We start from the raw sequence: 72,089 nt of genomic DNA on the forward strand, positions 1-72,089 counted from the left end.
TGCAACTAAAAGCGGGCACAGCCAAATAGATTTAAAAACATTAAAAACAAAACGGAACAAAGTGAAGCTGTGGTGTGTGTTTTTTCAATCTTCCTCAAGTTAGAGGAGATTCAAAGGATTGACTCAGAGAGTTTGAAATATTCCCCTGGAGTCTGGAGGATTTTGAAGCTCACGTTAGGTTGCAATGACAACTTCTCTCACTTTACTGTGGTAAAGAATCTGACTGCCAATTATAGGAGATGCAAGTTCAATCCCTGGGTCGGGAAGATTCCCTGGAGAAAGAAATGGCAACCCACTCCACTATTCTTGCCTGGGAAATCCCATGGACAGAGGAGGCTGGTGGGCTACGGTCCATGGGATTGCAAAGAGTCAATTCTAGGATACATTTTTCTTCTTTCACGCGTTTGATTTATTCCTTGAAACTGCTTACATCTATTTTCTTCACTAAAAGTTGGTCTCTAGATGACTTTACTTCCTTCTTTCCAATGAGTTTTACAAAATTCAACTCTTTTAACTAGTTAATTACTTGATGACTCGGCTACGTAAGTAAGTCTATTGTCTCTCTCTGTCATCTCTCTCCTCCTTCACACACATGTGCGTCGTGCACACACACACACACACACACTTATACTTTCTTTTCTGGAAAGTTGCTCTTTATTGGGATCATTGTTATTTGTACAATAGGGGTAGAAAATCCTTACACAAGGAAGAGTATCTTCCCTTTTGGAATTCCAGATGAAGGCAAACCTACTAGGTTAATTCCTACCTGGTATCACCAAGCAATAGTGCAGAGACTCAACTCTTTTAGATGTTATATGCCAGCTACTCTGCACATGCGTGGTGCGGAATCATCCAAAATTGAAGCCATCTGGAGTTAACTGGGACTAAAGTATAAAGCAAAGCCTCCATATAGAAGAATTTTGTGAAACAAGGAAAATATGACTGTTTAGTAATTGCAGAGCGAAGATGCTCTGTTCTCCAGGGTCACAGAAATGAGCAGGGAGCCACATCAGAAAGATTCAATGGTAAACTCCTATTAAACTCCTAGGAGTCGTCAAGAAAACCACCAAATACCTTGTGTTTATTCCAGTATTGTTTACTACAGTGAGTAAAACAATCTAAAAAGCTAGTAAAATGAATTAGCCTAAAAGTATGGTAAAATCACACATTGGAATATCACCATTAGAATGTGTGATGTTGACCTGTAAATAATGTTGTGAAATAATTATTTCACAATATACTGTCAGGTAAAAATTCAGACTAGAAATATCCTATGAAGTATGAATCTCTAATAGAGTTTTTTTTGACTAGTAAAATTGGTGAGTTATTTTGTCTTTAGCATTCCTTCTTTGCATATTCTTTTTTCTGCCTTACACATACATAACTTTGTAATCACACATAGGGAATGCGACCAGGTGATGAGGTTAGTTCTGAGCAAACTGTAGGGTTTCATTTCTCCTTGGGGTGAAGATTTGCGGTAACAGTTACTCTGTGCACATCATTCCAAGTCATTCACGGCACAGGTGAGGCAGGGCACAGGGAGGGTCCAAGAAGTGTCCTTTCAGAGATATTTCAGATCCACATGATGGCCAGACTTAGCGATGCATAAATATTTGTGCAGTGAACCTAAAACTCTGACAACTCAGGTGCAGATTTAGTCAAATTCTATTGAATTTTTTAAAGCCAAATTTCATACTTTAATAAAGTCACTATTTTAAATAAAAAAAATAGCAAACGATCTTCTGCAAGATAAAGAATTGAAGATAAAGATATTTTTGCTGAATGACACTTTAAGATATGCTCTCTGAGCCAAAGATAGCATTTTCTTAGCAGTGAGGTTTTCACTTCTAACCCCCCTACCTTCTCCTGTCCTAACCAAGAATCTCACTAAGCTGTTCATAGCTGGGGGACTCCACATGTTAACAGCTGAGGTTTCTGTGGGGCTCCCTCAGGCAGCGGCATCACTGTGGTCTCTCAGAGCACAGAAATACACCGCTGAGTCCTCGAGCTGTAAGTCTGAGATGGTGAGGCTGATAGAACTCGTTGCTTTCTGGAAGTTCAAAAAATACTGACCTTTTGTTGTATTCAGCTCATTGTAAGACTCCTGATGAATAAGGAAAATCATTTCCCCACTTGGTGGTTGCTTGTACCAGAATAAATAATAAGTATAGCTATTAGCTTCATATGCACAGTTCAAGGTTACATCCTCCTTCTCCAGCACAGAAATTTCTGACCTATTTTGAGTTACTTTCTGGGCCATGATGGATCCTAGAGAGAAGAAAAAAAAAAAAAAAAAAAAAATATATATATATATATATATATATACATATATAAGAGAGAGAGAAAGACAGAAAGGAAGAGGCTGATTCTCCTGGTGGAACTCAGAGGGCTTCAAGGAACAAACAGAGGATTAAGAGCTCTCATTCCTCTGCCAGTTAAGCAACTCTCCTAAACCCCAACAAACAATAATAACCTGCCCTACCTCTACACATGGGAGCTGAGCAGAGCTGAGTATTTGTGGTCATCCTTACCAGCCTTACCAAGGCAGACAGACGCTATGACAGCTCTGAGCAGGCCAGAGAGCCCCAAGCTGGACGCTCTTCCTCTGAGTGAGATGCTCTGTGTTCCCTCTCAAATCCGGGTGGAGGTGCCTGACCTGTGCCTGCCGGGCACACGCACAGTGACTGAGCTGTGAGGTGCTTCTGCACCAGAGCAGGAAGCGTGACTGGCTGACGTCAGCTTGCCTGAGTCATGCCGTGGCTCGTTGATGTGCTTGGTGACTGTAACCTGCCCATTTAGACTTGAAAGTCGCTTGGTCATATCTGACTCTTTGTGACTCCATGGACTGTAGCCCACCAGGCTCCTCTGTCCATGGGATTCTTCAGGCAAGAATATTGGAGTGGGTTGCCATGCTGTAATTAAATTAACAACAATTACATCAGGGCTGCAGGCATATTCAGTCAATGCATCTAGGATAGACATATGTTTTGTGACAAAAACAATTTATTATGATTATAGTGAGCTCTCAGGACAAATAGTCATCCATTTTTGAATAGCTCTTTTTTGGGGGGAGGGATATGCAGCCCAAATCTGCTGTGAAATAAGCTGGCAAGTTTTTCTTTCATACAGGAAGATAAAACTGTTTACTCTCAATCATCATCACTTTTCTTCCTACACTCCATGGCATGGGTTTCTGGGGAAATTTGCACTGGATAAAGTTCCTTGTCTGTTTGATGCAATCATAGCAAGTTTCCTGGTGGACAAAATTTGTCCAGCTTTATGTGTCTAACAGTAGTCAATAATGCGTGCTAAAATAATCTTGCTTTTAAATATCCACCCTATAGTCAAAATGAGTACGAGCTCACCAGACCATGTATTATTTCCTCCTATCAGAAATGTAGCCCTAGAGGCTGCGCGCCGCCGCTGCTGGAGCCCGCGCGCCGCCGCTGCTGGAGCCCGCGCGCCGCCGCTGCTGGAGCCCGCGCGCCGCCGCTGCTGGAGCCCGCGCGCCGCCGCTGCTGGAGCCCGCGCGCCGCCGCTGCTGGAGCCCGCGCGCCGCCGCTGCTGGAGCCCGCGCGCCGCCGCTGCTGGAGCCCGCGCGCCGCCGCTGCTGGAGCCCGCGCGCCGCCGCTGCTGGAGCCCGCGCGCCGCCGCTGCTGGAGCCCGCGCGCCGCCGCTGCTGGAGCCCGCGCGCCGCCGCTGCTGGAGCCCGCGCGCCGCCGCTGCTGGAGCCCGCGCGCCGCCGCTGCTGGAGCCCGTGCTCGGCGAGAAGCCACCGCGCTGAGAAGCCACCGCGCTGAGAGGCCCCCGCGCTGCAGTGAAGAGTGACCTCCACTCGCTGCAGCTGGAGAGAGCCCGAGTTCAGTAACAAAGACCCAGCTGCACCAAAACTAAATAAACAGATGAATAATACAAGAAACACAGCCACTCGAAAGTCACAAATGCTTTTTCATCCCAAGGCTGCAGCAGCTCCAGTTCAAAGGCTTTCACTGGAAACAGCGCCTCAACAGCGTTATGTCTCAGTCACGTGCAGACTGGTATGTGATTTGCTTGGTACCTCTGTGTTGGTTTATGATTATGATTCAGGTGATGTGGCTTTTAATCATCTATTTCTTTTCTCTAAATGAATTATTAATTCTGTGGCATCTAATATCCATCTTACATTATAAAAAAAATAGATTTTTTTAAAAAGTCAGTCTAGAGGAGAGAGGAATCTTTCTGGCTGAACAGGAGTGCTTCTGGGGATTGCAGCTTGGGTCTTCTCTAAGACTAACATCCACCCTTTTATCCCTGTAGAGCAATTTCCAACCTCCTGGGTTTCTAGGATTAGACCTGAGCTTGACTGGTTTTCCTGAAAAACTCTAAATGTAAACTAAATTCTGATCAAAGAGAGAATATACCTCTTCCTGACTTCAGCCTCCTGCTCCCCTTGGGTTTGTGCTCAGCTCCCCCCGCAGCCCTGTGTCACTGTGTCACTCAGAGCACAGTAGTACACAGCCGAGTCTGATGCTTGCACGGCCCGTTTCTGCAGGTGGAAGGAGCTGTCACTCTTAACAAGAGTGGCCTGAAAACCTTCATGCTCTGGCCTCTGGTTTGTCATTGAGCCCTTTAGGAGGAATTGAGGAGCTTTGTTGAGATGCTGGACATACCAAAAAAGATAAAAATCTGGATATGCGGTCTGGTAAGTGCAGTTCAGGGTCATGAGAGCCCCCTCTGAGAGAGTCACTGGGCCTTCTGTCTGGCTCACTGAGTCACCATTGGTCCCTCCTACAAGAAAATCACTTTGTTATGATAGAAATGTACAGGAGGAGTTTTCAGCCAGAGAAGAAAAATAAAACTTACCTGTTAATAAAATGAAAAATCACTTTAGGATAAAATGCTACTTACCAAGTATTAAGAGGATGACAAGACTTGAGTGAGTGGCAGAAAACATTCTGGCAACAGTCCTCGTTCCCTAGAAACACCAAATCTAACAAAGTTAGTCCCTGGCTGGATGTTACAGAAGCTCCTCACTCAGAAGCTGGGAACCCCGTTCTGCGCAGCAGCAGTCATCTGTCTTGGGGCTACAGAGTAGGCAAGTCAAATCATCTGAATACAAAAAGGAATCGCATCTGAAGGATGCCCCGCCCTCTGGTGGTGATCTTAAAGATTACACCACAGTCATATCTGACCTCTGTTCAGTTCAGTGGCTCAGTCGTGTCCAGCTCTTTGCGACCCTATGGACAGCAGCAGGCCAGGCTTCCTTGTCCAACACCAGCCCCCAGAGCTTGCTCAAAGCCATGTCCATTGAGTCGGTGATGCCATCCAACCATCTCATCTTCTGTCGTCCCCTTCACCTCCTGCCTTTAATCATTCCCAGCATCACGGTCTTTTCCAGTGAGTCAGCTCTTCGCATCAGGTGTCCAAAGTACTGGAGCTTCAGCTTCAGCATCAGTCCTTCCAGTGAATATCTAGAACTGATTTCTTTTAGGACTGTCTGGTTTGATCTCCTTGCAGTCCAAGGGGCTCTCAAGAGCCAAGGGGCTCTCTTTTGAACACCACAGTTCAAAAGCATCAATGCTTCCGTGCTCAGCTTTCTTTTTGGTCCAATTCTTACATCTATACATGACTACAGGAAAAATCATAGCTTTGACTATATGGACCTTTGTCAGCAAAGTAATGTCTCTGCTTTTTAATGTGCTGTCTAGGTTGGTCATAGCTTTTCTTCCAAGGAGTAAGTGTCTTTTAATTTCATGTCTGCAGTCACCATTTGCAGTGATTTTGAGCCCTAGAAAATAAAGTCTGTCACCGTTGCCATTGTTTCCCCATCTATTTGCCATGGGGTGATGGGACTGGATGCCATGATCTTAGTTTCTGAATGCTTAGTTTAGAGCCAGCTTTTTCAGTGTGCTCATCCTGACCTGCTCCTGGCCTAGTCCTCCTGATGATGGCTGTGGGGTGCACACGGGAGGATGGGACAGGACTCTAAGAGGAGAGCCCTAAACAGAAACATGCTTTGGGAAACGTTCCATGATTACATCCATGATTTTCTGTGTGGTATGGTATCTCTAGCTTTGCAAATAATGCCAGTTAACAATTTTTAGGAGGAGTAGTCAGAGGGTTTTTTCTTTACATATGTCTCCATGATTCCCATGGGTCAGGAAAGGACCCCTCTGTATGGAAAGCACTCCCTCCTTGCCGGGGTCCAGCCCTGGTGGATCCAGGGTAATTCGAAGGTGAGACGGAGTAGGCGTCCTAGGAAAAAACTAATTTAATTACAGATATAGAGAGAGATTAGAAATGGATAGTGTAGTAGGAAAATTAGTGGAGAAAAGGAGGCTGAATAACTTGGTTTACGTGGAATACCAATTGCCACCTACATAGGCCACAGGCGTCTTTCCATTCTCCCGAAGGAGAGGAGGCACTGAGGCCTCCCCGGTCCGATCTTAGAAGCCCAGGCAAAGTTAGAAGGCTTGGTGAGTACCCTCGTACCAGACGGGGATTCAGCCAGAAAAATGGGGAGCAAGAAAGAAATGACACGGGGGAATCAGTCTTTCCAGAAACTGACCCGATTTCTTTATTTTTCGGGTTTGTTTATATACCTTTTGCTATACATAGGGATGAATACAGAGTCACGCGGGGGTCAGCAGACCTGACCCTTGTCACAATCAGGTGCTTCATATAAAATTATACAAAGGTCTTATGGGTTTTACATCATCTTCTAGCCATTGAGGCCTGATGACATTTTATGGCCCTTTCTTATAATGGTCAGTTAACCAGAAAACTTATTTTTCCAGGGGTGATTTTTTCTAAAATCAGGTGCCACCCTCCAAATAAAGTTGCATTCCTATAGGGTGAGGCTGTAGCGGGTTAAAATCAAGAAAGGAATTTACTTAGCCTAAGATTTAACATGATTAACCTTAAAGGTTAATACTTATTTCTCCTATATGCTAGTTATATTCATTATAAGGGCAAGGAATATAGAAATTTAGCAGCAAATATTGGCTGAACAAATGAAAACCCTTCACCAATGTTCCCTTTAAGATCTATTTAGTCTTAAGGTAGTGATAAAGTTACATTTTTACATAGCAAGGACACAGTGATTTATAACAAAGTACAGTGATCTATAACAAAAGAGAAAATTCATTAACTCAAAAAGTCTAGTATTGCTAACATCAAAAACTACTATATTTCCTTTTCTATAATCCAAATACATTGATTAATATATTCCCAGGTGCCTAAGGATATGGAGGCCTGGCGGCAATCATTGACTCAACAATGAGAAAAGCCCTATGCTAATACTCCAAACTTTCTGTGCTATTTATGGTTGAGAGGTTGTCACACAAGCTAGCCTGTCAGCAGAGAGGTTTGACCTGAGACACCCTTGTCACACCCAGGGCAGGGAATTAGCAGTAATTATTGGCATGACAAATGAAAAAACCCTTCACCAATATAATTTCTAATCAACCACTATACTATACTAATAATTTTCTAACTTCTCAAAAGAGTCTGTATTTAGAAAGTTAAAAGCATCTTGTGCCTCTCATGGTTGGGAGGCTGTAAACAATCACATGTGGCCGGACGAACCTGATCAGGCAGGCTAGAGGACCTTCAGAGGAGTTAGTAAGTGGAAACACTCTTGTCATGCCCAGGAATTTTTATTAACTGGAGCTGCAAGTTAACTCCTTCTCTGAGAGAAATGGTGATGGGGAGAGCCCCCTGTAAAGTCAGAGGTGTAGGTGAGAGCATAAAACAGACTCTGGTTTTGGGGGTTGATGCTCGGGAACAGGGGGTTTCCTGAGGCTTGATCACGCCTTTGCGTATGCCAAGCCTCCTTCCTCATGACCTGTGCCATGGGCGGAGTTCCTCACTCTGGCCCCCGGCACCTCCTCTCCCCAGACCTTCACCTGATTTGCTCTATTCATCCCCAAGACACAGCCCACATGCTGCTGGAATGTTGGAATGCTACATAATGTTGGAAACAATATCTCAGTCAGGTCTCAAATAACGTGCGGCTGAGTGACCAGTAACTGCCTCTGCGCCCTGTGCTCTGCTCAGCTGCTCAGTCGTGTCTGACGCTGTGGCCCTCTGTCCATGGGATTTCCAGGCAAGAATACTAGAATGACTTGCCATTCTCTCCTCCAGGGGATCTTCCCAAGACGGGGATTGAGCCAGAGTCTCCTGCATCTCCCGCATTGCAGGTGGACTCTTTGCATATCTGAGCCACCAGATCCCTTAAGGCAGATCTCATCTAATGTGTGGTTGAATGAGCAGGTTATTTTATTACCCCTATCCACCATAAAATGTCATATTTGTAAAATTAAAAAATAAATTGCTGTTACTTCTTTTTACTGATAAAGGTAGAGGTGATCTTCCAACTAGAAAACTGGACAAAATATGTGAAACAAGTTGTGGATCCTGGACATCAGGTGGCACAGAGATGAGGAAAACAGGTGAGATGAGCCAGGACATCGCCCAGCTGTCTTCACGGAGGCAGCTTCTAGGCACCAGTGCATAAGGGATTTACCAAAAATGGCCCAACTGTCTCACTGTGAGATGGAATAATATTTTGGGGATCCTGAGGAACCTAGAAATTTGTGGACCAGTGTCCCAGAAATGAGGGATGTGGGTGAAAGAGAGAGAGGGAGACAGATGAGGGCAAAGAGGTGGGGGGAGGCGTCACTGTGAATCTTGGACTGAGTACTGATCTGTAAGTAAAGAGAGAAGACTCAGTGAGTTTGGTAAACCTCCCTGAAGGGGCCTCCTTTGGGGCTCTGGACCTTACTTGGATGACAAGCCACGTTACACCTTTAGCCTCATGAGAGACAGGTGGCCTTACTTAGGTAACCTGGTTCTTGAAGCATCTTTTTACCTCTTGTCACATTCTTGCTTTAATTCAACTAAGCATTTTTTTAGAATGTCAAGTTTAGATGCTTAATAATTTAGCCAGGCACTCTTCATTCCTGATGCATGTGTGGGGTATTTATCTGTCTTCTCTTTGTTTGTTTGTTTTATTAGGGATTCAGGAATCTCAATGGAAAGAACTGTTTGCTCAGTGTCTGTCAGCCTCTTTGTCTAGTTTCTTGTGCAATTATTTGTGCTAGTGAAGTGAACCCAGCAGAAGATTTAATGGGGTCATTTCATAGCTTGTTCTTTTCTCTAGGATAGGGTTTACTTTATGCAAAGTCTGACTATATTATGGTAAGACTTGTTGCCATTGTTCTTTGCTGACATACACCATTCTGAGGCCTGGGGACGTGTGGCTGCAGACAGCTGGGGGGTTGCCTGACACGGGCTCTCAGGGCTGTCCTGTCAATCCAGTAACAATGGCTGTGACTCAGTCAGATGAACTCAAGAACAGTCAAATGTGCCTTTTTCACCTACAGAGATTTTCTCACCTGTTAAAATGAATTTTGTTAGTTCTTACCAAAACTGGGGTCATTTTTAATGCACATCGGTTTGCTGAGCTGTTCTTTTTGTTTGTTTCTTGTTTGCACCAGGTCTTATTTTAGGCGTGTGGGATCTAGTTCCCTGACCAGGGATCGAACCTGGGCCTCCTGAAATGTGAGTGCAGAGTCCTACTCACTGAACCAACCCTCCACCTAAAATTAGCATCTTGAGTTGAGGTCATCATGCTGGCAGGACTCTCTGGCTCCGCAGATCACCTAGATTCTCTTAAACTCTTGTGCATTTTCAGGAATCCCTAGCTTCCAGCATTCATTCTGGAAATTGACAGGGTTGTCTGCAATGTGGAAACAAAAATCAGACACTATTCCTATCTCAAATTGCTTTCAGTTGGTTGAGGAGCAGGTAAGCAAAAAGAAAAAAAAAATCCTATGCCCTGTCTGTACTCCCACTAGCCTGGACCCCAGTATGTGAAATCAGGGATCAGACCAAAAGCAGAGAACTGACGAGTTACCACTAGGGAAATAAAACCTGCTACATTACTTGTATTTCCCCACCATTAAGATTTATTTTTGTTCTTTCAACCCCCTCTCCATTTCTAGGTCTGTTTATTAAGCTGTTGAACCCCCAGTGCTCAGGTGGCCAGCACCCAGCATGCAGGACTCCAGGATGTCAGGGAGGAAGGCAGTGCTTACCTTCAGGTGGGTGTCCAGATTCTCCCTAAGTGATGATGGTGAGTTTATCTGCCAAGACCATAAAACTACTGTAACTATTAAACTCTGCATTTAAGTAGTTGTGCCAACACATTGGGCTTCTCAGGTGCTAAATGATAAAGAATCTGCCTACCAATTGAGGAGATGAGGGTTCAATCCCTGGGTCAGAAAGATCCCCTGGAGAAGGGAATAGCAACCCACTCCAGTATCTTGCCTGGAAAATTCCATGGACAGAGGAGTCTGTTGGGCTGCAGTCCACGGGGTCACAAAGAGTCAGACACCACTTAGCAACTCACACACACCTATAAATTATGAAATGACAATGATTAGTATCCTGGCCACAGCTCACAGACTGCCCCGCAGTAAAATATACATCCTTCCCGCCTGCTGCACCCACCACTGTCCTTCCCGAAAGGCTGCTCCCGGAAGGTGCAGACAGGAGTTCAGCCTGCAGAGATGCAGAGGCACTCTGTGCACTGGGCATGATTGTATCAGAGACGCAGAGCAGTGACCCAAGCAGCTCCGCATTCCTGCTCCTGAGCAGAGGAGTGGGGAGATGCTCCCGCTTTGGGAGGGGTGACACTTTCTCTAGTTTCTTGAGCAGGTGAAAGAGCTCACTCTGCTGCCGAGATAACTTATTGTAAGAGTACATAAACACTTGTTCCATGTGTCTGAAATATGACTGATTGAAGAATTAATTTTCCGTGTTTTTGTTGCTGTTCAGTCCCTAGGTCATGTCTGACTCTTTACAACCCCAGGAACTGCAGCATGCCAGGAGCTTTGTTCTCTCTTTCCTTGACTTTTCTATCCCTTCTTGTTGCTCCAGAAATGCTGCTGCCTAAGTCAGTTCCAAGAGGACACCTTCCTGACAAGATATTCCTTCTGAAGGGCCCTGTGGATCAGAGCCGCTCACTCTGTAAATATTGCAGGTGTTGTGTGTCCTTCCCTGTCCTTTACTATCAACCAGAGTTTGCTAAACTCACGTCCATTGAGTCAGTGATGCCATCCAACCATCTTATCCTCTGTCACCTCCTTATCCTCTTGCCCTCCATCTTTCCCAGCATCAGGGTCTTCTCCAGTGAATCTGTTCTTCACATCAAGTGGCCAAAATATTGGAACTTCACCTTCAACATAAGTCCTTCCAATGAATATTCAGGGTTGATATCCTTTAGGATTGACTAATTTGCTCTCCTTGCAGTCCAAGGGACTCTCAAGAGTCTTCTCCAACACCACAGCTAGAAAGCATCAATTCTTTGGCACTCAGCCTTCTTTATGGTTCAACTTTCACATCCATACATGATTACTGGGAACCATAGCTCTGACTATATGGACCTTTGTGGGTAAAGTAATGTCTCTGCTTTTTAATATGCTGTCTACTTTGGTCATAACTTTTCTTCCAAAGAGCAAGCATCTTTTAATTTCATGGCTACAGTCACCATTTGCAGTGATTTTGAAGCCCAAGATAATTAAATCTGTCACTGTTTCCTCATTTTCCCCATCTATATGCCATAAAGTGATGAGACCAGATGATGTAATCTTAGTTTTTTAATGTTGAGTTTTAATCCAGCTTTTCACTCTCCTCTTTCACCTGCATCAAGAGGTTCTTTAGTTTCTTTTCACTGTCTGCCATCAGAGTGGAATCATCTACATACCATTGAGGTTGTTATTTCTCCCGGCAATCTTGATTCCAGCTTATGAGTCATCCAGCCCTGCATTTCACATGATGTACTCCACATATAAGTTAAATAAGCAGGGTGACAATATATAGCCTTGACATACTCCTTTCCCAATTTTGAACCAGTCCATTGTTCCATGTCCAGCACTAATTGTTGCTTCTTGTCCTGCATACAGGTTTCTTGGGTATCCCCATCTCTTTAAGAAGTTTCCACAGTTTATTGTGATCCACACAGTCAAAGACTTTAATGTAGTCAATGAAGTGGAAGTACATTTTTTAAATCCTTATACTTTTTCTGTGATCCAGCAGAAATTGGATCTGCCCTGGTTCCTCAGCCTTTCCTAAACCCAGCTTCTACAACAGAAATTCTTGGTTCATGTACTGCTGAAGCCTAGCTTGAATGATTTTGAGCATAATCTTGCTAACATGTGAAATGATTGCAACTGTATGGTAATTTGAACATTGTTTGGGATTCATTTCGATGAGATGAGGTTACTAAGAAAGAGACTATCCTGTACCTAGTTTGAATACAAACAACACACACAACGCCTGCGATATTTACAGAGTGGGCTGCTCTCATCCACAGGGCCCTTGACAGAAGGAATATCTTCTCAGAAACTCTCCTCCTGGAACTTACTTAGGCAGCAGCATTTCTGGAGCAACCAGAAGCAATGGAAAAGTCAAGGAAAGAGAGAATAAATCTCCAGTCCCTGAAGATGGAGTGTCTGCAGGTGAAACTCAGCAGAATACACAATCATGGCCTGAATTTTAAAAACCAGAGACTAGCTTCCAGGTCACACAGTCCTCCATCAACAATGTGCCCTGGAATTTTCCTTAACACACTGTGAAATATTTCAGCATATATAATCTAAATTGTCATTGAAGAGTTAATGTCATTTTAAGGGATTTATGCCATCTGTGGAAATGTGGATGGGCTGAAACCAGGCATTTCGGGAGAAAAGCGCTTAGGTTCCTCTTCACACTGTCCTGCCCCATATTTCTCCGTAGGGCAGTCCAAGAATTCCAATGTCCTTGGTTCTGAGTATCAGAGCTGGAAGTGCTTTGACAGTACTCTGGAGAGAGAAACAACACCCCTTGCAGGGCTGCCCACAGCCAGAGCCCCATCTGCACTCTGGGTGTGTGCTCAGCTCCCCCTGCAGCCCTGTGTCACTGTGTCACTCAGAGCACAGTAGTACACAGCCGAGTCTGATGCTTGCACTGCCCGTTTCTGCAGGTGGAAGGACCTGTCACTCTGAACAAGAGTGGCCTGAAAACCTTCATGCTCTACCTTCTTGTCTGCTGTTAAGCCCTTCAGGAGGAGTTGAGGAGCTTTGTTGAGATGCTGGACGTACCAGTAAAGATAGGGAGAAAAATCAGCAGTCTGGTAAGTGCAGTTCAGGGTCATGAGAGCCCCCTCTGAGACAGTCACTGGGCCTTCTGTCTGGTTCACTGAGTCACCATTGGTCCCTCCTACAAGAAAATCATTTTGTTATCATAGAAATGTACAGAAGAGGAGTTTTCAGTCAGAGAAGAAAAATAAAACTTACCCATAATTATAAGAAAGTGAAAAATCATTAACATGTAGGATAAAATGTTACTTACCTAATACTAAGATGATCAGAAGAACTGAGTGAGTGACAGGATGCATGTTCGCAAAAGAAAACAATCCTTGTTCCCTGGAATACACCAGTCTAACAAATCTAGTCTCCATCTGGATGTTACAGAGGCTCCTCGCTCAGAAACTGAGAGCCCCTTTCTATACTGCAGCAATATTCTGTCTTGTGGCTACAAAGCAGGCAAGTGACACCAGCTCCTGAATACAGTGAGGAACCGCATCTGAAGGAAGCCCTGCCCTCTGGTGGTGATCGTGAAAATTGCACTAAAGTCTAGTCTGACCTGTTCCTCCTGATAAAAGCTTGTGGGATTACATACAGGAGAATGGGACAGGACCCTGAGAAGAGAATCCTAAATATAAGCGTGCTTGGGGAATATTCTATTATTACTTCCATAATTTTTTGCATGGTACAGGTATCTCTAGCTTCGCAAGAAACCCCAGTTACAGTTTCTAGATGGAATAGTCAGAGGTTCCTTCTTGCACGTGTCTCAATTCCAATGGGTAGAGAAGGATCCCTCTGTATGGAAAATGCTCCCTCCTCTCCCTAAGTCATTTCTCTGAAGTAGTTATATTCATGTTGACTCTGTCAACATGCCGTGGAGAAAATTTTATCTGAGGCAGGTGTCAAATAATGTGTAATTAAATGCTAAGGTTATTATCCTGATTTATCATGGAATGACAGATTTGTAAAACACAATAAAAGTAAAATATGTGACTTCTTTTTCACTGATAATGGTAGAGTTGATCTCCCAATTGGAAAACTATTTTTGGACCTTGAACATCAGGGAGCACAGAGATAAGGAAAACAGATGAGATGAGCACTAACATTGCCCAGCTTCCTTCATGGAGGCAGCTTCCAGGCACCAGTGCATGAGGGATTTACCAAAAATAGTGCAGCTGTCTCATTGTGGAATTGAGACCCAATAGGAGAACAGAGATCCTGAAATACCTAAAAATTGTGGACCTCTGTACAGGAGAAGAGGAATGTTGACAAAAGAGAGAGACAGAGAGATGCAAAGCAGGGATTGGGGGGCGGGGCAGAGTGGAGGGGAGTTGGGCCATTCTTGGATGACAGCAACCTTACACCTTTAGCCTCATGAGGGACAGGTGGCCTTACTTAGGTACCTTGGGTCTTGAAACACAATCACTATTGTTTTACTTCTTGTCACATAGTTATTTTAACTCAACTAAGTATTGTTTAGAATGGCAAGTTTAGATGCTTACTATGTTAGCCAGGCACTCTTCATTCCAGAGGCATGTCTACATGATGTTCGTCTGTCTTCTGTTTATTGGCTTTATTAAGGACTCAGGAGTCTCTATGGAAAGAACTGTTTGCTCAGTGTCTGTCAGCCCATTTGTCTGGTTTCCTGTGCAATTATTTGTGCTAGTGAAGTGAACCCAGAAGATTTAATGCGGTCATTTCATAGCTTGTTTTCTCTAGAATGGGTTTACCTCATGCAAAGTAAGACTGCGTTATGGTGAGACGTCAAAACATTGCTCTTTGCTGACATACACTGTGCTAAGGCATGGGGACACTGCGGCTGCAGACAGCTGTGAGGCTGCCTTACACAGGCTCTCTGGGCAGTGCTGTCAACCCAGGAACAATGGCTGTGACTCTTAGTTTAATTAAGTCCGATTTATTTTTGTTTTTATTTCCAGTACTCTAGGAGAAAAGGATCATGCTGTGATATATGTCAAAGAGTGTACTGCCTGTTTTCCTTGAAGAGTTTGATGGATTCTGGCTTTCATTCAAGTCGTTAATCCATTTTGAATTTATTTTGTGTATGGTGTTGAGAAGGGTTCTAGTGTCATCCTTTTACCTGTAGCTTTCCAATTATCTTCCAATTAAAAATAAATGTTTCTAAATGGGAATGACCATGTCAGTTGAACACAAGAGCAATCTTCTTCAAATGATACCTATTAATGGACATAGAATTTCTCAACAGTCAAATGAGCTGTTTTTCTAAAATTAGGGTATTTTTTTTTTAATGTGCGGCTGCTTGCTGAGCTGTTCTGTTTTGCTTTTGGTTTTGGCTGCACTGGGTCTTAATTTCGGCTTGTGAGATCTAGTTCCCTGACCAAGGATCAAACTCAAGCCCCTGGCATTGGGAGTGCAGAGTCCTAGCCCCTGGACCAAAGATCCCCCTAAAATTAGGGTCTTGAGTCAAGTTATCATGCTGGCAGCACTCTGGCTCAGCGGATCCCCGAGGTTCTCTTAAGCTTTTGTGTATGTTCAGGAATCCCTGGGCTCCAGCATTCATTCTGGAAACTTACAGAGTTTTCTACAACGTGGAAACCAAAACCAGACATGATTCCTATCTCAGACTGCTTTCAGTTGACTGAGAAGCTAGTTTAAAAAAAAAATCCTCTGCCCTGTCTGTAGTCCCACCAGCCTGGACCCAGAGATGTGGAATGAGGAGTCAGACCGGAAGTAGAGAGCTGACACAGTTACCATCCGGGGAATAAAGCCTGCTTGGATACTTTCCTTTTGCTGTTCAGATTTTGTTTTGTTTTTTCATCTCCTTCTCCCTTCCTAGGCCCTGTTTATCAAGATGCTGAAGCCCCAGTGCTCACATGTCCAACACCCAGTGTGCAAGACTCTAGGTTGCTGGGAGGAAATCTGTGTTTACCTTCAGGTGGGTGTTCAGACATCCCCCCTGTTAAATAAGTATGGGGGCTACATCCTCCAGGAATATTAAAACCATTATAACTATTAAATTCTGCATTTTTATAGTTGTGCCTATAAATTTTAAAATGACAATGATTCAGTGTTTATGCCACATCTCCTAGACTGCCCAGAAATAAAACATATATGTCTTTTCTCCTTCTGTGTCCCCCAGTGTCCTTACAGAAAGTCTGGTCCCGAAGTTGCAGACAGGAGTTCAGCCTGCAGAGATGCGCAGGGTAAACTCTGTGCAATGGGCCCAATTGTAGCAGACATGCAGAGCACTGACCCAAAAAGCTCCACATTCCTGCTCATGAGCAGAGGAGTGGGGAGAGGTTCCTGCCTTGGGAGGGGCTGATACTTTCTCCTAGTTTCTTGGAGCACATGAAAAACTCATTGCACTCCAATGGCAGCCTGCCTTCAAACTGGGTACAGGATGAGAATATCCTCTTTGCCAGTGATCACATCATCTCAGGAAAATTAACTCATCAATCAATCAAGTTTCAGATATATTGAAAAAGTGTTTATATACTCTTCAAAGAATAACAGGAAAGAAATTCTCCTTAACTTACACAGAGATTTTGTATGTCACAAGTTAGCCAATAGCAGTATATTTTCTTTTAGGTGAGAATGCCGTCTCTTCATTCTCTTTTCTCCTGGCATGTGGAGCTTTGCTGAATGTTCATTAACTGTGTGCAAGGCTGAAAGCAAATCAGTTTGAAGGCTGCAGTGAAGAGTGATCATGTCTTAGAGCATTTTTCCATTGATCTGTCAACAAATAGGGGGAAATACACCTTCTGTTATATAGTCAGGGGAATTAAAGTGGCCCTGCCTGGCCCTGAGAAGGGCACTTTTATGTTGAGCATAAGCCACCTGCTCTTCTCTGTCAGGACCGGGGACTTGTCTGCAGGGGCTGCTGAGATGCGAACATTGACCACAAGGCTACCAAATCCTGTAGGCGACATTCCTAGCAGCGCCAGCGTGGCCCTGGCTTTTCACTGAACTTTGCTTCCTTTCTTGAAAAATAAGGAGAAACTTTGTGTTATAGAAAAGAGTGACATGAATGAAAATCTGATGTAGGTACTGGGACAAACTCTGCCTTTTACATTAATAATGGTCATCAGTGAGTGATCCCTGCTGTATCAAGATGCCATAATATGTACCTGTGCTTAAAATTTTATTTATATAAACACACAAGCAGATGGGTTTATATATATTTTAATTTTATAATGATTTTAAACAGAGATATATAAACGATTTTGATTCTTAAGTCCATAAAGTAGGTTCTATTATTGCCATTTTACATATTAAGAAACTGATGCACAGAGAGGCTAAAGAGTGCCTGAAAAGTCATGCTGTGATGCAGATGGCAGAGTTTGAATCCAGCTAAGTTCAATCCATTCTTTTATTAAGGATGATATCAAATGTATACAAAAGTGTTCGGGATGAAAGAACAAAGTCTGGGCCTGTCCTCCCCTCCTGCCTGCATGCCTGTCCCTTTTCCTCCGCCCTCTCCCTCCAGGGAGGCAGAACAGTGCTCCTGATGTGTTACAGGCAGGTGGCTTCCCTCGTCACTCTACTCTCTTCCTGTGCCCGTGGCTTCTTATTACACTGGGAAGCGATGTGAGCAGCGCCTTGATAACTTCTACAACATCTAATAGTCTTTTCTTAAGTACGGGAGGGTGTTAGGAACTCAAAAAGGGTAGAGAGCTAAGTGGTCCTGTGAGGTGAGTAAAATTTTGGAAAGGACTTCCCTGGTGGCTCAGATGGAAAAAATATCTGTCTGCAATACAGGAGACCTAGGTTCAGTCCCTGGGTTGGGAAGATCCCTTGGAAAAAATATGGCAACCCACTCGAGTCATCCTGCCTGGGGAATGCCATGGACAGAGGAGCCTGGCAGCCTACAGTCCATAGGGTCACAAAAGAGTTGCACATGACTGCGCCACTCACACTAACTCAACAGCAGCTTCATGACTAACCTTTACACTTTACAGATGAGGAAGCAGAAAGTCAGAGTGAACGACCTGCTTAAGGTCACACAGTCTGTGCTGTGAGGTCCTTTCTGCCTCCTATCCTGTACTGGAGACCATACAGCCCCCTGGGACATGAGCTCCACCAAAGCAGACATCACATCTGTCTTGCCAACTAATGTTTCCCCAATGCTGACCAGAAAACTAAGAATTAATGAATAAACTATACTGAAATTTCTCACACTGGGATCCATGCTGTGATGATAAAAATCACAGGGAAAAAAACAGGTATATTTCCATGAGATGTTAATTCAGATTTGTTTGCTTTGTGGATGAGCTTCCATATTATGACAAATAATTTAAAATCTTATTTTTTGGCTTTTCATGTTGTAAATGGTAAATCTGCATAGATTTTAAACAGAAAATGAGTCTATATGAAAGGCATTATGCAATCAAACATGACTTTTGACCTCTACCCCAGAGGATGTTGTGCTCTTACAGATTTTTATAGACAAGCTAGAAATCCAGTTTCCAATGTGATGTCTGATTTTTTAAATAATAACCATAACTACTAGCTTCATATGCACAGTCCAAGGTTGCAGCCTTCTTCTCCACCACAGAAATTGCAGACTGGACTTGAGTTACCTTCTGGGTCATGCTGGATCCTGCAGGAAAGAGCCTTTACTTACACCCATGATGGTATAGGGGATGAAGTGCCTTAGGACCTAATGCCGCAATTCCACCGCCCCTTATCTCTGCCTTTCAAGATGCATCAGGTAACACTGATCTGTCCCGCCCCACAACCTTGGCACTGAGAGAGGGCATGAGTCCTGTGTGTGGCCACCCTCACCAAAACAGACAGAGACTCTGCCCGCCCTCAGCACACTGGCAACCAGCACATGGGCAGCTCCTCCCTACAGTGACGCGTCCTCTGCTCCATTTCAGATCCAGAGCTGAATGCTGCACCCTGTGCTCAAGAGGTCCAGGCAGAGCTCCTGGGCTGTGGGATGTTTCTGCCCCACGCAGGAAGCTGAGTCAGCAGCTGGAGGGCAGTGTGTCTGTGTCGGGTCACACGCTTCCTTTCTAGGAGGGAAATGCTAGACTTCTGCACATCAGTTTGTCGAATTAGGACACTCTCAGACCAGAAATAAACAGTGGTAAAACGGGATCATGTTCAGTTCATTCTCCTTTGGATCAGAGAATCAAAAGTAACAATGGGGTTTCCACTCTAACAGAAAGGCAGAATTTTTCGCTTCAATCCTTGTTTCTGCCTCCTATGGAATCTGGTAAAAGTTACCTGTGAAATATTCTGTTGTCTATCAACAATTTTATATCTTGCCTCTGCATCACAAAATCTGTCAAGTGTGTGCCATGTTAAATAGCAGCAGGGGGAGAAATACATGTACATGTGATCACAATTTACATGTGTGTATGTGTGTAAACAAAAGTAAATTCAGAAAATTTTAGTCAATGCCTAAATATAAGAACCTCTGTTAAAACTCAATACATGTATTTGTGAATCACCCCCAACTCTTCCAAACCACACCCATTAATTGTGGTGCAAATTAAAACCCTAAAAATACACAAATCCGGAGCCAAAGCATTATCAAAGGCAATAGAAATCCTGTTAGAAATGCCAGCACAGTTCAATCTCCATTGACGTTTGTTCCCTGCATCATAGTTTTAAAACTCTTTGACATCTTAAATATTAGGAGTTGTGTCTCGCTGCTCTCACACAGGTCCATGAGAACATGTAAGACCAAGGTCATCAAAATTTTAATTGTTCTTCATTAGGGCTTTCCCTGGTGGCTCAGCTGGTAAAGAATCGGCCTGCAATGTGGAAGACCTGCGTTTGATCCCTGGGTTGAGAAGGTCCCCTGGCGAAGGGCATGACTACCCACTCCAGTATTCTGACCTCGAGAATTCTTGATAAATCAATTTGCTTAATGCTAGAGAGGAAGATGGACCAGCACTCTTTTTACCCTCCCTCTCAGCTTTATCAGGTAGCTTTCACTTGAAAACCCTAGAAATTCTTGAAGCCACTAAAGCAAACACTAGATTTTAGGCTTTTTTATTGAGAGAAAATTGCCTTTGAAAGTTTCTGTTTTGGCACAAATAAATTAACGTGCTTAGAATAATCAATGAGAGGAGGAGGAATCAAAGATGGCGGAGGAATAGGACGGGAAGACCACTTTCTCCCTCACAAATTCCTCAAAAGAACATTTCAACGCTGAGCAAACTCCACAAAACAACTTCTGTAGGCTGGCAGAGGACATCAGGCAACCAGAAAAGCAGACCATTGTCTTCAAAAACAGGTAGGAAAAAATATAAAAGACGAAAAAGGAGACAAAGGAGGTGGGGAGGGAGCTCCATCCCGGGAAGGGAAGCCCGTCCCAGGAAGGGAATTTTAAGAAGAGAGGTTTCCAAACACTAGGAAACACTCTCCCTGCCGAGTCTGTGGCAAGCCTTGGAAACACAGAGGGCAACATAACAGGAAGGAAAAATAAATAAATAATTAAAACCAATAGATTACAAGCCCACCAGTAACTCCCCCAGCGGAAAAGCAACACAGACGCCTGCATCCACCACAAGCAAGTGGGGGCAGGGCAGGGAAGTGTGGGAGGCGCGGGCTGCAGTGCTTTGTAAGAATCGGGCAGGAATGCCCCACGCACAACCAGAACGATCTAACTTGGGCTAGCAAACCAGACTGTGGGATAGCTACCACGCGAAAAGCTCGAACATAAGACACCACCAGGACCAAGCACAGAACAAAGGATGGAACAGAAAAAGCCGGCTGCAGACCATTCCCCGCCGGGGACAGGCAGCCAGAGCCTTAAGGACTGGAAAGGGGCAATTGCAGACCTGGAGAGACTTTACTTACCTAACTGCAAGCAGGCTTCTTTGCTAAGACTTCTCGGGGTGCTGGACAGTCACCATCTGCCTCACAAGGGGGGCCAGCGGTCCGCCCAGAAAACTGAGCAGCAGAGGCAGGAAAGGCAACAAGTCGCAGCGATCGCGCTCGCCAAACTCCTGAGCTACTCGGACCTGGGAAGGGCACAAAACGCAGTCCCGACCTAATCTGTGCCTCTGAGGGCTCCCTGAGTGCCGAACCTGAGCGGCTTAGACCGGGGAAGTGCACCAGGCCTAGGGCCGGCCTCAGACAGTTCCCAGCTGAGCATCATAGAGCCAGAGCGGTTTGTGCACCGCTAGAAGGGACAGGTCAAGCGGGGCTGAGACACTGTGTGCACACGACAGTGCTATTTGTTTGCAGCATCCCCCCTCCCCACAGCGCGACTGAACTAGTGAACCTAAAAAACCAGCAAACAGAAGAAGTTAAACAGAGGGAACCGCCTTGGAAGTGACCCCACACTGCCCACAACATCAGAGAAGGGCCAGATATATTTTTACTATTTTTACATTTCTCCAAAGAAGACATACGGATGGCTAACAAACACATGAAAAGATGCTCAACATCACTCATTATTAGAGAAATGCAAATCAAAACCACAATGAGGTACCACTTCACACCAGTCAGAATGTCTGCGATCCAAAAATCTGCAAGCAATAAATGCTGGAGAGGGTGTGGAGAAAAGGGAACCCTCCTACACTGTTGGTGGGAATGCAAACTAGTACAGCCACTATGGAGAACAGTGTGGAGATTCCTTAAAAAATTGCAAATAGAACTACCTTATGACCCAGCAATCCCACTGCTGGGCATACACACCGAGGAAACCAGAATTGAAAGAGACACATGTACCCCAATGTTCATCGCAGCACTGTTTATAATAGCCAGGACATGGAAACAACCTAGATGTCCATCAGCAGATGAATGGATAAGAAAGCTGTGGTACATATACACAATGGAGTATTACTCAGCCATAAAAAAGAATTCATTTGAATCAGTTCTGATGAGATGGATGAAACTGGAGCCAATTATACAGAGTGAAGTAAGCCAGAAAGAAAAACACCATTACAGTATACTAACACATATATATGGAATTTAGGAAGATGGCAATGACGACCCTGTATGCAAGACAGGGAAAGAGACACAGATGTGTATAACGGACTTTTGGACTCAGAGGGAGAGGGAGAGGGTGGGATGATTTGGGAGAATGACATTCTAACATGTATACTATCATGTAAGAACTGAATCGCCAGTCTATGTCTGACGCAGGATGCAGCATGCTTGGGGCTGGTGCATGGGGATGACCCAGAGAGATATTATGGGGAGGGAGGTGGGAGGGGGGTTCATGTTTGGGAACGCATGTAAGAATTAAAGATATTAAAATTTAAAAAATAAAAAAACTAAAAAAAAATAAAAAAATACAGTAAACTCTTTGAAAAAATAAAATAAAATAAAATCATTCCTTTTTTTTCTTTTTCTTTCTAACTTTTTAAAATTGTTAAGTCTTTTATTTCTCCTCTAATTTTTATTTCTATAACCTACTATTACTATTTAAAAAAAAGACTTTTTTTTTTTTTTAAGGCAAACACCATATATAGTCTTTGGGTGGTTGTTGGTATGTCTGATTTTTTTTTTTTTAATAATTCTTGTGGTTTTTTTTGTTTGTTTGTTTCTTTTTTTTTTTACTCTGTTTTTTCTTTCTTCCTTTTTCCTTCTGCTTCTTTTTTTTAAATATTATATTTTTGAAAATCCAATCTCTACTCTAGATTTTTATTCTTTGCTTTTTGGTTCTTGTTGTCAATTTTGTACGTTTAAAAACCCAAACTCCACTACCCAGTTTTACCTGAGAGTGAGATTTCTGGCTTGACCACTCTCTCCTCCTTTGGACTCTCCTTTTTCTCCATCAGGTGGCCTCTGTCCCTTTCCTCCCCCATCTCTTCTCTATCCAACTCTGTGAATCTCTGTGTGTTGCAGAAGGTGGAGAACACCTAAGGAACTGGTTACTGGGAGGATTTGTCTCTCTCCTTCTCATTCCTCTCTCTTATCCTCCCGGTCACCTCTGTCTACTTCCTCCCTCTCCTCTTCCCTGTATAACTCCATAAATACATCTGAGCAGTCCAGACTATAGAGCGCACATAAGGAAGTGACCACTGGCTAGCTTGCTCTCTCCTCTTTTGATCTCACCGCATCTCATTCCAGTCACCTCTAACTACCCCCTCCCTCTTCTCTTCTCCTTGTAACTCAGTGAACCTCTCTGAGTGTCCCTCAATGTGGAGAAACTTTTCATCTTTAACCTAGATGTTCTATCATCTGTGCTGTATAGCTGGAGAAGTCTAGAGGGTACTGTAAAAATAAAACTGAAAACCAGAAGCAGGAGGCATAAGTCCAAAGCCTGAAAACATTAGAGAACTCTTGAATTCAGGGAACATTAAGCAATAGGAGCTCATCAAATGCCTCCATACCTACACTGAAACCAAGCTCCACCCAAGGGCCAACAAGTTCCAGAATAAGATATACCACGCAAATTCTCCAGCAACACAGGAACATTCCCTTGAGCTTCAAAATACAGGCAGCTCAAAGTTATTCCAAAACCTTTGATGTCTCATAACCCATTACTGGTCACTCCACTGCATTCCAGAGAGAAGAAACCCAGCTCCACCCACCAGAACTCCAACACAAGCCTTCCTAACCAGGAAACCTTGACAAGCTACTGATAGAACCCCACTCACAGTGAGGAAGCTCCATAATAAAGAGAACTCCACAAATTACCAGAATATAAAAAGGCCACTCCAAACACAGCAATATAACCAAGATGAAGAGACAGAGGAATACTCAGCAGGTAAAGGAACAGGAGAGTTGCCCACCAAACCAAACAAAAGAGAAAGAGGTAGGGAATCTACCTGAGAAAGAATTCTGAATATTGATAGTGAAAATAATCCAAAATCTTGAAATCAAAATGGAATCACAGATTAATAGCCTAGAGACAAGGATTGAGAAGATGCAAGAAAGGTTTAACAAGGACCTAGAAGAAATAAAAAAGAGTCAATATATAATGAATAACGTGATAAATGAGATCAGAAGCACTCTGGAGGCAACAAATAGTAGAATAACGGAGGCAGAAGATAGGATTAGTGAAATAGAAGATAGAATGGTAGAAATAAATTAATCAGAGAGGAAACAAGAAAAACAAATTAAAAGAAATGAGGTCATTCTCAGAGACCTCCAGGACAATATGAAATGCTCCAACATTCGAATTATAGGAGTCCCAGATGAAGAAGACAAAAAGAAAGACCATGAGAAAATCCTTGAGGAGATAATAGTTGAAAACTTCCCTAAAATGGGGAAGGAAATAATCACCCAAGTCTAAGAAACACAGAGAGTTCCAAATAGGATAAACCCAAGGCGAAACATCCCAAGACATATATTAATCAAATTAACAAAGATCAAACACAAAGAACAAATATTAAAAGCAGCAAGGGAAAAACAACAAATAACACAAAAGGGCATTCCCATAAAGATAACAGCTGATCTTTCAATAGAAACTCTTCAGGCCAGGAGGGAATGGCAAGATATACTTAAAGTGATGAAAGACAATAACCTACAGCCCAGATTACTGTACCCAGCAAGGATCTCATTCAAATACGAAGGAGAAATCAAAAGCTTTACAGACAAGCAAAAGCTGAGAGAATTCAGCACCACCAAACCAGCTCTCCAACAAATTCTAAAGGATATTCTTTAGACAGGAAACAGAAAAAGGGTGTATAAACCCGAACCCAAAACAATAAAGTAAATGGTAACGGGATCATACTTATCAATAATTACCTTAAATGTAAATGGGTTGAATGCCCCAACCAAAAGACAAAGACTGGCCAAATGGATACAAAAACAAGACCCCTCTATATGCTGCTTACAAGAGACCCACCTCAAAACAAGGGACACATACAGACTGAAAGTGAAGGGCTGGAAAAAGATATACCACGCGAATAGAGACCAAAAGAAAGCGGGAGTGGCAATACTCATATCCGATAAAATAGACTTTAAAACAAAGGCTGTGAAAAGAGACAAAGAGGGCCACTACATTTTGATCAAAGGATCAATCCAAGAAGAAGATATAACAATTATAAATATATATGCACCCAATATAGGAGCACCACAATATGTAAGACAAATGCTAACAAGTATGAAAGGGGAAATCAACAATAACACAAAAATAGTGGGAGACTTTAATACCCCACTCACACCTATGGACAGATCAACTAAACAGAAAATTAACAAAGAAACGCAAACTTTAAATGATACATTAGATCAGTTAGACCTAATTGATATCTATAGGACATTTCACCCCAAAACAATGAATTTCACATTTTTTTCAAGTGCTCATGGAACCTTCTCCAGGATAGATCACATCCTGGGCCATAAATCTAAACTTGATAAATTCGAAAAAATAGAAATCATTCCAAGCATCTTTTCTGACCACAATGCAGTAAGATTAGATCTCAATTACAGGAGAAAAACTATTAAAAATTCCAACATATGGAGACTGAACAACACGCTGCTGAATAACCAACAAATCACAGAAGAAATCAAAAAAGAAATCAAAATATGCATAGAAACTAATGAAAATGAAAACTCAACAACCCAAAACCTGTAGGACACTATAAAAGCAATGCTAAGAGGAAAGTTTATAGCAATACAGGCATGCCTCAAGAAACAAGAAAAAAGTCAAATAAATAACCTAACTCTACAACTAAAGCAACTAGAAAAGGAAGAATTGGAGAACCCCAGAGTTAGGAGAAGGAAAGAAATCTTAAAAATTAGGGCAGAAATAAATGCAAAAGAAACAAAAGAGACCATAGCAAAAATCAACAAAGCCAAAAGCTGGTTCTTTGAAAGGATAAACAAAATTGACAAACCATTAGCCAGACTCATCAAGAAGCAAAGAGAGAAAAATCAAATCAATAAAATTAGAAATGAAAATGGAGAGATCACAACAGACAACACAGAAATACAAAGGATCATAAGAGACTACTATCAGCAGTTATATGCCAATAAAATGGACAACGTGGAAGAAATGGACAAATTCTTAGAAAAGTACAATTTTCCAAAACTGAACTGGGAAGAAATAGAAAATCTTAACAGACCCATCACAAGCATGGAAATTGAAACTGTAATCAGAAATCGTCCAGCAAACAAAAGCCCAGGTCCAGATGGCTTCACAGCTGAATTCTACCAAAAATTTCGAGAAGAGCTAACACCTATCCTACTCAAACTCTTCCAGAAAATTGCAGAGGAAGGTAAACTTCCAAACTCGTTCTATGAGGCCACCATCACCCTAATACCAAAACCTGACAAAGATGTCACAAAAAAAGAAAACTACAGGCCGATATCACTGATGAACATAGATGCAAAAATCCTCAACAAAATTCTAGCAATCAAAATCCAACAACACATTAAAAAGATCATACACCATGACCAAGTGGGCTTTATCCCAGGGATGCAAGGATTCTTCATGTCTGCAAATCAATCAATGTAATTCTCCACATTAACAAATTGAAAAATAAAAGCCATATGATTATCTCAATAGATGCAGAGAAGGCCTTTGACAAATTTCAGCATCCATTTATGATAAAAACTCTCCAGAAAGCAGGAATAGAAGGAACATACCTCAACATAATAAAAGCTATCTATGACAAACCCACAGCTAACATTATCCTCAATGGTGAAAAATTGAAAGCATTTCCCCTAAAGTCAGGAACAAGACAAGCGTGCCCACTTTCACCACTACTATTCAACATAGTTCTGGAAGTTTTGGCCACAGCAGTCAGAGCAGAAAAAGAAATAAAAGGAATCCAAATTGGAAAAGAAGAAGTAAAACTTTCACTGTTTGCAGATGACATGATCCTCTACAAGGAAAACCCTAAAGACTCCACCAGAAAATTACTAGAGCTAATCAATGAATATAGTAAAGTTGCAGGATGTAAAATCAACACACAGAAATCCCTTGCATTCCTATACACTAATAATGAGAAAGTAGAAAAAGAAATTAAGGAAACAATTCCATTCACCATTGCAACAAAAAGAATAAAATGCTTAGGAATATATCTACCTAAAGAAACTAAAGACCTATATATAGAAAACTATAAAACACTGATGAAAGAAATCAAAGAGGACACTAATAGATGGATAAATATACCATGTTCATGGATCGGAAGAATCGATATAGTGAAAATGAGTACACTACCCAAAGCAATCTACAAATTCAATGCAATCCCTATCAAGCTACCAGCCATATTCTTCACAGAACTAGAACAAATAATTTCAAGATTTGTATGGAAATACAAAAAACCTCAAATAGCCAAAGCAATCTTGAGAAAGAAGAATGGAACTGGAGGAATCAACTTGCCTGACTTCAGGCTCTACTACAAAGCCAAGTCATCAAGACAGTATGGTACTGGCACAAAGACAGACATATAGATCAATGGAACAAAATAGAAAGCCCAGAGATAAATCCACACACATATGGACACCTTATCTTTGACAAAGGAGGCAAGAATATACAATGGAGTAAAGACAATCTCTTTAACAAGTGGTGCTGGGAAAACTGGTCAACCACTTATAAAAGAATGAAACTAGATCACTTTCTAACACCATTCACAAAAATAAACTCAAAATGGATTAAAGATCTAAATGTAAGACCAGAAACTATAAAACTCCTAGAGGAGAACTTAGGCAAAACACTCTCAGACATAAATCACAGCAGGATCTTCTATGATCCACCTCCCAGAATTCTGGAAATAAAAGCAAAAATAAACAAATGGGATCTAATTAAAATTAAAAGCTTCTGCACAACAAAGGAAACTATAAGCAAGGTGAAAAGACAGCCTTCTGAATGGGAGAAAATAATAGCAAATGAAGCAACTGACAAACAACTAATCTCAAAAATATGCAAGCAACTTATGCAGCTCAATTCCAGAAAAATAAACGACCCAATCAAAACATGGGCCAAAGAACTAAATAGACATTTCTCCATCGAAGACGTACGGATGGCTAACAAACACATGAAAAGATGCTCAACATCACTCATTATTAGAGAGATGCAAATCAAAACCACAATGAGGTACCACTTCACACCAGTCAGAATGTCTGCGATCCAAAAATCTGCAAGCAATAAATGCTGGAGAGGGTGTGGAGAAAAGGGAACCTTCCTACACTGTTGGTGGGAATGCAAACTAGTACAGCCACTATGGAGAACAGTGTGGAGATTCCTTAAAAAATTGCAAATAGAACTACCTTATGACCCAGCAATCCCACTGCTGGGCATACACACCAAGGAAATCAGAATGGAAAGAGACACATGTACCCCAATGTTCATCGCAGCACTGTTTATGATAGCCAGGACATGGAAACAACCTAGATGTCCATCAGAAGATGAATAGATAAGAAAGCTGTGGTACATATACACAATGGAGTATTACTCAGCCATAAAAAAGAATTCATTTGAATCAGTTCTGATGAGATGGATGAAACTGGAGCCGATTATACAGAGTGAAGTAAGCCAGAAAGAAAAACATCAATACAGTATACTAACACATATATATGGAATTTAGAAAGATGGCAATGACGACCCTGCATGCAGGACAGCAAAGGAGACACAGATGTGTATAATGGACTTTTGGCTCAGAGGGAGAGGGAGAGGGTGGGATGATTTGGGAGAATAGCATTGTAACAGGTATACTATCATGTAAGAATCGAATCGCCAGTCTATGTCCGACACAGGATACAGCATGCTTGGGGCTAGTGCACGGTGATGACCCAGAGAGATGTTATGGGGAGGGAGGTGGGAGGGGGGTTCAAGTTTGGGAACGCATGTACACCTGTGGTGGATTCATGTCAATGTATGGCAAAACCAATACAGTATAGTAAAGTAAAATAAAGTAAAAATAAAAATTAAAAAAAAACATAAATTTTATGGTACATAAACTGTATCTCAGTAAAGGTTTTTTAACAAAAGAAAAAAAAATTAATGAAACTTCCTCATCATGCTCGTATTTGTTGCTGTTTAGTCAGTAAGTTGTGCCCGAGTCTTTGCAACCTCATGAACTGTAACCCACCAGCTTCCTCTGTCCACGGGATTTCAAGACCAGAATACTGGGGTGGGTTGCTGTATTCTTCTCCAGGGGATCTGCTCGACCCAGGAGTTGAACTCATCCTGGAGAAGATCTTCTGCATTGGCAGGTGGATTCTGTACCACTGAGCCCCCGGGGAAGACCAGACCCATATTTACTAATTGTCTAAAAAGAATTTGCTTTAATAAGATATACACTGTAGCAGAACAGAAAATGCTGTGTCTTACAGTCCCAATGAGGAGACATATTTGCCACATGAAGGGTTTTTTTTAATTTGAAAAATATAGTCCTCATTGTCATGGCAAACACCTTTAGTATATATCCTCTTTAATATGGCTACTGAGGCTCAGCTATAAGCCCTGGAACAGGCAGGTTATTCAATCACAGAGAATCTGTGCAACTTTATGTTCAAAGACATAAATGATGATGACTGCAATTTTTTGGCTTCAGTGTTCAGGAATATATACAGACTCCTGTGATTGCCCATTGAGTAAAGGACAGTTTTCATTACTGCATTAACTTATTTTTCATCAAATGAAAATTTCAAAAATTATAAAATTCTAAGAAGGCAGTGGTACTTAACAAAAAAGAAACAGATTTCATGGTGGTTCTATCAATTAGCTTTTAAGAATAAAAGTCATGCATCAGAATGATTGACATCCTACCCAAGCTCTGTCCTGACTGGTTATGTAACCTTGATTAAGTTACTAAACATCTCTACACCTAAATTTTAAGATTTTTAAATTGGAAGTTTCCTAGTATCCACCTGAAGAGGTGGAGAGGGATTTAAAATGTTTAGCCCATTGCACATAAACCTGCCAATGTCACATAGTGGGGACAAACAGAGCCCAGTGAGTGAATAAAATGATTTGTGAAAGAAACATTATTTTAAGACACATGTGGTGTCTTAAAGCAATACAATCCTAAAGCAGGGGACTCGGTCATGTCTGCTATATTCTCAATGCTTATTCATATGACTTACACACATGAGTATGTGCTCAAAAGCTTTCCAGAAAGAATGCAGGTATAGCTTGGAATGATTATATCTCATGTAAGCATGAAAGCATAATTTTAAAGAGCATTTTCTCTTGTACTTACTTATTTTACATCCTAAGGAAATGTTGGTACCAAATAAAGCAAAATGAAACGAAACAAATATGAAAACACAAAAAGTCGAACCTCTAACTGAACGTACATTCTCTTAGAGCAATAGAGCTCCTGCACATGAGTGCTCATACCAGCATTATTTATAAGAGCTAAAAAGTGGAAATAACCAAAATGTTTCCAAAACAATCACTCTTCAAGTGAAGAATGGATAAGGAGAATAGGTGGTATCGCAGAGCAGCCTATTAAGTGACCATAAGGCGTAGTGGAGAGCTGATATGGAGACACGCCATGGAGAGACTCCACGAGGCGAAAGAAGACAGGTACCAACAGTCATATGTGAGCTGATTCTATCTCTAGGAAACGCCCAGAACCGTCACATCCACAGAGACAGAGAACAGAGGAGTGGATGCCCGTGTCTGGGGGAAACGGGGAACAGGAGTGACTGCTAATGGGTACCAAGTTTCTTCCCGGGGTGGTGTTCTGGAATCAGATAGTACTGATGACGGCACAACTCTGTGAACATGCAAACCACTCACTTGTACGGTTAAAAGCGTGAAGGTGATGATATGTGAATCATCTTTAAAAAGCTGTTATTTAAAAAGTGATAGAGCTGAAAATACTCATATTAATAACAGATCAAGTGCTGGGACAGAAAGAGTCCTGGGGGGTTCTAATCTGCCAATATCAGGGCAAATAAAGCTGGTTATAGTGCTTTGATCTTAAAGAGGAGGGTAAAATTTATGAAGAGGGTTTACCATGAAGCAAATTCAGCTTGTATTTCAGGATCCCTTAGTGTCCTGGGCCCAAGAAACTAGATTCTGTAATTTCATTTTCTTTTTCTTAAGAAGAGCCTCTGAAATCAGAGAAGACTCAGGCTCTGCAAAACCTTCATCTGTACCTGTCAGTCCCACAGAATCATACAAGAGGATAAAGGACGGGTGAGGTTCAGAGACCTCCAGAATGCCAGGACGAATTTCTCTCGGTGAGTTTCATTCATTGCAAGTTACAGTGAGAGCCACACATTTCTCTGTTTTCTGCTCCTCTGCTGTGGGAACATTCTGAATATGTCAAGAATTTAGAATCCCGGTCAACAAAAGTCCATGTGCCCTCTTTACACTAATGGACTGAGTGTTTGCTTGGTCGCTGAATTTGACACATTTCAAAAGGATCAGAGGTCTCAATACAGCGATAAAGATAATATGTCAGGTTCTGTGGTCATGCTTATGTCCAGAACTTCTCACAGCACAGATCCGCAAGACCAGAATCGGGATTGTTCTGTAAAGAGCTGCCATGATGACAAGATGCGGGTGGAGCTGTGTCACCAACATATAAGCAAGACACCTCATGCACAAAAGGGTCACTGACTAGACTGCTCTGGCCCATGGGGCCCTTGACAGAAGGAATATCTTCTCAGGAAACCATCTTCATGGGACTCGCAGCAGCAGCATTTCTTGAGCAACCATAAGAGGTGGAAAAGTCAAGGGAAGAGAGTGTAAAGGCCCCAGTCACTAAAGATGCAATGTCTGCAGGTGAAACTCAGCAAGACACACAATTCTGGTCTGAATTATAACACTCAGACAGTAGCTTCAAGGCCATACATTCATCCATGAACAAGGTGCCTGGAGTTTCCATCAACAGGTTGTGACATATTTCAGCATAAATCAACTGATCTGTCACTGAACAGAGTTAATGTCACTTCCAGGAATTCTATGTCATCTGGAGAACTGTGACTGGGCTAAAAACAGGCATTTCTGGAGAAGGCCGTTTAGATTCCTCTTTTCACTGTTCCTCCAAGATTCCTCTCTGTAGACCAATCCAAGAATTGTGGGCTCCTTGGCACTGAGCTTCAGAGCTGGAAGTACTTTGATGATGCCTCTGGCATAAAACAGGGTCTCTCAGGTGGATCAGCAGTAAAGAATCTGCCTGACAAACAGGAGACATGGGTACCATTCCTGGGTCGGGATAATTTCCAGGAGAAAGAAACGGCAACCCACTCCAGTCTTCTTGCCTGGGAAATCCCATGGACAGAAGAGCCCACTACACTCACAGGGTCGCAAAACTGTTGGACATGAGTTAGCACATAAACAACAGCACAGCTAGCATAAAACACCTAAGACAGAAAGAGCCACCCCCTTTGCAGGGCTGCCCACAGCCAGAGCCCCATCTGCACTCTGGGTTTGTGCTCGGCTCCCCCGCAGCCCTGTGTCACTGTGTCACTCAGAGCACAGTAGTACACAGCCGAGTCTGATGCTTGCACTCCTAGTTTCTGCAGGTGGAAGGACCTGTCACTCTGAACAAGAGTGGCCTGAAAACCTTCACTCTTTGGCTTTGGGTCTCTCGCCGAGCCCTTCAGGAGGAGTTGAAGAGCTTTGTTGAGATGCTGGACGTACCAGTAAAGATAGGGAGCCAAATCAGCCGTCTGGTAAGTGCAGTTCAGGGTCATGAGAGCCCCCTCTGAGACAGTCACTGGGCCTTCTGTCTGGTTCACTGAGTCACCATTGGTCCCTCCTGGAAGAGAATCACTTCGTTATGTTAGAAATGAACAGGAGGACAGATTTCATCCAGAGAAGAAAAATAAAACTTACCTATAATCATAGGAATATTAAAAATCATTAACGTGTAGGATAAAATGTTACTTACTGAATATTAAGATGATCAGAAGAACTGAGTGAGTGGCAGAATGCATGTTCGCAAAAGAAAACGATCCTTGTTCCCTGGAATACAACAGTCTAACAAATCTAGTCTCCATCTGGATGTTACAGAAGCTCCTGCTCAGAAACTGAGAGCCCCTTTCTGTACTGAGGCAATATTCTGTCTTGTGGCTACAAAGTAGGCAAGTGAAACCAGCTCCTGAATACAGTGAGGAACCGCATCTGAAGGCAGCCCCGCCCTCTGGTGGTGATCGTGAAAATTGCACCACAGTCAGGTCTGACCTATTTCTCCTGATAATAGCTTGTGGGGTACATATAGGAGAATGGGACAGGACCCGAAGAAGAGAGTCCTAAACATAAGCGTGCTTAGGGAAATATTCTATTATTACTTCCATAATTTTTTGCAGGAAAAACAAGAAAAAAACCATAGCCTTGACTAGACCGACCTTAGGCGGCTAAGTAACGTCTCTGCTTTTGAATATGCTTTGTAGGTTGGTCATAACTCTTCTTCCAAGGAGTAAACATCTTTTAATTTCATGGCTGCAATCACCATCTGCAGTGATTTTGGAGCCCCAGAAAATAAAGTCTGACACTGTTTCCCCATCTATTTCCCATGAAGTGATGACCAACAAGAAAAGTTATGACCAACCTAGATAGCATATTCAAAAGCAGAGACATTACTTTGCCGACTAAGGTCCGTCTAGGCAAGGCTATGGTTTTTCCTGTGATCATGTATGGATGTGAGAGTTGGACTGTAAAGAACGCTGAGCGCCGAAGAATTGATGCTTTTGAAGTGTGGTGTTGGAGAAGATTTTTGAGAGTCCCTTCGACTGCAAGGAGATCCAAGCAGTCCATTCTGAAGGAGATCAGCCCTGGGATTTCTTTGGAGGGAATGATGCTAAAGCTGAAACTCCAGTACTTCGGCCACCTCATGTGAAGAGTTGACTCATTGGAAAAGACTCTGATGCTGGGAGGGATTGGGGGCAGGAGGAGAAGGGGACAACAGAGGATGAGATGGCTGGATGGCATCACTGACTCGATGGACATGAGTCTGAGTGAACTCTGGGAGTTGGTGATGGACAGGGAGGCCTGGCGTGCTGCAATTCATGGGGTTGCAAAGAGTCGGACACGACTGAGCGACTGAACTGAACTGAACTGAATTTTTTGCATGGTACCAGTATCTCTAGCTTCGCAAGAAACCCCAGTTACACTTTCTAGACAGAATAGTCAGAGGTTCCTTCCTTGTGTCTCTGATTCCCATGGGTCAGAGAAGGATCCTTCTTTATGGAAAGTGCTTCCTCCTCAACCCAAGTCATTTCTCTGAAGTACTTATATTCGTGTTGCCTCTGTCAACATGCCGTGGAGAAAATTTTATCTAAGGCAGGTGTCAAATAATGTGTAGTTAATTGATAAGGTTATTATCCTGATTTATCATGAATGACAGATTTGCAAAACACAATAAAAGTAAAATAGGTGACTTCCTTTTCACTGATAACGGTAGAGTTGATCTTCCAATTGGAAGACTATTTTTGGACCTTGAACATCAGGGAGCACAGAGATAAGGAAAACAGATGAGATGAGCACTAACATTGCCCAGCTTTGATGGAGGCAGCTTCCAGGCACCAGGGCATGAAGGATTTACCAAAAACAGTGCAGCTGTCTCGTGGGATTGAGACCAAATTGGAAAACGGAGATCCTGAAATACCTAAAAATTAGGGACCTCTGTACAGGAGAGGAGGAATATTGACAAAGAGAGAGAGAGAGAGAAAAGCGCAAGGCAGGGCTTGTGGGGGGAGAGTGGGGGCGGGGGAAGTTGGACCATCCTTGGATGACCGCAACCTTACACCTTTAGCCTCACGAGGAACAGGTGACCTTAATTAGGTACCTTGGTTCTTGAAACACAAACATTATTGTTTTCCTTCTTGTCACATAGTTGTTTTAACTCAACTAAGTATTGTTTAGAATGGCAAGTTTAGATGCTTAATATGTTAGCCAGGCACTCTTCATTCCAGAGGCATGTGTACGTGGTGTTCATCTGTCTTCGGTTTGTTTGTTTTATTAGGGATTCAGGAATCTCTATGGAAAGAACTGTTTGCTTAGTGTCTGTCAGCCCATTTGTCTGGTTTCCTGTGCAATTATTTGTGCTAGTGAAGTGAACCCAGCAGAAGATTTAGTGGGGTCATTTCATAGCTTGTTCTTTTCTCTAGGATAGGGTTAATTTTATGCAAAATCTGACTATATTATGGTAAGAATTGTTGCCATTGTTCCTTGCTGACATAAACCATTCTGAGGCCTGGGAACGTGTGGTTGCAGACAGCTGGGAGGCTGCCTGACACGGGCTCTCAGGGCCGGGCTGTCCATCCAGTAACAATGACTGTGACTCAGTCAGATGAACTTACGAACAGTCTTCTTCAAATGGGCCTTTTTCACCTACAGAGATTTTCTCACCTGTTAAAATGAATTTTGTTAGTTCTTACCAAAACTGGGGTCATTTTTAATGCACATCTGTTTGCTGAGCTGTTCTTTTTCTTTGTTTTTTGTCTGTGCCAGGTCTTATTTTAGGCGTGTGGGATCTAGTTCCCTGACCAGGAATCGAACCTGGGCCTCCTGAAATGTGAGTGCAGAGTCCTACTCACTGAACCAACCCTCCACCTAAAATTAGCATCTTGAGTTGAAGTTATCAAGCTGGCAGGACTGTCTGGCTCAGCAGATCACCTAGATTCTCTTAAACTCTTGTGCATTTTCACGAATCCCTAGCTTCCAGCATTCATTTTGGAAATTTACAGGGTTGTCTACAATGTGGAAACAAAAATAAGACACATTTCTTACCTCAAATTGCTTTCAGTTGATTGAGGAGTAGGTAAGCAAAAAAAGAAAAAAAAAATCCTATGCCCTGTCTGTACTCCCACTAGCCTGGACCCCAGTACATGAAATGAGGGATCAGACCGAAAGCAGAGAACTGACGAGTTACCACCAGGGAAATAAAACCTGCTAGAATACTTGTGTATCCCCACCAAGATTTATTTTTGTTCTTTCATCCCACTCTCTATTTCTAGGTCTGTTTACTAAGATGTTGAACCCCCAGTGCACTGGTGGCCGGCACCCAGTGTACAGGACTCTAGGATGTCAGGGAGGAAGGCAGTGCTTACCTTCAGGTGGGTGTCCAGATTCTCCCTAAGTGATGATGGTGAGTACATCTGCCAAGACCATAAAACTACTATAACTATGAAACTCTGCATTTAAGTAGTTGTGCCAACAAACTGGGCTTCCCAGGTGCTAAGTGATAAAGAATCTGCCTACCAATTGAGGAGATGAGGGTTCAATCCCTGGGTCAGAAAGATCCCCTGGAAGAGGGAATAGCAACCTACTCCAGTATCTTGCCTGGAAAATTCCATGGACAGAGAGGCCTGTTGGGCTACAGTCCACGGGGTCATAAACAGTCAGACACTACTTAACAACTCACGCACGCCTATAAATTATGAAATGACCATGATTAGTATCCTGGCTGCATCTCACAGACTGCCCAGCAGTAAAATATACATCCCTTCCCACCTGCTGTGCCCAACACTGGTGCACCTCCTGGGAGGTGCAGACAGGAGTTCAGCCTGCAGAGATGCAGAGGGACTCTCTGTGCAATGGGCATGATTGTATCAGAGACGCAGAGCAGTGACCCAAGCGGCTCCGCCTTCCTGCTCGTGAGCAGAGGAGTGGGGAGATGCTCCCACTTCGGGAGGGGGTAGTTTCTTGAGCAGGTGCCAAGATAACTGATTGTAAGAGTACATAAACACTTCTTCCACGTGTCTGAAATATGACTGACTGATGAATTAATTTTCCATGTTTTTGTTGCTGTTCAGTCCCTAGGTCATGTCTGACTCTTTACAACCCCAGGAACTGCAGCACACCAGGAGCTTTGTTCTCTCTTTCCTTGACTTTTCTATCCCTTCTGGTTGCTCCAGAAATGCTGCTGCCTAAGTCAGTTCCAAGAAGAGAGCTTTCTGACAAGATATTCCTTCTGAAGGGCCCTGTGGATCAGAGCAGCTCACTCTGTAAATATTGCAGGTGTTGTGTGTCCTTCCCTGTCCTTTACCATCTCCCAGAGTTTGCTAAACCCACATCCATCGCATCAGTGATGCCATTTTGTCACCTCCTTATCCTCTTGCCCTCAATCTTTCCCAGCATCAGGGTCTTCTCCAGTGAATCGGTTCTTCACACCAGGTGGCCAAAATATTGGAACTTCAGCTTCAACATAAGTCCTTCCAATGAATATTCAGGGTTGATATCCTTTAGGATTGACTGGTTTGATCTCCTTGCAGTCCAAGGGACTCTCAAGAGTCTTCTCCAACACCACAGCTGGAAAGCATCAATTCTTTGGCACTTAGCCTTCTTTATGGTTCAACATTCAGATCCATACACAATTACTGGGAAAACCATAGCTCTGACTATATGGACCTTTGTGGGTAAAGTAATGTCTCTGCTTTTTAATATGCTGTTTAGTTTGGTCATAGCTTTTCTTCCAAGGAGCAAGCATCTTTTAATTTCATGGCTGAAGTCACCATTTGCAGTGATTTTGAAGCCCAAGATAATTAAATCTGTCACTATTTCCTCATTTTCCCCATCTATTTGCCACAAAGTGATGAGACCAGATGATGTAATCTTAATTTTTTAATGTTTAGTTTTGATCCAGCTTTTTCAATCTCCTCTTTCACCTGCATCAAGAGGTTCTTTAGTTTTTTTTCACTTTCTGAAATCAGAGTGGAATCATCTGCATACCATTGAGATTCTTGATATTTCTCCTGGCAATCTTGATTCCAGCTTATGAGTCATCAAGCCCTGCATTTCACATGATGTACTCCACGTATAAGTTAAATAATCAGGGTGACAATATATAGTCTTGACGTATTCCTTTCCCAATTTTGAACCATTCCATTGTTCCATGTCCAGTACTAACTGTTACTTCTTGTCCTGCATACAGGCTTCTTCGGTATCCCATCTCTTTAAGAATTTTCCACAGTTTATTGTGATCCACAGTCAAAGGCTTTAATGTAGTCAATGAAGCAGAAGTAGATTTTTTAATCCCCTTGCTCTTCTGTGATCCAGCAGATATTGGGTCTGCTCTAGTTCCTCTGCCTTTTCTAACCCAGCTTCTACAACAGAAATTCTTGGTTCATGTACTGCTGAAGCCTATCTTGAAGGATTTTGAGCATCATCTTGCTAGCATGTGAAATGAGTGAAACTGTATGGTAATTGGAACATTCTTTGGCATTCACTTCCCTGAGATGAGGTTATTAGCAAAGAGAATATCCTGTACCTAGTTTGAATACAAACAATACACACAACACCTGCGATATTTACAGAGTGGGCTGCTGTCATCCACAGGGCCCTTGACAGCAGGAATATCATCTCAGAAACTCTCCTCCTGAAACTTACTTCGGCAGCAGCATTTCTAGAGCAACCAGAAGGGATGGAAAAGTCAAGGAAAGAGAGAATAAAGCTCCAGTCCCTGAAGATGGAGTGTCTGCAGGTGAAACTCAGCAGGATACACAATCTTGGCCTGAATTTTAAAAACCAGAGACTAGCTTCCAGGTCACATAGTCATCCATCAACAATGTGCCCTGGAATTTTCCTTAACACACTGTGAAATATTTCAGCATATGTAATCTGAATTGTCATTGAAGAGTTAATTTCACTTTAAGGGATTCTATCTGAGGGGATGTCGATGGGCTGAAAACAGGCATTTCTGGAGAAAAGCTCTTAGGTTCCTTTCTGCACTGTCCCGCTCCAGATTCCTCTCTGTAGGGCAACCCAAGAATTCATAGGTCCTTGGCTCTGAGGAGCAGACCTGGAAGTGCTTTGACAATACCTCTAGCAGAGCACACTGGAGAGAGAAACAACACCCCCTCGCAGGGCTGCCCACAGCCAGAGCCCCATCTGCACTCTGGGTTTGTGCTCGGCTCCCCCGCAGCCCTGTGTCACTGTGTCACTCACAGCACAGTAGTACACAGCCGAGTCTGATGCTTGCACTGCCCGTTTCTGCAGGTGGAAGGAGCTGTCACTCTTAACAAGAGTGGCCTGAAAACCTTCATGCTCTACCTTCTTGTCTGCTGTTAAGCCCTTCAGGAGGAGTTGAGGAGCTTTGTTGAGATGCTGGACGTACCAGAAAAGATAGACAGTCGAATATGTGGCCTGGTAAGTGCAGTTCAGGGTCATGCGAGCCCCCTCTGAGACAGTCACTGGGCCTTCTGTCTGGTTCACTGAGTCACCATTGGTCCCTCCTACAAGAAAATCACTTTGTTACAGTAGAAATGTACAGGATGAGAGTTTTCAATCCGAAAAGAAAAATACAACTTACCTATAATTATAAAAAAGTGAAAAATCATTAACATTTGGAATAAAATATTACTTACTGAATATTAAGATGATCAGAAGAACTGAGTGAGTGACAGGATGCATGTTCGCAAAAGAAAACGATCCTTGTTCCCTGCAATACACCAGTCTAACAAATCTAGTCTCCATCTGGATGTTACAGAAGCTCCTCACTCAGAAACTGAGAGCCCTTTCTGTACTGCAGCAATATTCTGTCTTGCAGCTATAAAGCAGGCAAGTGAAACCAGCTCCTGAATGCAGTGAGGAACCGCATCTGAAGGAAGCTCTGCCCTCTGGTGGTGATCATGAAAATTGCACCGCAGTCGAGTCTGACCTGTTCCTCCTGATAATAGTTTGTGGGATTACATACAGGAGAATGGGATAGGACCCTAAGAAGAGAGTCCTAAACATAACCGTGCTTGGGGAATATTCTATTATTACTTCCATAATTTTTGCATGGTACAGGTATCTCTAGCTTCACAAGAAACCCCAGTCACAATTTCTAGATGGAATAGTCAGAGGCTCCTTCCTTGTGTCTCTGATTCCCATGGGTCAGAGAAGGATCCCTCTGTATTAAAAGTGTTTCCTCCTCAACCCAAGTCATTTCTCTGAAGTAGTGATATTCATGTTGACTCTGTCAACATGCCATGGAGAAAATTTTATCTAAGGCAGGTGTCAAATAATGTGTAGTTAAGTGATAAGTTTATTATCCTGATTTATCATGGAATGACAGATTTGTAAAACACAATAAAAATATAATATGTGACTTCTTTTTCACTGATAATGGCAGAGTTGATCTTCCATTGGAAAACTATTTTTGCACCTTGAACATCAGGGAGCACAGAGATAAGGAAAACAGATGAGATAAGCACTAACATTGCCCAACTTCCTTCATGGAGGCAGCTTCCAGGCACCAGTGCATGAGGGATTTACCAAAAATAGTGCAGCTGTCTCATTGTGGGATTGAGACAGAATAGGAAAACGGAGATCCTGAAATACCTAAAAATTGTGGACCTCTGTACAGGAGAGGAGGAATGTTGACAAAAAAGGAGAGAGAGAGAGAGAGATAAGCACAAGGCAGGTGTTGGGGGGGGAGAGTAGGCGGGGAGTTGGACCATCCTTGGAGGTCCTTACCCCTTAGGACCTTACCCCTTTAGCCTCATGAGGAACAGGTGACCTTACTTAGGTAACCTGGTTCTTGAAGCATCTTTTTACCTCTTGTCACATTCTTGTTTTAATTCAACTAAGCATTTTTTTAAGAATGTCAAGTTTAGATGCTTCATATATTAGCCAGGCACTCTTCATTCCTGAGGCATGTGTGTGGTATTTATCTGTCTTCTGTTTGTTTGTTTGTTTTATTACGGATTCAGGAATCTCAGTGGAAAGAACTGTTTGCTCAGTGCCTGTCAGCCTCTTTGTCTAGTTTCTTGTGCAATTATTTGTGCTAGTGAAGTGAACCCAGCAGAAGGTTTAATGGGGTCATTTCATAGCTTGTTCTTTTCTCTAGGATATGGTTTATTTTATGCAAAGTCTGACTATATTATGGTAAGAATCGTTGCCATTGTTCTTTGCTGACATACACCATTCTAAGGCTTGGGAGCGTGTGGCTGCAGACAGCTGGAAGGCTGCCTTACATGGGCTCTCAGGGCCATGTTGTCAATCCAGTAACAATGGCTTGTGACTCAGTCAGATGAATCAAGAACACTCAAATGTGTCTTTTTCACCTACAGATATTTTCTCACCAGTTAAAATGAATTTTGTTAATTCTTACCAAAACTGGGATCGTTTTTAATGCGCATCTGTTTGCTGAGCTGTTCTTTTTGTTTGTTTTTTGTCTGTGCCAGGTCTTATTTTAGGTGTGTGGGATCTAGTTCCCTGACCAGGGATCAAACCTGGGCCTCCTGCAATGTGAGTGCAGAGTCCTACTCACTGAACCAACCCTCCACCTAAAATTAGCATCTTGAGTTGAAGTTATCATGCTGGCAGGACTCTCTGGCTCCGCACATCACCTAGATTCTCTTAAACTCTTGTGCATTTTCAGGAATCCCTAGCCTCAGCATTCATTCTGGAAAGTTACAGGGTTTTCTACAATGTGGAAACCAAAATCAGACACAATTCCTACCTCAAATTGCTTTCAGTTGATTGAGGAGCAGGTAAGCAAAAATAGAAAAAAAAAAAAAAAAACCCTATGCCCTGTCTGTACTCCCACTAGCCTGGACCGCAGTACGTGAAATGAGGGATCAGACTGAAAGCAGAGAACTGATGAGTTACCACTAGGGAAATAAAACCTGCTAGAATACTTGTGATTCCCCACCGTTAAGATTTATTTTTGTTCTTTCATCCCCCTCTCCATTTCTAGGTCTGTTTACTAAGATGTTGAACCCCCAGTGCACAGGTGGCCAGCACCCAGTGTGCAGGACTCCAGGATGTCAGGGAGGAAGGCAGTGCTTACCTTCAGGTGGGTGTCCAGATTCTCCCTAAGTGATGATGGTGAGTACATCTGCCAAGACTGTAAAACTACTGTAACTATTAAACTCTGCATTTAAGTAGTTGTGCCAACAAACTGGGCTTCCCAGGTGCTAAGTGATAAAGAATCTGCCTACCAATTGAGGAGACGAGGGTTCAGTCCCTGGGTCAGAAAGATCCCCTGGAGAAGGGAATAGCATCCCACTCAGTATCTTGCCTGGAAAATTCCATGGACAGAGGAGTCTGTTGGGCTACAGTCCACGGAGTCACAAAGAGTCCGACACCACTTAGCAACTCACGCACGCCTATAAATTATGAAATGACAATGATTAGTATCCTGGCCACATCTCACAGACTGCCCAGCAGTAAAATATACATCCCTTCCTGCCTGCTGCGCCCACAACTGTCCTTCCAGAAAGTCTGCTCCCGGAAGGTGCAGACAGGAATTCAGCCTGCAGAGATGCAGAGGGACTCTCTGTGCACTGGGCATGATTGTATCAGAGACGCAGAGCAGTGACCCAAGCAGCTCCGCCTTCCTGCTCGTGAGCAGAGGGTTGGGGAGATGCTCCCGCTTCGGGAGGGGGTGACACTTTCTCTAGTTTCTTGAGCAGGTGAAAGAGCTCACTCTGCTGCCAAGATAACTGATTGTAAGAGTACATAAACACTTTTTCCATGTGTCTGAAATATGACTGATTGAAGAATTAATTTTCCGTGTTTTTGTTGCTGTTCAGTCCCTAGGTCATGTCTGACTCTTTACAACCCCAGGAACTGCAGCACGCCAGGAGCTTTGTTCTCTCTTTCCTTGACTTTTCTATCCCTTCGGGTTGCTCCAGAAATGCTGCTGCCTAAGTAAGTTCCAAGAGGAGAGCTTCCTGACAAGATAGTCCTTCTGAAGGGCCCTGTGGATCAGAGCAGCTCACTCTGTAAATATGGCAGGTGTTGTGTGTCCTTCCCTGTCCTTTACTATCAACCAGAGTTTGCTAAACTCGCGTCCATGGAGTCAGTGATGCCATCCAACCATCTTATCCTCTGTCACCTCCTTATCCTCTTGCCCTCAATCTTTCCCAGCATCAGGGTCTTCTCCAGTGAATCGGTTCTTCACACCAGGTGGCCAAAATATTGGAACTTCAGCTTCAACATAAGTCCTTCCAATGAATATTCATGGTTGATATCCTTTAGGATTGACTGGTTTGCTCTCCTGGCAGTCCAAGGGACTCTCAAGAGTCTTCTCCAACACCACAGCTGGAAAGCATCAATTCTTTGGCACTCAGCCTTCTTTATGGTCCAACTTTCACATCCATACATGATTACTGGGGACCATAGCTCTGATTATATGGACCTTTGTGGGTAAAGTAATGTCTCTGCTTTTTAATATGCTGTCTACTTTGGTCATAACTTTTCTTCCAAAGAGCAAGCATCTTTTAATTTCATGGCTACAGTCACCATTTGCAGTGATTTTGAAGCCCAAGATAATTAAATCTGTCACTGTTTCCTCATTTTCCCCATCTATATGCCATAAAGTGATGAGACCAGATGATGTAATCTTAGTTTTTTAATGTTGAGTTTTAATCCAGCTTTTTCACTCTCCTCTTTCACCTGCATCAAGAGGTTCTTTAGTTTCTTCTCACTTTCTGCCATCAGAGTGGAATCATCTACATACCACTGAGGTTGTTGATATTTCTCCTGGCAATCTTGATTCCAGCTTATGAGTCATCCAGCCCTGCATTTCACATGATGTACTCCACATATAAGTTAAATAAGCAGGGTGACAATATATAGCCTTGACATACTCCTTTCCCAATTTTGAACCAGTCCATTGTTCCATGTCCAGCACTAGCTGTTGCTTCTTGTCCTGCATACAGGTTTCTTGGCTATCCCATCTCTTTAAGAATTTCCCACAGTTTATTGTGATCCACACAGTCAAAGGCTTTAATGTAGTCAATGAAGCAGAAGTAGATTTTTTTAATCCCGTTACTTTTTCTGTGATCCAGCAGAAATTGGATATGCTCTGGTTCCTCTGCCTTTTCTAAACCCAGCTTCTACAACAGAAATTCTTGGTTCATGTACTGCTGAAGCTTAGCTTGAATGATTTTGAGCATAATCTTGCTAACAGGTGAAATGAGTGCAGCTGTATGGTAATTTGAACATTCTTTGGCATTCATTTCCCTGAGATGAGGTTACTAAGAAAGAGAATATCCTGTACCTAGTTTGAATACAAACAATACACACACCACCTGCGATATTTAGAGTGGGCTTCTCTGAGCCGCAGGGCTCTTGACAGAAGGAATATCTTGTCAGAAATTCTCCTCCTGGAACTTACTTAGGCAGCAGCATTTCTGGAGCAACCAGAAGCTATGGAAAAGTCAAGGAAAGAGAGAATAAAGCTCCAGTCACTGAAGATGGAGTGTCTGCACTGAAACTCAGCAGAATACACAATCATGGCCTGAATTTTAAAAACCAGAGACTAGCCTCCAGATCACACAGTCATCCATTAACAATGTGCCCTGGAATTTTCCTTAACACATTATGAGATAGTTCAGCATATATAATCTGAATCGTCATTGAAGAGTTAATGTCACTTTAAGAGATTCTATGCCATCTGGGGAAATGCGGATGGGCTGAAACCAGGCCTTTTGGGAGAAAAGCGCTTAGGTTCCTCTTTACACTGTCCTGCCCCAGATTTCTCTGTAAGGCAATCCAAGAATTCCAATGTCCTCAGTTCTGAGTATCAGAGCTGGAAGTGCTTTGACAGTACCTCTGGAGAGAGAAACAACACCCCTTGCAGGGCTGCCCACAGCCAGAGCCCCATCTGCATTCTGGGTTTGTGCTCGGCTCCCCCGCAGCCCTGTGTCACTGTGTCACTCAGAGCACAGTAGTACACAGCCGAGTCTGATGCTTGCACTGCCCGTTTCTGCAGGTGGAAGGACCTGTCACTCTGAACAAGAGTGGCCTGAAAACCTTCATGCTCTACCTTCTTGTCTGCTGTTAAGCCCTTCAGGAGGAGTTGAGGAGCTTTGTTGAAATGCTGGATATACCAGAAAAGATAGGGAGAAAAACCAGCAGTCTGGTAAGTGCAGTTCAGGGTCATGCGAGCCCCCTCTGAGACAGTCACTGGGCCTTCTGTCTGGTTCACTGAGTCACCATTGGTCCCTCCTATAAGAAAATCACTTTGTTATCACAGAAATGTACAGGAGGAGAGTTTTCAGTCAGGGAAGAAAAACAAAACTTACCCATAATTATAAGAAAGTGAAAAATCATTAACATTTAGAATAAAATGTTACTTACCTAATACTAAGATGATCAGAAGAACTGAGTGAGTGACAGGATGCATGTTCACAAAAGAAAACGATGCTTGTTCCCTGGAATACATCAGTCTAACAAATCTAGTCTCCATCTGGATGTTACAGAAGCTCCTCACTCAGAATTTGAGAGCCGCTTTCTGTACTGCAGCAATATTCTGTCTTGTGGCTACAAAGTAGGCAAGGGGAACCAGCTCCTGAATACAGTGAGGAACCGCATCTGAAGGAAGCCCCGCCCTCTGGTGGTGATCTTGAAAATTGCACTAAAGTCTAGTCTGACCTGTTCCTCCTGATAAAAGTTTGTGGGATTACATACAGGAGAATGGGATAGGACCCTAAGAAGAGAGTCCTAAACATCAGCGTGCTTGGGGAATATTGTCTTATTACTTCCATAATTTTTTGCATGGTACAGGTATCTCTAGCTTCGCAAGAAACCCCAGTTACAATTTCTAGATGGAATAGTCAGAGGTTCCTTTCTTGCAGGTGTCTCAATTCCCATGGGTCAGAGAAGGATCCCTCTGTATGGAAACTGCTCCCTCCTCTCCCTAGGTCATCTCTCTGAAGTAGTGATATTCATGTTGACTGTCAACATGCTGTGGAGAAAATTTTTATCTGAGGTAGGTGTCAAATAATCTGTAGTTAAATGCCAAGGTTATTATCCTGATTTATCATGGAATGACACATTTATAAAACACAATAAAAGTAAAATACGTGACTTCTTTTTCACTGATAATGGTAGAGTTGATCTCCCAATTGGAAAACTATTTTTGGACCTTGAACATCAGGGAGCACAGAGATAAGGAAAACAGAAGAGATGAGCACTAACATTGCCCAGCTTCCTTCATGGAGGCAGCTTCCAGGCACCAGTGCATGAGGGATTTACCAAAAATAGTGCAGCTGTCTCATTGTGGAATTGAGACCGAATAGGAGAACAGAGATCCTGAAATATCTAAAAGTTAGGGACCTCTGTAAAGGAGAGGAGGAATGTTGACAAAAGAGAGAGAGTGATGCAAAGCAGGGGTTGGGGGGGCAGAGTGGAGGGGAGTTGGGCCATCCTTGGATGACAGCAACCTTACACCTTTAGCCTCATGAGGGACAGGTGGCCTTACTTAGGTACCTTGGTTCTTAAAACACAATCACCATAGTTTTACTTCTTGTCACATAGTTGTTTTAACTCAACTAAGTATTTTTTAGAATGTCAAGTTTAGGTGCTTAATATGTTAGCCAGGCACTCTTCATTCCAGAGGCATGTCTACGTGGTGTTCTTCTGTCTTCTGTTTATTTGCTTTATTAAGGACTCAGGAATCTCTATGGAAAGAACTGTTTGCTCAGTGTCTGTCAGCCCATTTGTCTGGTTTCTGTACAATTATCTGGGCTAGTGAAGTGAACCCAGCAGAAGATTTAATGTGGTCATTTCATAGCTTGTTTTCTCTAGGGTTGGGTTTACCTTATGCAAAGTAAGACTGTATTATGGTAAGAAGTCAAAGCATTGCTCTTTGCTGACATACACCATTCTAAGGCGTGGGAACGCTGCGGCTGCAGACAGCTGGGAGGTTGCCTTACTCGGGCTCTTGGGGCAGTGCTGTCAGCCCAGGATCAATGCTGTGACCTTAGTTCAATTAAGTCCGATTTGTTTATTTTTGTTTTTATTTCCTATACTCTAGGAGGTGGGTCAAAGGGGATTGTGCTGTGAGGTATGTCAAAGAGTGTACTGCCTATGTTTTCCTCAAAGAGTTTGATGGATTCTGGCCTTCATTTAAGTCATTAATCCATTTTGAGTTATTTTGTGTATCAAGTTGGGAAGGGTTCTAGTGTCATCCTTTTACCTGTGGCTTTCCAATTATCTTCCAATTAAAAATAAATGTTTCTAAATGGCAATGACCAAGTCAGTTAAACACAAGAGCAATCTTCTTCAAACGATACCTACTAATGGACATAGAATTTCTCAACAGTCAAATGACCTGTTTTTCAAAATTAAGGTATTTTTAAAATGCACGCTGCTTGCTGAGTTGTTCTGTTTTGTTTTTGGCTGTGCCGGGTCTTAATTTCGGCATCTGAGATCCAGTTCCCTGACCAAGGATCAAACCCAGGCCCCCGGCATTGGGAGCGCAGAGTCCTAGGCCCTGGACCAAAGTTCCCCCTACAATTAGGGTCTTGAGTCAAGTTCTCATGCTGGCAGGACTCTGGCTCAGTGGATCCCCGAGGTTCTCTTAAACTCTTGTGCATGTTCAGGAATCCCTGGGCTCCAGCATTCATTCTGGAAACTTAGAGAGTTGTCTACAACATGAAAACCAAAACAGACATGGTTCCTGTCTCAAACTGCTTTCAGTTGACTGAGGAGCAGGTGAAAAAGAAATAAAAATTCTCAGCCCTGTCTGTAGTCCCACCAGCCTGGACCCAGAGATGTAGAAAGAGGGGTCAGACAGGAAGTACCAGGGCAATAAAACCTGCTTGGATACTTTCCTTTCGCTGTTCAGATTTCGTCTGGTTTTTCATCTCCCTCTCCCTTCCTAGGCCCTGTTGATCAAGATGTTGAAGCCCCAGTGCTCAGGTGTCCAACACCCAGTGCGCAAGACTCTAGGTTGTTTGGAGGAAATATGTGTTTACCTACTGGTGGGTGTTCAGACATCCCCCCTGTTAAATAAGGATGGGGACTACATCCTCCAGGAATATTAAAACCATTATAACTATTAAATACTGCATTTTTATAGTTGTGCTTATAAATTTTTAAATGATTCAGTGTTTATGCCACATCTCCTAGACTGCCCAGAAATAAAACATATACCTCTTCTCTCCTTCTGTGTCCCCCACTGTCCTTAAAGAAAGTCTGGTCCCGAAGTTGCAGACAGGAGTTCAGCTTGCAGAGATGCGCAGGGTAAACTCTGTGCAGTGGGCCCAGTTGTAGCAGAGATGCAGAGTTCTGACCCAAGGGGCTCCACATTCCTGCGCATGAGCAGAGGAGTGGGGAGAGGTTCCTGCCTTGGGAGGTGTGATCCTTTCTCCTAGTTTCTTGGAGCACGTGAAAAACTCACCCCACTCCAACAGCAGTCTGCCTTCAAACTGGGTACAGGACGAGAATATCCTCTTTGCCAGTGATCATATCATCTCAGGGAAAACTAATTCATCAGTCAATCAAGTTTCAGATATATTGAAAAAGTGTTTATATAGTCTTAAAATAAAAACAGAAAAAATCTCTCCTTAACTTATAGAGATATTGTGTCTCACAAGTTATCCAATAGCAGTATTTTTTTTTTTCAGGTGAAAAAATGCCATTTCTTCATTATCTTTTATCTTGACATGTGGAACTTTGCTGAATGTTTACTAATTGTGTGCAAGGCTGAAAGCAAATCAGTTTGAAGGCTGCAGTGAATAGTGATCATGTCTTAGAGCATTTTTCCATTGATCTGTCAACAAATATGGGAAAATACACCTTCAGTTATATAGTTGGAGGAATTAAAGTGGCCCTGCCTGGCGCTGAGAAGGGCACTTTTATGTTGAGCATAAGTCACCTACTCTTCTCTGTCAGGACCGGGGGCTTGTCTGGAGGGGCTGCTGAGATGGGAATATTGACCACAGGGCTACCAGACCCTGTAGGCGACATTCCTAGCAGCACCAACACGGCCCTGGCTTTTCACTGAGCTTCCGTTCCTTTCCTGAAAAATAAGGAGAAACTTTGTGTAATAAAAATAATGTCATGAATGAAAATCTGATGTAGGTACTGGAACAAACTCTGCCTTTTATATTAATAATGGTCATCAGTGAGTGATCCCTCCTGTATCAAGATGCCGTAATATGTACCTGTGCTTAAAATTTTATTTCTATAAAACACACAGGCAGGTGTGTTTATATATAATCTAATTTTATAATGATTTTAAACAGATAGAGATATAGAGATGATTTTGATTCTTAAGTCCATGAAGTAGGTTCTATTATTGCCATTTTACATATTAAGAAACTCATGCACAGAGAGGCTAAGGAGTGCCTCAAAAGTCATGCTGTGATGCAGATGACAGGGTTTGAATCCAGCTAATTTCAATTCATTCTTTTATTAAGGATGATATCAAATGTATACAAAAGTGTTTGGGATGGTAGAACAAAGTCTGGGCCTGTCCTCCCCTCCTGCCTGCATGCCTGTCCCTTTTCCTCTGCCCTCTCCCTCCAGGGAGGCAGAACAGTGCTCCTGATGTGTTAAAGGCAGGTGGCTTCCCTCGTCACCCTACTCTCTTCCTGTGCCCGTGGCTTCTTATTACACTGGGAAGCGATGTGAGCAGCGCCTTGATAACTTCTACATCACACCCGTGGTGGATTCATGTCAATGTATGGCAGAACTGATACAGTATTGTAAAGTAAAATAAAGTAAAAATAAAAATTTAAAATAATTATAATAATAATAATAGTCCTTGCTTAAGTCAGGGAGGGTGTTAGGAACTCAAAAAGGATAGTGAACTAAGTGGTCCTGTGAGGTGAGTAAAATTTTGGAAAGGACTTCCCTGGTGGCTGAGATGGAAAAAATATCTGTCTGCAATACAGGAGACCTAGGTTCAGTCCCTGGGTCAGGAAGATCCCCTGGAGGAAAATATGGCAACCCACTCGAGTCATCCTGCCTGGGGAATGCCACGGACAGAGGAGCCTGGCAGCCTACAGTCCACAGGGTCCCAAAAGAGTTGCACACGACTGTGCGACTCACACTAACTCAACAGCAGCTTCATGACTAACCTTTACACTTTACAGACGAGGAAGCAGAAAGTCAGAGTGAACGACCTGCTTAAGGTCACACAATCTGTGCTGTGAGGTCCTTTCTGCCTCCTATCCTGTACTGGAGACCATATAGCCCCCTGGAACATGAGCTCCATCAAAGCAGACATCACATCTTTCTTGCCAACTGATGTTTCCCCAATGCTGACCAGAAAACTAAGAATTAATGAATAAACTATACTGAAATTTCTCACACTGGGATCCATGCTGTGATGATAAAATTCACAGGACAAAAAACAGGTATGTTTCCATGAGATGTTAATTCAGATTTGTTTGCTTTGTGGATGAGCTTCTACATTATGACTAATAATTTAAAATTTAATTTTGGGGCTCTTCATGTTGTGAATGGTAAATCTGCATAGATTTTAAAGATAAAATGAGTCTATATCAAAGGCATTATGCAATCAAACACGACTTTTGACCTCTACCCCAGAGGATGTTGTGCTTTTAGATATTTTTATAGAGAAGCTAGAAATCCAGTTTTCAATGTGATGTCTGATTTTTAAATAATAGCCATAACTACTAACTTCATATACACAGTCCAAGGTTGCAGCCTCCTTCTCCACCACAGAAATTGCAGACTGGACTTGAGTTACCTTCTGGGTCATGCTGGATCCTGCAGGAAAGAGCCTTTACTTACACCCATGATGGTATAGGGGATGAAGTGGCTTAGGACCTAATGCCCCGATTGCACTGCCCCTTATCTCTGCCTTTCAAGATGCATCAGGTAACAATGCTCTGCCCTCCCCACAACCTTGGCACTGAGAGAGGGCATGAGTCCTGTGTGTGGCCACCCTCACCAAGACAGACAGAGGTTCTGCCCGCCCTCGGTGCACTGGCAACCAGCATATGGGCAGCTCCTCCCTGCAGTGATGCGTCCTCTGCTCCATTTCAGATCCAGATCTGAATTCTGCACCCTGTGCTTAAGAGGTTCAGGCAGAGCTCCTGGGCTGTGAGACGCTTCTGCCCCATGCAGGAAGCTGAGTCAGCAGCTGGAGGGCAGTGTGTCTGTGTCGGGTCACACGCTTCCTTTCTAGGAGGGAAATGCTAGACTTCTGCACATCAGTTTGTTGAATTAGGACACTATCAGACTAGAAATAAACAGTGGTAAAACAGAATCATGTTCAGTTCATTCTCCTTCGGATCAGAGAATCAAAAGGAACAATGGGGTTTGTATTTTAACAGAAAGGCTGATTTTTTTGCTTCAATCTTTGTCTCTGCCTCCTATGGAATCTGGTAAAAGTTACCTGCGAAATATTTTGTTGTCTATGAACGATTTCATATCTTGCCTCTGCATCACAAAATCTGTCAAGTGTGTGCCATGTTAAACAGCAGCAGGGGGAGAAATACATGTGTATGTGATCACAATTTACATGTGTGTATGTGTGTAAACAAAAGTAAATTCAGAAAATTTTAGTCATTGCCTAAATATAAGAACTCCTGTTAAAACTCAATACATGTTTTTCTGAATCACCTGCAACTCTTCCAAACCACATCTATTAATTGTGGTGCAAATTAGGATAGGGAAAACCCTGAAAATATACAAATCCAGAGCCAAGCATTATCAAAGGCAATAGCAATCCTGTTAGAAATGCCAGCAGAGTTCAATCTCCATTGACATCTGTTGCTTGCATCATAGTCTAAAACTTTTTGACATCGTAAATATTGGGAGTTGTGTCTCACTGCTCTCACATAGGTCCGTGAGAACATGTAAGACCAAGCTCATCAAAACTTTAAATGTTATTGCTCTTCATAAGGGCTTTGCCTGGTGGCTCAGCTGGTAAAGAATCCGCCTGCAATGTGGAAGACCTGGGTTTGATCCCTGGGTTGGGAAGGTCCCCTGGAGAAGGGAATGACTACCCACTCCAATATTCTGACCTGGAGAATTCTTGATAAATCAATTTGCTTAGTGCCAGAGATGAAGATGGACCAGCACTCTTTTTACCCTCCCTCTCAGCTTTATCAGGTAGCTTTCACTTGAAAACCCTCGAAATTCTTGAAGTCACTAAAGCAAACACTAGATTTTAGGCTTTTTGATCGAGAGAAAGTTGCCTTTGAATGTTTTTACTTTGGCACAAATTACTAATGTGCTTAGAAAAAGCAATGAAACTTCCTCATCATGCCTGTATTGTTGCTGTTTAGTCGCTAAGTTGTGCCCAACTCTTTGCAACCCCATGAACTGTAACCCACCAGGCTCCTCTGTCCATGGGATTTTCAAGACCAGAATATTGGGGCGGGTTGCTGTATCCTTCTCCAGGGGATCTGCTCGACCCAGGAGTTGAACTCATACTGGAGAAGATCTTCTGCATAGGCAGGCGGATTCTGTACCACTGAGCCCCCAGGGAAGACCAGACCCATATTTACCTATTGTCTAAAAAAAGGATTTGCTTTAATAAGATATACACTGTAGCAGAACAGAAAATGCTGTATCTTACAATCCCAATGAGGAGACATATTTGTCACATGAAGGGTGTTTTTTTATTTGAAAAATATAGTCCTCATTGCCATGGCAAAGACCTGTAATGTATGCCCCTTTCATATGGCTACTGAGGCTCAGCTATTAGCCCTGAAATAAGCAGGTTATTCAATCACAGAGAATCTGAGCAACTTTATGTTCAAAGTCATAAAAGATGATGACTGCAATTTTTTTGCCTCAGTGTTCAGGAATATATACAGACTCCTGTGAGTGCCCATTGAGTAAAGTACAGTTTTGATTACTGCATTAACTTATTTTTCATCAAATGAAAATTTCAAAAATTATAAAATTCTAAGAAGGCAGCAGTATTTAACAAAAAAGAAACAGATTTCATGGTGGTTCTATCAAAAATAGCTTTTAAGAATATTTGTCATGCATCAGAATGATTGACATCCTACCCAAGCTCTGCTCCTAACTGGTTATGTAACCTTGATTAAGTTACTAAACATTTCTACACCTCAACTTTAACATTTTTAAATTGGAAGTTTCCTAGTATCCACCTGAAGAGGTGGAGAGGGATTTAAAATGCTTAGCCCATTGCCCGTAAACCTGCCAATGTCACATAGTGGGGACAAACAGAGCCCAGTGAGTGAATAAAATGATTTGTGAAAGAAACATTATTTTAAGACACATGTGGGGTCTTAAAGCAATACAATCCTGAAGCAGGAGGCTCGGTCATGTCTACTATATTCTCAGCACTTATTCATATGACTGACACATATGAGTAGGTGCTCAAAAAGCTTTCCAGAAAGAATGCAAGTATAGCTTGGAATGATTACATCTCATGTAAGCATTAAAGCATAATTTTAAAGAGCATTTTCTCTTGTACTTACTCATTGTACATACTAAGGAAATGTTGGTACCAAATAAAGCAAAATGAAATGAAACAAATATGAAAACACAAAAAGTCGAACCTCTAACTGAAACTACATTTACTTAGAGCAATAGAGCTCCTGCACATGAGTGCTCATACCAGCATTATTTATAAGAGCTAAAAAGTGGAAATAACCAAAACGTTTCCAAAACAATCACTCTTCAAGTGAAGAATGGATCAGGAGAATAGGTGGTATCATGGAGCAGCCTATTAAGTGACCATAAGGCATAGTGAAGAGCTGATATGGAGACACGCCATGGAGAGACTCCGCGAGGCAAAAGAAGACAGGTACAAACAGTCATATGCGAGCTGATCCTATCTCTAGGAAACGCCCAGAACCATCACATCCACAGAGACCGAGAACAGAGGAGTGGATGCCCGTGTCTGGGGGAAACAGGGAACAGGAGTGACTGCTAATGGGTACAAAGTTTCTTCCTGGGGTGGTGTTATAGTACTGATGACTACACAACTCTGTGAACATGCTAAAAACCACTCAATTGTACAGTTAAAAGTGTGAAGGTGATGATATGTGAATTATCTTTATAAAGCTGTTATTTAAAAAGTGATAGAGCTGAAAATATTCATATTAATTACAGATCAAGTGCTGGGACAGAAAACGTCCTGGGGGGTTCTAATCTGCCAATATCAGGACAAAATAAGATGGTTATAATGCTTTGATCTTAAAGAGGAGAGTGAAATTTATGAAGAGTGTTTACCATGAAGAAAATTCAGCTTGTATTTCAGGATCCCTTATTGTCCTGGGCCCAAGAAACTTGACTCTGCAATTTCATTTTCTTTTTCTTAAGAAGAGTGTCTGAAATCAAAGAAAGATCAGGCTCTGCAAAACCTTCATCTTTACTTGTCAGTCCCACAGAATCATACAAGAGGGATGAAGGACGGGTGAGGTTCAGAGACCTCCAGAATGCCAGGACGAATTTCTCTTGGTGAGTTTCATTCATTGCAAGTTACAGTGAGAGCCACACATTTCTCTGTTTTCTGCTCCTCTGCTGTGGGAACATTGTGAATATGTCAAGAATTTAGAATCCCAGTCAACAGAATTCCATGCGCCCTCTTTTCACTAACAGACTGAGTGTTTGCTTGGTCACTGAATTTGACATATTTCAAAAGGATCAGAGGCCTCAATTCACCGATAAAGATAATGTCAGGTTCCGTGGTCATGCTTATGTCCAGAATTTCTCATAGCACAGATCCTCAAGACCAGAATCGGGATCATGACCCAGCATTCTGCAAAGAGCTGCCATGATGACAAGATGCGGGTGGAGCTGTGTCACCAACATATAAGCAAGACACCTCATGCACAAAAGGTTCACTGACTAGACTGCTCTGGCCCACAGGGCCCTTGACAGAAGGAATATCTTCTCAGGAAACCATCTTCATGGGACTCACAGCAGCAGCATTTCTTGAGCAACCATAACAGCTGGAAAAGTCAGAGGAAGAGAGTGTAAAGGCCCCAGTCACTAAAGATGGAGTGTCTGCAGGTGAAACTCAGCAAGACACAAATTTCTGGTCTGAATTATAAAACTCAGACAGTAGCTTCAAGGTCATACATTCATCCATGAACGAGGTGCCCTGGGAGTTTTCATCAACAGGTTGTGACATATTTCAGCATATATCAACTGAACTGTGATTGAACAGAGTTAATGTCACTTCCAGGAATTCCAAACCATCTGGAGAAATGTGACTGGGCTAAAAACAAGCATTTCTGGAGAAGGCTGTTGAGATTCCTCTTTTCACTATCCCTCCCAGATTCCTCTCTGTAGACCAATCCAAGAATTGCAGGGTTCTTGGCACTGAGCTTCAGAGCTGGAAGTACTTTGACGATGCCTCTGGCATAAAACGGGCTCTCAGGTGGCCTAGTGGTAAAGAGTATGCCTGATAAACAGGAGACATGGGTACCATTCCTGGGTTGGGATAATTCCCAGGGAAAGAAATGGCAACCCACTCCTGTCTTCTTGCCTGCGAAATCCCATGGACAGAAGAGCCCACTACAGTCACAGGGTCGCAAAAGAGTCGGACATGACTTAGCACATAAACAACAGCACAGCTAGCATAAACACCTAAGACAGAAAGAGCCACCCCCTTGCAGGGCTGCCCACAGACAGAGCCCCATCTGCATTCTGGGTTTGTGCTCAGCTCCCCCGCAGCCCTGTGTCACTGTGTCACTCAGAGCACAGTAGTACACAGCCGAGTCTGATGCTTGCACTGCCTGTTTTTGCAGGTGGAAGGACCTGTCACTCTGAACAAGAGTGGCCTGAAAACCTTCACTCTTTGGCTTCGGGTCTGACATCGAGCCCTTCAGGAGGAGTCGAGGAGCTTTGTTGAGATGCTGGACGTACCAGAAAAGATAGACAGTCGAATATGTGGCTTGGTAAGTGCAGTTCAGGGTCATGAGAGCCCCCTCTGAGACAGTCACTGGGCCTTCTGTCTGGTTCACTGAGTCACCATTGGTCCCTCCTGGAAGAGAATCACTTTGTTATAGTGGAAATGTACTGGAGGAGAGTTTTCAGCCACAGAAGAAAAATAAAACTTACCTGTAATCATAGAAAAATGAAAAAATCATTAACATGTAGGATAAAATGTTACTTACTGAATATTAAGATGATCAGAAGAACTGAGTGAGTGGCAGAATGCATGTTCGCAAAAGAAAACGATCCTTGTTGCCTGGAATACATCAGTCTAACAAATCTAGTCTCCATCTGGATGTTACAGAAGCTCCTCCCTCAGAAACCGAGAGCCCCTCTCTGTACTGCAGCAATATTCTGTCTTGTGGCTTCAAAGCAGGCAAGTGAAACCAGCTCCTGAATACAGTGAGGAACTGCATCTGAAGGAAGCCCCGCCCTCTGGTGGTGATCGTGAAAATTGCACCACAGTCTGGTCTGACCTATTTCTCCTGATAATAGCTTGTGGGGTACATACAGGAGAATGGGACAGGACCCGAAGAAGAGAGTCCTAAACATAGCGTGCTAAGGGAGATATTCTATTATTACTTCCATAATTTTTTGCGTTGTACAGGTATCTCTAGCTTCGCAGTTACAATTTCTAGATGGAATAGTCAGATTTCTTCCTTCCATGTGTCTCCAAGATTCCCATGAGTCAGAGAAGGATCCTCCTGAATGGAAAGTGCTCCCTCCTCTCAAGTTCTTTACCTGAACTAGCTCTGTTCATCCCCAAGACTCAGTCAACATGCCATGGAGGAAACCTTATCTATGGCAGGTCTCAAATAATGTGTTAATGATAAGGTTATTATTACATACCCTACCATCATAAAATGACACATTTGTAAAAATACCAAAAAAATAAATAAATAAATTACCATTACTGTTTTTCACAGGTAAAGGTAAAGTTGACCTTACAACTAGAAAACTGGATAAAATATATGAAACAAATTTTGGATCTTGCACATCAGGTAGCACAGAGATAAGGAAGACAGATGAGATGAGCACTGACATTGCCCAGCTTACTTCATAGAGGCAGCTTCCAGGTGCCAGTGCAGGAGGGATTTACCAAAACTGTCTCGCTGTGGGGTTGAGATGGAACCTAGAAATTTGTGGACCACTGTACAAGAGACGAGGGATGTGGACAAAAGAGAGAAAGGGAGAGACAAGGGCAAGGCAGTAGCATGAGGAGGGAGGAGATCCAAGGTGAATCCTGGGCTGAGTGATAATCTGTAATAAAAGAGAGAAACCTCAGTGAGTTTGGTAAACCTCCCTGAAAAGATCTCCTTTGGGGCCCCTGGACCATACTTGGATGATAGCACTTGTCATATTCTTGTTTTAATTCAAGTAAGTATTTTTTTTGAGAAAGTCAAGTTCAGATGCTTAATATATTAACCAGGCTTGCTTCATTTCAAAGGCATGTGTGTGGTGTTTATCAGGCTCCTGTTTATTTATTTTATTAGAGTTTCAGGAATCTCAGTGGAAAGAACTCTCTGCTCAGTGTCTATCAGCCTGTTTGTCTAGGTTCCTGTGCAATTATTTGTGCAAGTGAACCCAGCAGAAGATATAACAAAGTCATTTCATAGCTGCTGCTTTTTCTAGGATTTACTTTATGGAAAGTATGGTTGTATTATGGTAAGAAGTCAAAACATTGTTCTTTGCTGACATAAACCATTGTAAGGCATGGAGACTTTGTGGCTGCAGTCAGGTGTGAGGTTGCCTTACGCGGGTTTTCAGGGCAGTGCTGTCAATCCAGTAACAATGGCTATGACTTAGTTGAACTGATTAAGAGCAATTTCAAGAACAATCTTCTTGAAATGTACCTTTCCACCTACAGAGATTTTCTCACCAGTTAAAATGAACTCCTACTAAAATTAGAGTTATTTTTTTTAATACACAGCTGTTTGCTGAGTTGTTGCTTGTTTTGTTTATGGCTGCCCTGGGTCTTAGCTTCAGCTTGTGAGATTTAGTTCTCTAACCAGGGACTGAACTTGGGACACCCGCATTGGGAGTGCAGAGTCCTATCCCCTGGACCAAAACTCCCCCTAAAATTAGAGTCTTGAGTCAAGTTATCATGCCGCTAGGACCCTCTGGCTCAGCAGATCACCGAGGTGCTCCTAAACTGTGGTGCATGTTCAGGAATCCCTAGGCTCCAGCATTCACTCTGGAAATTTAAAGAGTTCTCTACAACGTGGAAACTGAAAACCAGACATGATTCCTATCTCAAATTGCCTTCAGTTGACTCAGGAGCAGGTAAGCAAAAAATTTAAAAAAAAAATCCTCTGCCCTGTTTGTAGTCCCACTAGCCTGGACCCAGAGATGTGGAATGAGAGATCACAGCAGAAGTAGAGAGCTGATTCAGTTACCACCAGGGAAATAAACCCTGCTTGAATACTTTTTTTCCACTGTAAGATTTATTTTTGTTTTTTTTCATCTCCCTCTCCCTTTCTCTGGCCTGTTTATCAAGATGTTGAAGCCCGAGTGCTCAGGTGGCCAACACCCAGTGTGCAGCACTCTAGGATGTTAGGGAGGATGTCTGCACTGAACTTCAGGTGGGTGTCCAGACATCCACTCTGTTAAATGAGAATGGGGACTACCTCCTCCATGACCATTAAAACTATTCTAACTATTAAACTCTGTATTTTTATTGCTGTGTTTATAAATTATGAGATGACAAATAATCAGTGTCTAGGCCACATCTCCCTGACTGCCTGGCAGTAAAACATATCTCTTTTCACACCTTCTGTGTCCCCCACTGTCCTTCCAGAAAGGCTGGTCCTCAAAGGCATGGACAGGAGTTCAACCTTCAGAGATGCAGAGGGGATGCTCTGTGCACTGGGCATGATTGTTGCAGGGCCCTGACCCAAGGGGCTCCACATTCCTGCTCATGAGCAGAGGAGTGGGGAGATGCTCCTGCCTTGGGAGTGGGTGATACTTTCTTCTAGTTTCTTGGAGCAGGTGAGAAGCTCACTCCACTCCAAAGATAGCTTATTGTAAGAGTACATAAACACTTTTTCCATATATCAGAAATATGATTGATGAATAGATTTCCCCTGAGGTGACATTATTATTGGCAAAGAGAATATCCTGTATCCTGTTTGAAGACCAACATGCCTGCAATATTTACCAACTGGACTGCTCTGACCCACAGGGCCATTGACAGAAGGATTATCTTGTGAGAAAACTCTCCCTCTGGAGCTTACTTAGGTAGCAGCATTGCTGTAGCAGCCATAGGGATGGAAAAGTCAAGGGAAGAGAGAATAAAGCTCTTACTCACTGAAGATGGAGTGTCTGCAGGTGTATCTCAGCAAACCATACAATCCTAGTCTGAATTATTAAAACCAGAGACTACCTTCCAGATCACACAGTCATCCATTAAAAATGTTCCTGGGAGTTTTCATTAACAGGTTGTGAAATGTTTCAGCATATATCAACTGAATTGTCACCGAAGAGTTAATGACACTTTAAGAGATTCTGTGCCTTTAAGGGGAATGTGAATGGGCTGAAAACAGGCATTTCTGGAGAAAAGCGCTTAGGTTCCTCTTTACACTGTCACGCCCCAGATTCTACTCTGTAGGGCAATCCAAGAATTCCAAGATTCTTAACTCTGAGCCTCTAGAATAAAACTCTGTAGAGGTGCCCACAGCCTGACCGCATCTGTGCCCTTGGGTTTGTGTTCAGCTCCCCCTGTAGCCTCTCTCACTGTGTCACTCAGAGCGCAGTAGTACACAGCTGAGTCTGATGTTTTCACGGAGGATTTCTGCAGGTGGAAGGAGCTGTCACTCGAGATATGAGTGGCTTCAAAACCTCTGCTGGTCACCTTCTGGTCACCTAATGAGCTTTTCAGGAGCAACTCAAGTTCTTTGTTTTTGTACTGGACATACCAAAAAAGAATATCTGAATAGCTGGACTGGTAAGTACACTTCAGAGTCAGAGATGCCTTCTCGGGGAGGATAACAACGCCTTCTGTCTGGGTCACCGAGTCTCCACTGGTCCCTCCTTTAAAAGAAAAAAGAAACAAACAAACACAAACACACAGTAAAGACTTCGTTAAGTTGAATAAGGAAGAGGAACCATCTCTCGCATGATAGAGATTACATGACATCCTAAAACCAAGGAATATAACATCTTAGAAATTTTAAATGTTACTCACGCATTATCAACAAGGTCACAAGTCCTAAGCACAAAGCAGAGAGCATAGTTGGCTCAGAAGCAGTGGGAGGCTGAGTTTGGGGATACACGAAAGTTGAAAAAACTATTCCTCTAGTTTCTTCTTTGTTGAAATCTTCAAGAAAATCTTGGTTCAAGTGTCATGCAAGACAAACTCCCCTACAAGACCATGCTGTAGGCTGAGCAAGAGAGAAAAGTTCTCGGAAATGAAAGATGAATTTATATCAAACCACCAACGAAAGGGAGCAGCGCCCTCTGTCGTTCTTTCTCTGTTCCTGCAGTCTGCTGTGCATCTTTTGGTATTTAGCCTGAAAAGGAGCTCAGTTCAGTTCAGTCGCTCAGTCGTGTCCGACTCTTTGCGACCCCATGAATCACAGCACGCCAGGCCTCTCTGTCCATCACCAACTCCCAGAGTTCACCCAAAACCATGTCCATCGAGTCGGTCATGCCATCCAGCCATCTCATCCTCTGTCTTCCCCTTTTCCTCCTGCCCTCAATCCCTCCCAGCATAAGAGACTTTTCCAATGAGTCAACTCTTCGCATGAGGTGGCCAAAGTACTGGAGTTTCAGCTTTAACATCATTCCTTTCAAAGAACACCCAGGACCGATCTCCTTTAGAATGGACTGGTTGGATCTCCTTGCAGTTACACTCTCAAGAGTCTTCTCCAACACCACAGTTCAAAAGCATCAATTCTTCGGTACTCATCTTTCTTCACAGTCCAACTCTCACATCCATACATGACCACTGGAAAAACCATAGCCTTGACTAGACGGAACTTTGTTGGCAAAGTAATGTCTCTGCTTTTGAATATGCTATCTAGGTTGGTCATAACTTTTCTTCCAAGGAGTAAGCGTCTTTTAATTTCATGTCTGCAGTCACCATCTGCAGTGATTTTGGAGCCCAGAAAAATAAAGTCTGACACTGTTTCCACTGTTTCCCCATCTATTTCCCATGAAGTGATGGGACCAGATGCCATGATCTTAGTTTTCTGAATGTTGAGCTTTAAGTCAACTTTTTCGCTCTCCTCTTGCACTTTCATCAAGAGGCCTTTTAGTTCCTCTTCACTTTCTGCCATAAGGGTGGTGTCATCTGCATATCTGAGCTTATTGATATTTCTCCCGGCAATCTTGATTCCAGCTTGTGCTTCTTCCAGCCCAGCATTTCCCATGATGTACTCTGCATAGAAGTTCAATAAGCAGGGTCATAATATACAGGCTTGACATACTCCTTTTCCTATTTGGAACCAGTCTGTTGTTCCATGTCCAGTTGTAACTGTTGCTTCCTGACCTGCATATAGGTTTCTCAAGAGGCAGGTCAGGTGGTCTGGTATTCCCATCTCTTTCAGAATTTACCACAGTTTATTGTGATCCACACAGTCAAAGGCTTTGGCATAGTCAATAAAGCAGAAATGGATGTTTTTCTGGAACTCTCTTGCTTTTTCCATGATCCAGCAGATGTTGGCAATTTGATCTCTGGTTCCTCTGCCTTTTCTAAAACCAGCTTGAACATCAAGCTGTAGGTGTAGAAGGGAAATAGGTATCAGGGGTGAGCACATGGCTCAAGGAAGGAAGCACTAAATAATTTCTGCAGACTTCTCAATGGTTCCCAAGGCAGAGACAGTTAGTAATTCCTCTGTCTTTAAGATGCAGAGAAATACAGTTCCCTTAAGGCTTTCCAGGCCCACCATCTATTGTCTGATCACACTGAGCAATAAGCTCATTTAGGCAACTTAAGTTACAGTGTGAGTGTGAAGAAAGACTGAACTGAGATAGATCTCTTGTCATTTCCCTCACTGGTCCCCTAGAACCAGGGGATGAGCTATCTCTGCTTAGAATGTTCTTCCTTTCTGCCTAGAATCTTTGCCTAGGCAACTTTTTATTCCTTCTTTAAGAACCAATTTACATGCCAACTCCTTATGAAAGTACTGATCCAGTCCTTCAGGCTGAATTAGGACCCACCTCTCTTCCCACCATACCTTGTATGCGCATATATCACTGTCATTTCTGCACCATATTGGAATCCTTTGTGTATTGTTTTTCAAACTAGGTTTGATGCACCTGAGATCAGGAACTCGATCTTATTCATCTCAGTGGCCAACTTCTCAAAACACACAGAACACTAGTTCAGAGCAAATGGCTTAAACATATTTGAATAATGAATGAATAAGTGAATGAGTGGACATGTCCGGGTGTACAATGATCTGTTTATGAAATATAGTCTCTATGAGAAATAGTTCTCAGGCCTACGGTGTGATGAGCTTCTTCCAGCAGCATGTCTAGGGTCTGAACACAGGGGCATTAGGTATTTCCCAAAACTAAGGCACAGTTCTTCATATAAGAGACCACTCTCATCCTGACTATTTTAAAAATATTATAGCACCTTTATACATACAAGACTTAGGTTGAGTATAAACGTCTTCGGTTCACAGTTCTTAATCACCAAAGTGAAAGTCGCTTAGTCTTGTCTGACTCTTTGCGACCCTATGAGCTATATGGGGCTCTCCAGGCCAGAATACTGGAGTGGGTAGCCTTTCCTTTCTCCAGGGATTTTCCCAACCCAGGGGTCAAACCCAGATCTCCCGCATTACAGATGGATTCTTTATCAGTTGAGCCACAAAAGCAAAGCTCTAGAATATGGAGTGGTAACCTATCCCTTCTCCAGCAGATCTTCCCAATCTAGAAATCAAATCAGGGTCTCCTGCATTGCAGGTGGATTCTTTACCAACTGAGCTATCAGGGAAGCCCATGCACATAAAATACAAAATTAATAAAATTCATATTAAAACGTTAATGTAGAAGTGATATTTTACTGAAACTAAAGAGGTGGTGAAATCTCATTAGAAGAAAGCTGTAGATTGTGTCATTCAGTAATTCACCTGATTAAGATGATTTGGAGTTTAATGCACTATTGTCTGCTGCCGCTGCCGCTGCTAGGTCGCTTCATGTCCGACTCTGTGTGACCCTCTAGAAGGCAGCCCACCAGGCTCCACCCTCCACCCCACCCCCCACCCCACATCCCTGGGATTCTCCAGGCAAGAACACTGGAGTGGTTTGCCATTTCCTACTCCAATGCATGAAAGTGAAAAGTGAAAGTGAAGACGCTCAGTCATGTCCGACTCTTAGCAACACCATGGGCCGCACTCTACCAGGCTCCTCCATCCATGGGATTATCCAGGCAAGAGTACTGGAGTGGAGTGACATTGCCTTCTCTGCACTATTGTCTCAATTACTGTGATTAGTGATTTCCAGTATTTTTACTTCTATTCAAAAATATCTATTTAAGTCAGCATTATATAACTCTATTATTGAACAAAGCATCAAAAAGTCAGCACTGAAAAAAATACTCTGCATGTACTGCTACTCTTTTTTCTACTGAATTGCATGTTGATACATTCAAACTTTTAAAATGTTTAAAAAATATTTTTAAAACTTTTATCCATTTAAAGACCTATGATGCTTTTATTTGTAAAGTGTCATTATTCCATTTGTCTTTAATTAGATTTGAAAAATGACACAACACAAAAGCTTCAGAAAGATGAGGAGTATTCTAAATTGGCCCAACAGATGGTTAGAAATATTAGAAATATGATAGAAATTATTTAGTTTGTTGTCATCAAACAAAAAAATCCAAATAGAAAAATTCTAATGTAATTCCTACACCCTGTAGGTTGGCAGACTTTTTTTGTCCATAAAGGGTCAAATAGTAAAGAGTTTAGGTTTTGAAGTCGTACAGTCTCTGCTACAAGTATGCTGGTATAGCACAAAGCATCCATAGTCAATGCATAAATAAATGAGCATGGCTACCTTCCAATAAAACTTCATTTATAAACATAAGTATCAAGCTACTTTGCCCTGTGGCTATCCTTTGCCAATTTCCGCTATACTCCAAAAATTTATTCATAAACCTCTAAAGATTACTTTTTTTCCACTAAATATTATCATAGCTTTTTGAGGAGGCTTAAAATAAAGAACACATTAATGGATAGAAAATAAGAAGGAAATTGATTGATGCTAATGCCAAAGATCCTTCCTGGGTGGCTCAGCGGTAAAGAATCCACCTGCCAATGTGGGAGATGTGGATTCGATCCCTGGGTCAGGAAGATCCCCTGGAGGAGGAAATGGCAACCCACTCCAGTATTCTCACCTGGAATTCCAGTGGAGAGAGGAGTCTTGCAGGCTACAGTCCATGAGGTCACAAAGAGTTGGACAAGACTTAGCAACTAAACAACAACAACAAAGGCCTAAGATACATTGATGCTGAGTTTTCAAGAATGAAAAACACAGATACGGACACTATAGTTAAGGAGATCACAGAGTAGGATTGAAAATAGACCTTAAACAAATAATGAAAGAAACAAAAATAAATTACAAACCTGACAATGCAGAGGTCTATAATTCTAAAAATATCCACTAAGCTTTCCTTAGCTACTGACTCTTGGACAAGTATACAAGAATGAGTAGGCATTTACTATTTTTTTTAACTCTTTTGAAGCAAGGAAAAGAATTTTAGGAAAAGAAAAAATAAGAAAATCACCTAAAATATCTATGAATGGGTTATATAAGAGGAAAATAGTGCCTTTGACAAACTTAGTATTGTTGAAGAGGGAGGGAGAGACAGAGAGAGAGAGATTAGGGACACATAATGAAATGAAGTTGGAGAGGTAGCTTCTCTTTGTCCTGAGAGCAAATGGGTGACTGACATGCTAACATCTGCACTCTGGCAAAATCGCTCCCGCTCTGGAAAAGGGACTACATGGAAGAGCGATGGGGTGTGCCAAGTGTTGAGCAGGAGACTGAGATGGATTTTTAATGAGGACTGTGGAGGTGATTGGGCTGCGGGGATTGTGGCATCTTCCAGAAGACTTCCAGGAAGCAAAGTCCACAGAACTGGGAATTAGACTAAATACAGTATCTCAAAAATGAATATCACTAAACAAACAAACAAACAAACAAAAAACTACATGAGTCTTAATATAGCCTAAACTGAGAGTACAGCAGAAACTATTTGCCTATAGAATGCTTATTTTCTACCACCTCTAATAGAACTAATTTTTATTTTATATTGGAGTGTAGTTGATTGGCAGTGTTATGTTAGTTTCAAGTGTACAGCAAAGTGATTCAATCATACATAAACATGTATCTATTCTTTTTCAAATCTTTTCCCACTTAGGTTATTACAGAATACTGAGCAGTGTTCCCTGTGTGCTACAGTGGGTCTTAGTTGAATATATACTTTATTTTTTTTTATTTTTAACTGGAGCATAATTACTTTATACTCTAGCGATGGTTTCTGCCATACATCAATATGAATCAGCCACAGGCATACACACGTCCCCTCCCTCTGAAACCTCACTCCCACCCCCTCCCCATTCCACCCCCTAGGGTGTTACAGAGCACCGGCCTGGAGTTCCCTGCATCTTACAGCAAATTCCCACTGGCTGTCTATTTTACACATGGTAATGTATATGTTTCAGTACTGCTCTCTCCAGTCTTCCCACCCTCTCCCTTCCTCACTGTGAGCAAAAGTCTGTTCTTTAAGTCTGCATCTCCTTTGCTGCCCTGCAAATAGGTTCATCATCACCATCTTTCTAGATTCCATATTGATGCACTAATACATGATATTTGTCTTCCTCATTCTGGCTTGCTTCATCCTGTGCAATAGGTTTTAAGTTCATCCACCTCATTAGAACTGACTCAAATGTGTTCCTTTTTATAGAGGAGCTACCCCACATCCGGGGCCAGGGGCGGCTGCCAAGAAGAGCTACCCCACGTCCGAGGTCAGGGGTGGTGGCTGAGAGTGCCAGGCTGCGACTGCGCAGGAACGGCTGAGAGGAGCTACCCCATGCTTGAGGTCAGGGGCAGTGGCTGAGAGGAGCAACCCCATGTCCAAGGAGCGGTGGCTGTGCAGGTGCAGGAGGGCCGAGAGGAGCTATTTCACCTTCAAGGTTGGGAGGGGCGGCGGTAAGAAGATACCCTTCCTCCAAGGTAAGGAGCAGTGGATGCGCTTTGCTGGAGCAGCCATGAAGAGATACCCCATGTCCAAGGTAAGAGAAACCCAATTAAGACGATAGGGCATCAGAAGACAGACACACTGAAACCATAATCACAGAAAACTAGTCAATCTATGGACCACAGCCTTGTCTAACTCAATGAAACTAAGCCATGCCGTGTGGGGCGACCCAAGATGGAGGGGTCATGGTGGAGAGGTTTGACAGAATGGTGTCCACTGGAGAAGGGAATGGCAACCCACTTCAGTGTTCTTGCCTTCAGAACCCCATGAACAGTATGAAAAGGCAAACTGATAGGATACTGAAAGAGGAACTCCCCAGGTCAGTAGGTGCCCAATATGCTACAGCAGATCAGTGGAGAAATAACTTCAGAAAGAATGAATGGATGGAGCCAAAACAAAAACAGTACCCAGTCGTCGATGTGACTGGTGATAGAAGCAAGGTCCAATGCTGTAAAGAGCAATATTGCATAGGAACCTGGAATGTTAGGTCCATGAATCAAGGCAAATTGGAAGTGGTCAAATAGGAGATGGCAAGAGTGAACATCGACATGCTAGGAATCAGCTAACTAAAATGGACTGGAATGGGTGAACTTAACTCAGATGACCATTATACCTATTACTGCAGGCAGGAGTCCCTCAGAAGAAATGAAGTAGCCATCATGGTCAACAAAAGAGTCCGAAATGCAGTACTTGGATGCAATCTCAAAAATGACAGAATGATCTCTGTTCATTGCCAAGGCAAACTATTCAATATCACAGTAATCCAAGTCTATGCCCCAACCAGTAACGCTGAAGAAGCTGAAGTTGAATGGTTCTATGAAGACCTACAAGACCTTTTAGAACTAACACCCCAAAAAGATGTTCTTTTCATTATAGGGAACTGGAATGCAAAAGTAGGAAGTCAAGAAAAACCTGTAGTAACAGGCAAATTTGGCCTTGGAATATGGAATGAAGCAGGGCAAAGGCTAATAGAGTTTTGCCAGGAGAATGCACTGATCATAGCAAACACCCTCTTCCAACAACACAAGAGAAGACTCTACACATGGACATCACCAGATGGTCAACATCAAAATCAGATTGATTATATGTTTTGCAGCCAAAGATGGAGAAGCTCTATACAGCCAGCAAAAACAAGACCAGGAGCTGACTGTGGCTCAGATCATGAGATCCTTATTGGCACATTCAGACTTAAATTGAAGAAAGTAGGGAAAACCACTAGACCATTCAGGTATGACCTAAATAAAGTCCCTTATTATTATACAGTGGAAGTGAGAAACAAATTTAAGTGTCTAGATCTCATAGATAGAGTGCCTGATGAACTATGGATGGAGGTTTGTGACATTGTACAGGAGACAGGAATCAAGACATTTCCCATGGAAAAGAAATGGAGAAAAGCAAAATGGCTGTCTGGGGAGGTTTTACAAATAGCTGTGAAAAGAAGAGAGGTGAAAAGCAAAGGAAAAAAGGAAAGATATAAGCATCTGAATGCAGAGTTCCAAAGAATAGCAAGAAGAGATAAGAAAGCCTTCTTCAGTGATCAATGCAAAGAAATAGAGGAAAACAACAGAATGGGAAAGACTAGAGATCTCTTCAAGAAAATTAGAGATACCAAGGGAATATTTCATGCAAAGATGGGCTGGATAAAGGACAGAAATGGCATGGACCTAACAGAAGCAGAAGATATTAAGAAGAGATGGCAAGAATACACAGACGAACTGTACAAAAAGGATCTTCACGACCCAGATAATCACGATGGTGTGATCACTAACCTAGAGCCAGACATCCTGGAATGTGAAGTCAAGTGGGCCTTAGAAAACATCACTACGAACAAAGCTAGTGGAGGTGATGGAATTCCAGTTGAGCTGTTTCAAATCCTGAAAGATGATGCTGTGAAAGTGCTGCACTCAAAATGCCAGCAAATTTGGAAAACTCAGCAGTGGCCACAGGATTGGAAAAGGTCAGTTTTCATTCCAATCCCAAAGAAAGGCAATGCCAAAGAATGCTCAAACTACCACACAATTGCACTCATCTCACATGCTAGTAAAGTAATGCTCAAAATTCTCCAAGCCAGGCTTCAGCAATACATGAACAGTGAACTTCCAGATGTTCAAGCTGCTTTTAGAAAAGGCAGAGGAACCAGAGATCAAATTGCCAACATCCACTGGATCATCAAAAAAGCAAGAGAGTTCCAGAAAAACATCTATTTCTGCTTTATTGACTATGCCAAAGCCTTTGACTGTGTGGATCACAATAAACTTGGAAAATTCTGAAAGAGATGGGAATACCAGACCACCTGACTTGCCTCTTGAGAGACCTATATGCAGGTCAGGAAGCAGCAGTTAGAACTGGGCATGGAACAACAGACTCTTTCCAAATAGGAAAAGGAGTACATCAAGGCTGTATATAGTCACCCTGCTTATTTAAGTTATGTGAAGAGTACATCATGAGAAATGCTGGGCTGGAAGATGCACAAGCTGGAATCAAGATTGTCGGGAGAAATATCAATAACCTCAGATATGGAGATGACACCACCCTTATGGCAGAAAGTGAAGAGGAGCTAAAAAGCCTCTTGATGAAAGTGAAAGTGGAGAGTGAAAAAGTTGGCTTAAAGCTCAACATTCAGAAAACGAAGATCATGGCATCTGATCCCATCACTTCATGGGAAATAGATGGGGAAACAGTGGAAACAGTGTCAGACTTTATTTTTCTGGGCTCCAAAATCACTGCAGATGGTGATTGCAGCCGTGAAATTAAAAGATGCTTACTTCTTGGAAGGAAAGTTATGACCAACCTAGATAGCATATTGAAACCCAGAGACATTACTTTGCCAACAAAGGTCTGTCAAGGCTATGGTTTTTCCTGTGGTCATGTATGGATGTGAGAGTTGGACTGTGAAGAAAGCTGATCACTGAAGAACTGATGCTTTTGAACTGTGGTGTTGGAGAAGACTCTTGAGAGTCCCTTGGTTTTCAAGGAGATCCAACCAGTCATTCTAAAGGAGATCAGTCCTGGGTGTTCATTGGAAGGACTGATGCTAAAGCTGAAACTCCAGTAGTCTGGCCACCTCATGCGAAGAGTTGACTCATTGGAAAAGACTCTGATGCTGGGAGGTATTGAGGGCAGGAGGAGAAGGGGATGACAGAGGATGACATGGCTGGATGGCATCACTGACTCGATGGACGTGAGTTTGGGTGAACTCTGGGAGTTGGTGATGGACAGGGAGGCCTGGCGTGCTGCAATTCATGGGGTCACAAAGAGTCGGACACAACTGAGCAACTGAACTGAACTGAATACTCCATGTGCATATCTACCACAACTTCTTTATCCATTCATCTGTCAATGGACGTCTAGGTTGCTTCCTTGTCCTAGCTATTGTAAATAGTGCTTCAATAAACTGAGGTACACGTGTCTTTTTCAATTATGGTAGAACCACAATTTTCTTGTGAGTGACAACATGCTGAGATTGAAAAGATCCTGATATCCCAACCTAGACAGCATATTAAAAAGAAGAGACATATCTTTTCCAATAAGATCTTTATAGTCAAACCTATGATTTTTCCAGTAGCCATATATGGATGTGAGAGTTGAACCTTGAAGAATGCTGAGCACCGAAAAATTAATGCTTTTAAACTGTGGTGTTGGAGAAGACTCTTGAGAGTCTCTTGGACACCAAGGAGATCAAACCAGTCAATCCTGAAGGAAATCAGTCTTGAATATTTATTGGAAGTTTGATGCTGAAACTGAAGCTCCAATACTTTGGCCACCCGATGTGAAGAACTGATTCATTGGAAAAGACCCTGATGCTGGGGAAGATTAAAGGTGGAAGGAGAAGGGGATGACAGAGGATGAGATGGTTGGATGGCATCACCGACTCAAAGGACATCAATTTGATCAAGTTTTGGGAATTGGTGACGGACAAAGAAGCCTGGCATTCTGCTGTCCACGGGATCACAAAGAGTCATACACAACTGAGCGACTGAACTGAACTGAACTGAGAATAATTTTGTTGTGAGTGACAACATGCTGAGGCTGAAAAAATCCTGATATCCCAGGCTCCTTTGAAGAAATGTGGGGACATGGACTAACACTCTGGTAAATGAAATGCAAGTAGAAGGTGCTGGGGGAAGCTTCTGAAAATGATTGACTTGGCCAGCATGTACTCATTTGCCTCTTGACATTCTTCCTGGAAGGTGTATAAAGTGGATGGATTTCTTGCTGTTTCTGCAAAGTATATAAACAAAAGTGACAATTTAAGGACAAGAAACAGCTAGAAAGAAGACCCTTGATTCCTCACAAGATTATGGAGCTGGTATACCAGCCCTGGACTGCACAGGGTACCTGCGATAGAGCTTCTTTATATGAGAGGGAAGTAAACTCCAGCTTGTTAAAAACATTATCTGAGTGTTTTGTGATGTGAAGCTGAACCAATATCTGATATAAATGATGTTCATTAAAAATACAACCCATCACTGCATCAGTCTGATTGAGTAAACTCCTAATAACCCAGGTCTTCAAAGGTGTTCTAGCTGATTCTGACACAGATGATGTGGTGGTTTAAGGTCTGGAATGTGGGAACCACAGTCCTACCAACCTTTCCCCTGCCCTCTCCTACCTTTTTCACTAAGTGTCACATAAATACAAATGCCCTTTGCCCACAAACACATTTTCAGTAGCATCAAAACTGTATCAAGAAAACTATTCTTACCAGGAAGAAGAATACAATGGATGGAAAACTGTTATATATGTGATAATAAACAGAAGTATCCACTTTCAATAAACAATATTTTAGGGGCTGATAGCAGAAAACATGTATCTCTCACTTGTAATGGGAAAAATTCTGACTTTTGGATAAATTTCCATCTCTTTAATGGAGAAATTGATGGTTAGAAACCATGCAAATCATAAATGGCAGAATCAGACTCACATCTTTGTCTCTTTTACTCCCAATACTGAGATCTTTGTGTCTATTATTACATAATGTTTTCACTCCTCGGTTTTAAAGTGAAAAGTTTCATGGGAACAGTCCTAGATCCTTTTTATTTCTAATGTCTGGCGAATCTACTGTTTCCTATACAGGAATTAGAGAAATACTAAAATCATCTCATGTGTCTTAAAGCTCCACCTAGGTCTTGAGGGGGCTGCACATATAACAGATGAGCCCTTCTAATACTGAGAAGTCCTTCTTCATCTTTCAGAGGTGACCTGGTAAAATTAGAACTTGAAGGGTCTTTAGGCTCATCAGCCTAAATCCTTTGTTTAAACTGAGGACACTGAAGGCTGCTACACCAATGATATGGCTAAAGACACAGCCAGGATGGGCAGGGCTGAATTTGGCATTTCAGCTTCCCATTCTAAATCCCATGCCCTTTACTATAGTCTGACATGCTACCGAAAACCCAGGAATTTGAGAGGAGCTCCCTTTCGTGTTGCTAGCCATTTGCAGACTCTCCTTTGTAGGAAGACAAAACCACCAACTCTGCACACTGTCGCTGCTTCTAAGAGACAGCTCCGGCAGGTTTGCGCTGGGGCTGCAGGTGCCGGCTGAGCACTGTGTGTCCGGTGCACAGAGGTAAGTAGCAGTGTCCTCAGCCTGGGAAGCCGCGATGGACACGGAGCTGCTTTGGATGGAGCTGTCCAGCGTGAAGAGTAGTCTTCCACTGTGTTTCTGTCTCTCATTTGAACGCATTAAAATCAGATGAACAAAGCCTCGCCTTGAATCCTGTCTGTACCACTGTAGGGCAGTTATAGTAATACTTTTATAGCTGCAGTTCATGGTGACATTTTCACCCTCCTGGATGCTCAGGGTCTGAAGATTCTGTTCTCCTTGCTGGCTATTCACCTCTAGGCAGAAACACAAGGACAGAGGCCAGGAGTCAGTCACTGCATTTTCACTCACTAGTGTCTGCATTTCCTTCCATAATTTGAGGGTACATTTCCCAATTAACAGGCTTTCCTGGGGGCACAGTGGTACAGAATCTGCCTGCAATGCAGGAGATGTGGCTTTGATCCCTGGGTCAGGAAGATCTCCTGGATAAGGGAATGGCAACTCACTCCAGTATTCTAGCCTGGAAAATTCCATGGACTGAGGAGCCTGGCGGGCTACAGTCTATTAGGTCACAAAGAGTTAGACAGGACTGAGCGACTAACACTTTCACTTTTCCCAATTAAAGAGAAGATTTTGCCCCTCAGTCTTGTGATCTCTGAACTTTGGTCACCCTCTTCCCATCACCAAGAGCCCCAACTCACTGGCCAGCTGAAGCCACAGAATCACCAAAGACAGGGCCAGAAGCTTCTCCATTCTTCTTCTTTAGGAGGATCACAGAAGATGCAGCTCTTGCCCTGAAATAAAGCCAGGCTCCTCAGTCTAGCTCATTTTTTTTTTTTTTCAGTATACTCATCCAGTCCCTCT

The sequence above is a fragment of the Ovis canadensis genome, chromosome 7 (genome assembly GCF_042477335.2).
Source record: "Ovis canadensis isolate MfBH-ARS-UI-01 breed Bighorn chromosome 7, ARS-UI_OviCan_v2, whole genome shotgun sequence".
NCBI lineage: Eukaryota > Metazoa > Chordata > Mammalia > Artiodactyla > Bovidae > Ovis > Ovis canadensis.